At 45.8% G+C, this 71598-nt stretch overlaps 3 protein-coding genes and 1 long non-coding RNA gene across 6 annotated transcripts; 2 read left to right on the plus strand and 2 right to left on the minus strand.

Moving 5' to 3' along the window:
- Positions 1–2222: 2222 nt before the first annotated feature.
- On the minus strand, positions 2223–20126 carry fhl3a (four and a half LIM domains 3a). Its single transcript, XM_037273867.1, has 6 exons — positions 19938–20126; positions 6508–6751; positions 5888–6062; positions 5117–5286; positions 4857–5043; positions 2223–3999 (listed from the first exon to the last, which is right to left on the minus strand). Exons 2-6 carry the CDS (start codon positions 6661–6663, stop codon positions 3848–3850), a joined length of 840 nt encoding a protein of 279 aa, XP_037129762.1. The 5' UTR covers positions 6664–6751; positions 19938–20126; the 3' UTR covers positions 2223–3847.
- A 3728-nt stretch (positions 20127–23854) lies between these two features.
- utp11 (UTP11 small subunit processome component) lies at positions 23855–25653 on the plus strand. Its single transcript, XM_037274109.1, has 8 exons — positions 23855–24048; positions 24250–24311; positions 24393–24495; positions 24571–24696; positions 24867–24960; positions 25029–25159; positions 25251–25361; positions 25492–25653. Exons 1-8 carry the CDS (start codon positions 23989–23991, stop codon positions 25573–25575), a joined length of 771 nt encoding a protein of 256 aa, XP_037130004.1. The 5' UTR covers positions 23855–23988; the 3' UTR covers positions 25576–25653.
- Positions 25654–42639: 16986 nt separating this feature from the next.
- pou3f1 (POU class 3 homeobox 1) lies at positions 42640–43999 on the minus strand. Its single transcript, XM_037274006.1, has one exon. It carries the CDS (start codon positions 43925–43927, stop codon positions 42731–42733), a length of 1197 nt encoding a protein of 398 aa, XP_037129901.1. The 5' UTR covers positions 43928–43999; the 3' UTR covers positions 42640–42730.
- A 1549-nt stretch (positions 44000–45548) lies between these two features.
- On the plus strand, positions 45549–52894 carry LOC119135969. Of its 3 annotated transcripts, XR_005100649.1 has the most exons (6): positions 45549–45811; positions 47952–48019; positions 48817–48931; positions 49140–49223; positions 50492–50624; positions 52136–52894. It is a non-coding gene; the product is annotated as an uncharacterized LOC119135969 (long non-coding RNA). The 3 variants fall into 3 exon arrangements; XR_005100650.1 differs by lacking the exon at positions 45549–45811 and having other exon boundaries at positions 46037–48036; XR_005100648.1 differs by lacking the exon at positions 45549–45811 and having other exon boundaries at positions 46037–48019.
- The last annotated feature ends 18704 nt before the right edge of the window (positions 52895–71598 follow it).

The following is a 71598-nucleotide window of genomic DNA, read 5'->3' on the forward strand; positions in this document are numbered from 1 at the left end:
CGGATTCGTTCCCTCACTGATCCGTTCGCGCGATGAACTGGAAATGCGAATCACTCACTCATTCGTTCGCTCACAGATTCGTTCGTTGGTGAACGGGAAATGCAATTCACGACTCGTTCGTGAACGGGAAGTGACGTCATTTTCTTCTTCGTTTTGTTTTACGGCGAGGTGGCACCAGCTTCAATGCGCATTACCGACACCTACTGGTTGAAGTCATATGAGCTGAAAAAAGAACGAGTCACTTTAGGAAGTGATTCGTTATAAGTTATTAGCCGACACTAATCAGCCAGTGTTTATGCTATATTATGTTTGTACGGCGACCTTGAGTGCCTTGAAAGGCGCCTGAGAAATAAAATGTATTATTATTATTACTTCAAACTGACTTCTGTAATTAACATGAATAAATTGCCATTGTATAAATGGTATCCAACGAAACTAAGATATTCTACCAGTGGGAGACTGCCGCAATACAAAAGTCACCAGGTATGAGGATTGGTACCACAACGTCCAAGTTACGAGGCAACCGCTCTATCACTGTGCCACTCTGCCGTGACCGTAATGCCCCACTTCTATCACTAACCCCAACCCCTAAACGCTTTTGTTTTCTTCAGAAACATCAGAAAATGAATGTACTTTTAGTTTTCTTGTGCGTTGTGGCTCGTCTCTGAGATTGGTGATTGTATATATTGAACGTCTGGCGCCCTCTTGTGGGCAGTCCTTCACTTACATTTACATTCAATCCCCATTGCAACACATCAGAATCAGCTTGATTGAAACAAGGAATTTGACTCTGGTCGATCTCAGCCTCTGTGGAACATTTCAGCGACTGACAACGTTCAGGTAACTAACAACATTGAAGTGGCGAGAGAGAGCAGGATGTTATTGCACAGTGAGTTGTCACCGTCCAATGAGAGTGGTGTTGTCCGCATACTTCAGGAGCTTCACAGAAGAGCAGTGGGGAGAGGACGTATGCACCCACCCCTGTGCTGGTGGTCCGGGTGTCGGATGTGATGGTCTCCAGCCTTACTGTTTGAGCGGAAGCTGGCGATCCACCGACAGGCACCGCGAGCTGAGCTGGATGAGCTTCTGGTGGAGGATGTCGAGAACCATGGTGTTGAACGCCGAGCTGAAGTCCACAAACAGGATCCTGGCGTACGTCCCTGGGGATGTAGTGCAGCCCCATGTCGACCGCATGGTCGGTCGGTCCACCCACCTGTTTGCCCGGTAGGCAAAGTGCAGGGGGTCGAGCAGGCCCGGAATGTCCTTCATTGCACACATAGTTAGTTATGTTTTGTTGTAACTGGACTAAAAAGGTTGATTTGCTAGTACATTTTCGCCTTTGTTATGTGTGACACTACATTCTAGTTTTGGAGCTGCAGTGTTGAATGTGTGCAAAAGGAGGCAGCACAATCCAAAGTGTTGAACTTGCATGGGGATTTGGACAAGGTACTGTCGTTCTGAAGACATTGAATCCAACACAAAATACGCTAAAGGTTTGCTCATTCACAGTTCAGAAACAAAACAGCTAGCTTCACCTATCAACACAAAATTAGGTGGACATCAAAAAGTCCATGGAAGAAACTTAACAGCCGCTTTGGAAACGGCAGTTTCTTGATCATTTCAAGGATTCTCACAAAGTTAACAGGAGACGCTCATTTCTCCCATCAGCACAAAACGGCTAACAGGACGCATCAATGGCCCAAGTTTTTTTTTTTTTTGGTCAGCGTAGTAGACACATTTGAAGCAACTCCCACTACTTAGTTGATTATTTTGTGCTGCTTGGAGCAAAGGTTATATTCGGGGTGCCGCCAACATACTGAGGGCGGCTTTTTCCCACTGACCTTTCTTCCTCCTCTCGTCTCGTCTTGTCTTTCCTGCAAAAAGCTGCCCCCCCCCCCAGAAAGTGTCGAGTCCAGATGTGAACATCCTCCCTCCTCTCTTCCTCCCTCGCTCGCTCGCTCGCTCCCACACTTCTAGCACCCCCTCCTCCACCCACCCGAGCTTTCCATTTCCTTTTTTGGTGAAAAAATCTCAAACGGCGGTGGGGAGAGTGCATCTGTTATTCCATGTGTACACCATCGGGGTGGTGAAACAGTCGACTCAGCATAAATATATATTTAGGTGCACTATGTCAAGCTTCTTGTCACTTACGGCTAGAACGCAAACGTGTTGAAAGTGTTCCGCCAAAGTCACCACCCTTTTTCAAATGACAAAACATGCAATAGAATCCACATGATTTCATTTATTTCCCACACAACATCGTGTTTACAACTAAAACAATGGCTTCTTTTTCCCCATCCAATACAAAAACAAATGCACATTTGCCAACTCTGACTCACCAGCATCAAAGCTGAAATATATACTATATATCATTGTGTGTGTGTGTATTTTTAATACTTTGAAAAAAAGAAATGAATAGGAACAACAAGAATCTCCAAATTTTGTGTGTCAAAGGTTTTGGTTTGTTATTTTGTTTGTCCGTATGAAAGTTTTTCTTTTTCTTTAGTGGATATCAATTGTTTGCAAACACATGGGAAGGCTCAAGTGCTTGCCAAATAGTGATCCCATGTAAGCCTCCAACGCTCACCGCATGTTGCTTAATTATGAGACACCCTATATTATATATTACATGATCTTTTCCCCCTACAAATACTCGACAAAAATGAACAGATGAAAAAGACAAAAGTGAAAAATACAATATATAAAATAAAACCCTAAATATAAAAAACAAATAAGTTTTTAAAATAAGAAAAACTCAAGAAAAAAAATATTAAAACGAAACAAAACAGCCTAAAAACCTAAACTAGAAACCCTGCCAAATACTGAAATGTACTTAAAAAACGTATATTAAAACACTTCAGAATGATTCACAAAGCTTTTGTCACAGGGTTTTGTTAACTATACATCAAAATATGTGCTGTTTTGGGGGAGCAGAAATAATAATTAAAAAAATAAACGCACAAAATTTGGAGATGCAGCGACAAATACAACAAAATCAAAAAAAAAAATAAGACATGCATACTCAGCATCTTTTTGACTATAATTGTCAGATGCTAAAAATGTAAAATAGTTAGAGGAAAAAAAAAAAAAAAAAGGGAAATTGGGGCCAGTAGAGTGAGAAAATACTGAATTTGTATGTTAAAAATATTTTGGACACAATCAGTCAGACTTTTTGGAATGCTGGCGAACCAAAAGTGACACTTGATACTTTCTTATTAAAACAATGCAACCATTTTTTTTTTTCTTAATACTTTGACAACAATTTGTCCGAATTGCACAAGTCATAGAAATGTTTTATCCTTTGAATTCTTCTCTTTTGACTCGCTAGCATCCTACGAGGGACCAATTGATATTACAGGACATGCTTGATTTAAAAAGAATTCCTTGGAAAAATGATGAAGAAAGGTCCACTTATCAAAAACAATTAGCAGAAAATGAAGAATAAAAAAAAATTGGCAAAAAGATTCAGCAATCACATAAAAAAGTGGTTTTGTGCCATGTTTTTGTATTATTATTATTTTTTTATGTGCACTCAACATGGTAGCATGATTGTCCAAAAAAGTGCAAAATTAAACTTTTCATAATGATAACAAACCGCTCAGAATTGTTTTTCTTTAACTGTTAACTTTTGTGTTATTTTTGCGCTCAAATGAGCCCCAGTTGGAAGCATGTTATTCATTTATTTATTCAAGAAGTTATTTTGATACTAATTATCATACATGTTTTAAAGCCCTACACTGTATAAAGTTTGTTGCCTTTGTCGTTTCCCTGTATGACCTTGCTGGGTATAAAAACTTTGGCCATGACACGAGTCGAGTGGAATTCAGAGGGGGGAGTTTGTGGGTCTTTATAAGCCTTTGTGGCAGTCGCGGCATAAGATGCGCTCACCGTCAGGGAAAAAGCCGGCGCCCACCAGCGACACGGAGCACTGCGTGCACGTGAAGCATGGCTGGTGCCACTGGCGCTCCTCGAACGAGATGTACTTGCCTCCGCCGAAGCCTGGAAAAAGGGGGACACAACAGTCAACAGCAAGTACAAGTTAGCGACCTTATGACCTGCCACTAATGTTTGCACTCGGCAGATAAATAGTGAGGACACGGTTACCGGTCAGCGGCTCCGGTTGCTAATAATCGAGAAAACACTCAGCCAATGATAACAAATGACAGACAACCTGCGTAGCAACTAGTTAGCGAGCTAGAAGCTTGTTAACGTTAAAGTTGATTCAATCCTCGACTGAAGGCAAAACGTACTGATATGCAGAGATGTTGGTAGCTAGTTAGCAAGCTAGAGGCTAACATTAGGTAGTGGATAAAACACCTGGTCAATGAGTGATGATGTGCATAGCATTCAGTCAATCGGCTGCTAGCTGGCGAGTTAGCGGCGCAAATTTACAATCAATAAAACACTTGGAAAATACTTTGAAGTGAAAACTTAGAGACGTTTTTCCTTTTCATCCGTTTTCCGAGCATCCCAAAGTGAGCGTGACCCACTTTCGAATAAATTTGAAACATCATGTAATCATTTCCTCAGTGCGGAAACTGAGGTCCAGCTCTCTGTGAAAGTATCCACGGCAAGTCCCAACTTAACACCAGTGGGAAAAGCCATCAGGGAACCTCCGGTCGTTCGGAACGACACGTTTATTTCTGGATGACCGTCCCACCGGGGATATGCGTATAAGTCCCAAAGGACAAGTTGCTGTCATGAAGGCAATACAAAGACAACAAGGCCGGCCGCGACCATCTAACAAATACTAAAAGCGAAGCTTGCGGCATTTGTGAGTATCAGCCGTAAACACCGAGTCCACAAACACGGCCGACCACCAAAGCGGTCGTACTAACAAGAAGAGTCTCTCTCGCCTGTGATGGGTTTGCTGCAGGCCTCGCACTTCTTGGCGTAGAGGCTTCCGAAGCACTTGAGGCAGTAGGGGTTGTCGTCACGCGAGGTGAAGTGCTGGCCGGCCAGCTGCGTTTTACAGCCGCTGCACACAAAACACTCCTTGTGCCAAGGCTCGTCCCGGTACGTCACGCCGCCTTTAGCCAGGGTCTGAGAAGATCCAGGACACAGCAAATGCAAGCGTCACTCAACTTGGGGTACTTTCTGTGAGGCGACTACGAACCTTTTTACAGCGCGTGCAGCGTGGCGCGAACTTTTCCTCGTAACACGGCACGCAGTAGTGCTCGTCCTTCTCCGGGATGAACGACTTGGAGCCGATGGGCTGCTCGCAGGCGTGGCAGACGAAGCAGCCCTCGTGCCACGTGGAACCTGAATACTCCAACTTCCTGGTACCTGAGGAGGGGTGGGGGGGGGACAGGCAAAATGTGTAGAACAAAAACAACTAATCGGGGCATTGGTATCTTTGCGCTGTTTTAAATCATGTGCTAGAAGTGCAGAAATGTTTGAAAAAGCCATTTTGATTGATTGGAAATGAAAAGACCACAGGCCGGCCGCACATACTCTGTTGGAAAGTGGCGGCTGGCCACCGTACGGGATGGATTGATGCAATTTTTTTCCCCCCATAGTTTGTGTCACTGAATAATCCATCTTCTCCCACTTTGGTGCTAGTTTTTTTTATTGATCTTATTTGACTTGCTGCTTAGCCTTACGATGACGCTGCGGTTTTCAGGCCCGGACTGACTTTTTCTTCTCGATCTGTGGAAAACTCGTACGCGTGACATGTTTGGAAAATGACAAATCGAAGCATCACTCTGTTTGGCAACTACAACAGAAGTTACACGTGAACATTCGAATACAGGGGTGACCAAAATAGGGTCGGCGGGCCCCACGGGTTCAGCACTGTTCTTTGATCCGGGCCACCGAGTATTTATATATTTATAATGGAACCAAAGGCCAGCACTAAATGAGCAAATGACCCCACTTTGACCTTCACCTGGCATGACGATCTTGTCGCACGCGACACACTTGGACGAGAACTCGTTGCAGTAGCAGTCGTTGCAGAGCAGTGCGTCCTCCTGGTTGGTGAAGGGCTCGTCCGCCAGCGAGCGTTCGCAGCGGAAACAGCGGAAGCAGTGCTCATGGAAGTGCCGGTCCTCGTAGAAGAGCTCCTAGGAGGGGAACAAGATCAGGTCCGCGTCACCCACGACACCAATACCGATCGATCGAAAAGAAATCGTCATTCACGATTGACGCTTTCCTAGATGAGATCTATGCCCGGCGTAAATTGTCCAATCACTACGAGCTGCTCCCAATTATAGCCACGACTTCATGTTTCCTGCGGCTGTTTATAACTCGCGCAGGTTCAAAGAAAGCACACTCAATAGGGCTCGCCATTCGGCGAGCTGTAAATCACCAGCTTCCTGTAGTTAAAACGGGCGTGAATAGGTTTTCCTATGATGGCTCGCCAATGAAAAGAACGCATCTCCAAATAAGGGCAGAATATGGACTCCATCGTCGGGGCAAAAGTGCAAAATGAAATCACCGCTATGGGAGGGATACGAGGAGCCCAGTTACTTAGCGGCTAGCTAGAAACTAAACGGCGCGCTCGCTCACCCGGGCGTCGTGGGCGATCAGCTCCTTGCACTCGTCGCACGTGTTGGAGAAGAGGCTGTCGTAGCACGGGATGCAGTAAGGGGTCTCGTCCGACTGGATGTACTTGCGGCCGTACAGGGACTCCTTGCAGTTGTCGCAGTCGAAGCGGTCGGCCATCGCGGTGGGCGGGCTGGCGGGCGGGCAGGCGCTCGCTCGGTCGCTGGGTCGCTTGCTCTGTGGGTCGTCGCTCGCTGGGGTTGTCAGCCTGACGTGAGAAAGACAGGAAAGCGGGACTATTGATCAGAGAAAATGACAACATCGAGGACATGACATCATAAAGCGGATTCGCTAAGTCATGGAGGGAGTCCAACGGATCGCCACGCCCTGACTGCTTTACGGGTCACTACTCCCCCGGTTCGAAACAGTCCATCTCGTCAGCATGTAACACGGGAGCAACACGTGTTACGTTCTAAGGACACGCCGAGCCAGCCAGCGAGCGGCACAATGGCGGTGACAACAGTATCGGCTTGCCTAAACATGACAGCACCGCTGGAGAGAAGCCCGGCGATAAGTGATGCCGCCGACCCTCCGCAGGTTGGGTCCGTTCCCACCGCAGGCAGGCAGGCAGGCAGGCTGGCCGGTAGGCCGGCCGGCAGGTGCCGGCAGGCAGGCAGGCCGGCCGGCAGGTGCCGGCAGGCAGGACAGGGAATGATGACCTCACTTCTGGGTAAGACAAGTAGTGTCAGGCTGGATTTACACTGCAGATTGGAAGTGAGTTGCCAGCACTGCCAGGTACACACGCAGCAGCTATGTACAGTATGTGCTTGCCAGATATGAAAACAAAGGAGGCGTGAGCTGGAAAGGGTGCTGACAACTACCTGACTTTTTTTTTTTTTTTTTAAGCAAATAAGGCTACTGATATTGTTCTCATTTGATAGCATGAAAAAGTCTTACAGTGGAACCTCTACATTAAACAGAATCAATCCAGTGATAAAAAAAAATTCAAATTTATTTTGAAAGTGGGATTGAGACCCAAAAAATATTGCAATAACCCGCTGTCATTAAAAGTAAGACAATTTACACTTTTGATATTTTATTAAGAAACACTGCCTTGGCGGGCCAGATCTGGCCCCCGGGCCTTGACTTTGACAGCCTTGCTCTACAACTTTCAAATGGTACAAATGGACAGGAAGTCTATCAAGAAACCTTTTGGTGTTTTCCACTCATGACACCCGATGTACGGGAAGTGGAAAGGCCCAATAAGGCTGTTGTTCCCAAGGCTGGCTTATTTCTTGGCCAGAAAGCTTCGGCTCGTTTTTGTAGGCTTCCCAGAGAGACGCGGCTCTGAGCAAGAATAACAAACAATCACGTCCGATGAAGTATCTGTCAAGTCGCTGGAGCAACCGATGGCAACGTCTCGGGCGGAGATCCCCGAGCCCGATAGGTAAAGGTGCGTTACTTCAGAAGCAACAAAAGGGCTTGTTTTGACCTGTTCCCATTTTGGGTTGGACTGGCCAAGGCTGGGGTTAAATGAACTCCCGATGGCACGAAAACAGAGAGCGAGGAGGCGGGGGGGAGCCTGACGTGGGTTCAGTGACCCTTGAGGCGCTGGATCTGGGTCACGGTGAACTCCAGAATCCAGCCAGGCCTCCCAGAGCTTTTTGGATCTCCCGCTACTACTGTATCTGCGCAAGCTTCCCGGCAACGCTCCATCTTCCTTCGCTGACTCAGAACCTCGGAGCGGGTCAGGAACGTTGCTAAATACCAGAGCCGTGCGTGACCGGTTTCCCAAGTAATCGGAGCTGAGGAGTCCACGCGAGACGACACGCCGAGTTTAATTGCAGCATTGCAGCGAGCTAAACGGGGCTCGGGACCAAGAATTCCTTTCTTTGCAGTGATTCCCGCCAGAGTTCATCCGAGACGGAAAGTCAAATATTGAGCGAGCGCAGTTATATGGGTCAGCGTGACTGGCTGTTGAGATGCTTTTCTTTTCCTTCAAGTGGATCCACATTGATAGGATGAATGTGAAGACATAAGAACTCCAAAAACAAATCATTTATATTCCAAGAATTAAAAAATAATCAGAATATTGTTTAGACTGATAAAACAAAAAATTGAAATTCAAAAATGGACTTGACTTCCCCTTTAAATAATCATGCAACTAAAATGGATTGGATGTCAAAATTAAAATCACTTTTATATCTAAATAAATGTGTACAGTGTTCCTGAAGATTGTATGTAAATGTATTGGACTAGAAAGTTAAATACAACTGAAAGTAGCCTGAATGTGTGACTGGAAAAAGAAAGCTTACACGGGATGAATGAGAAACTAGAAAACTTGTGTGATTGTATTTCTTGGAAAGATTGTACATTTCATTTATATTTAACTGGAGCACAGGTGTGAATTCCAAAATTTGTATCCAGGAAGCAAACGGTAAGACTCCGCCCACCTAGCGCAAATCCCTGTGCTTTGCCTTTTTGCCATTGAGAGACTCGATACAGTGGAGTGCAGTGGCTTTGTTTTCCCAGGCAGGACTCAGTCATGCCTGTTGCGGTCAAGAGGATCTCTGTTGATACAACACAACACGCCGCTCGCTGTCTGTCCCATGCTTTGTCTAGTCTTTATAAAACACTTTTTTATTTTGATTCAACAGGAAGGGGGAGGAGGAATGAGCAGCCAGGCTGCAGGGAGTAAACACATTTGGAATCAAACGGAGCGTAAAAAGAGCTTGGGCTGCCGGGGATTAGCCGGCTCGCCGGTGGGACCGGACCGGATCGGACCGGACCGGACCCGGACAGAGCGTACCGAGTCGCCCGGCGACAGCATACGTGCAGTCAGTCTCCCCATTGGCCCTGAACTTTCCCCCGTTTGCTAAGCGGGAAGGGATTTCACAGACTAGACTAGGCCTTGGCATTTCTCGTCTATCTTACGGACGGACGGGTATTTGAAAACAAATAAAAAGCTGGGAAGTGGCAAGGTTCACGGCGAAATTAAAGAGTCGCGAGGAAGGAATAACACGCTGAGGCTTTTTGGTTTTGCACAAGCCGCAGCGGCGAGGCCAAAGTGCAACATGTGCTTAAGGCAAAAGGAAGGCCACAGACTCAAAACACGGCGCATGGGTGTGCCGGATGAACTTCACCACCTGGCGTAAACATAGCAAGGCCGCTGAAGAGCTCAATGCAAGTACCTGCGCAAATTTCATACCATTACTGGAATGCCATTCTGCCTTGACAAAGGTTTCATGATCGCCGCCACATTGCCAAATAGAAATATACACAACGCCCAGAAATACTCCCGGGAGGGTCACACACGGGCACAATTATGTGTCATATGACTAAAAGAATCACTTGGCCATCAAAGATCATTTGCGGATCCAAAGCCATACACACGCAAAGTCACAAATCGTACCGTAGAATGAGAAATAAGTCATCAATCAAATCTATACAACATGAAATGAAGCAATTAAATTAAATAAAAAACATGACATTAAAAAATGAATTCAATACAAATTCAATGAAATAAAAATGTGTTCAACAGGACATGACAAGATGATTAATGCAACAGGTTCTCTTATCAGTTACATACAATCACCTTCACCTTGCACAACAGAAATAAACAGAACGACGAGAAACAATTGCCCCGGGCAAATCATTCCAAAACAGGCTGAAGCCCGTGAGTGCAAGTTCCACGTTAATTCACCATAATTACAGCAATGCAATCATTTCTTGTCACTTATTCAGAGCAGACATCTCCCAAAAAACAACAACACAACAAATGACTGTGCAGGTGGGAATCAATCCAAGGCACGTCGGAATATTTTGCTGCCTTCAAAGACAAACTCTGCACAAAGAACCAGCGAGGAAATCTCAGTGGGAGGAAAGTGAGCGCCAGGAAACCCAAGCCGGGCACCGTCGGAGGTAAATCAAGTCTGAAGCCAGAGTTTTAACCCCAAGGCGCCTCTTAAATCAAACGTGGATGAAAAGGAACAGAGAAGAAGGATAAACACGTCCCATCACTTGGCGCGCTTGTCCGCTGCCTGGACATCTTCCAGAACACAGTCCAGCTTCTTTGGCTGACTAGAAAGTTCAGATCTGGGCATGGGACTATATCATTTGAGGCTTTTTGAGTTGAGCGCATGAAAAAATAAAGAATGATGTCAACCCCCCCGTCCCCCCCCACACGGTTTACGTGTTGCTTCCTCGCAAAGAATGGAGATATTCATTCCTTGATGAGCGTGGAGACGTTCCAGGCGCTGACGAATGGGAAAAGTCAAGTACGCCAATTGCACCAGAAGATCTTAATGCTTCGCAACGTGTGTTTATGACTCACTGTCCGAAGGATTAGGTGGATATTATTTTTCGGGACAGAGCAGGATGAGGGAGCACGGTCCTCAGCGTGACAAATGGCGTGCAGGAACCAACACTTACAGCCACCTCCGAAAATGAGTCAAATGTAGTCCGTCGTCTCGTTTATTTGACAGAAAGCGTATATCGCCAGATGAGGAAATTTGACACGAGGGAGAAATTATTCATCAATGTGTTTTGATTTCAATGGTCAACCGTGGTTGCGCTTGGACATTGCTAATGCTAACGGAACAAAACCACTTGGATATTTACAAAAAACAGATGACAGCAATGTTTTGAAATCACCAGAAATATTCAATACGCTCGTTCGCGCTGAAGCTCAAACCGCCGACAAAGTGCCGACATCACAAACAGGAAAGAAAATGGCCGCCTGAGGTTGTAAAATGCCACAGCGTCCTTTGTAATTTGTCCTCGGGCTTGTGCCATCCGACATACTTTTAGCTGACTTGACATCTTGACAGAAGTGAATTTCAAAAAGAAATATGGTTCATTCCATAATTAGTGGACATTTTAGACAACTTGAGAGACAGAGAACAGAAAAGTGAGAAATCATGACTCAGCAGAAATGACACATGTAGAGAATATGTCTTTTAAACCACACAATTCTTCCCATGAAAATGCAGATAAACAAGTATCCAGAAGACAAATCGCATAGTGCTCATTTAGTTCTACATGGAATGAGTCCATTTGTCATAATCCCGCTTCACCCCGGGACTCAATTTCAAAGTATAACAATCACGGCGGCCTCCAAATCCTACAGTTCCTGTCAAACCACCATGAAGCAAGTTTGAAGATGCGTGGAATGAACGTGAATTTATTTTTACACCGGCTGCATTTTTGCCCTACATTTGTCTTCCTTTGAGTTCAAAAAAAAAAATGCTGCCATGCATTAGTGCCTGACATCTGGTTTGCATTGGAGAAACTATGCAGCGGACTCCTGTGTGCCTTCCACTTATTCGGAGAGTCACTGCCTGGAGAATGCAAGGTTGTCCCTCCCCGTTTCTTTCCTGGTATATGTTTAGGTGGCAACAGAAGGAGCGATGAGAGGGCGAGAAAAGACGTCGGGAATCTGAAAAGCAGAACACGGGGGATGGATGATTTTAACAGCTCGCTCGCTCGCTAACTGCTCCACTGGACCTACTTTGGGATGGTAAACATACGAGGACGCGTCGCTTCCTAACAAGTAGGACGGCGTAAAGCTGTCACGGCAAATATATGCTAGCACTGAGCTGAAATGGAAAATGGCTGTTACATTTCGACAAATTTGGCTCGCTACTGCTATCGGAATAAACCGAGGATGTTTTTATTTCTTTGAAATCTGAGGATCCACTTGTTTTTTTTTTTAGATGCTTTATGAGCACAACATTTTTCAATTGTTTTGAAGCGGACATATTCAGACACTATGAGATCTGCTGGGTGAAGATCCAAAGCCACTTTCAAGCGTCGTAGGGATTTGTGTATAAGACTAGAAATAGGGGTGTGCCAAATGTTTCCAGAATTCAAAGTACAACTCCCAACCAGCTAATGACTTGGCAGCTCGGAAAGTTCCAGAGCAAAAGATCCAAGAGTTGATTCACCATCACGCTTGATGGTGATAAGAAAGCCGCCAGACATCAAGGCTAACTGCAAGGCCGGCCGGCCACTGGTGGTCTCCTGTTGCAGAGTCAGCACAAAAAGAGGCCCGGACGTAGAGGGGGTCTCAAAGACCCGCCGACTCAGCACTCTGACCCGCGTACGGCGCATACACCCACACAACTGCTTGCAATTACTTGTGGCTCGTGGCTGCGCTGACCTTGAAGGCTAATGCCGACGCAAGAATTTATTTACAAAGCCAACATTACCACTTACGTGTTAGCGGCAAAGCTCTCTAAATGCCGGATTTGTTCATTTGAAAAATCAAATGAGAAATGCAGTGAGTCCCAGTTTGCTCATAAGTGAGCTCAATCTCTCATTTTCCTCTTAACCTCCATGAAGGGTTCACAAAAAGAGACATCAAGTCATTGTTGGCCCAGAAATCCGCCAAGTCACCTGCCAAAATGCGCAGCTAACAGGATGACGATCCTCAAAGTCATTTCCAGTACATTTGGGTCATACAAACCTCGCAGGCACATCACCGCGGCAACGTGCAAACACCGTCCTCACACCGCACCGTCATAAACTCCTTCGCCGGTGACGTTCGCCGCTCGTTACACAGCGAGGCGTTTGGCCCGCCGTTTTATGCGGGATGCCGTGGCCGTGCGCAAACGGACCAGCCGTGCCAGAAAAAACACAGCGGCGCATTTAGCAACACATGCCGAAACATATTCAGGGAATCGGCTCGGACTGGAGACGCGTAAAAGTGTCACTTTAGCAAGACGGACTGTTAAACATAATACATTTTTTTGGCGCAAAGGGTCAAATCTTCTAAGATGAACTTCCCCTGTGGACCGCTTCCAAATCACTGCGATAAAACAAAAGATTTGCTGTAGGAAGTCAAATTGGGTCGGAACTCGTTAGCATCGTCGCTAAATGGAAATACGGTGAACCTCTGGGGTTCGCTATTCGCAAATGCATCTTCTGTGGTCTGTGCTGATATTTGATGGAAAAATCGTTACAATTTGGCGCCAAAGCCCGAGCTAATAGGAGAGTTGTGAGGGAGCCGCTAACGTTAGCTTCATTTGTTAGTAGGATCTTGGGAATCAAATCATCTTTTAGCCATTTTTGTTGAGGTCTAATGTTTACAACAATAGGAGAGTGTTTCAGGATCATACATTGTGGTTTAAACCAAACCGAAATCATTTTATCCGGGGCGTCAATTACTAATTGATGCTAATTGCGGCAGTCCCTGTCCCATGAATGAATAGTGACCGAGGCTTTCCTGTAACACTTCAAAAGCTCTGGCAAGCACGTGAACACACAAAGGCTGTCGCTGCTTTAAGTAGAAAAACAAACATAGCAGAGCTAACGGTGGACTAAGAGGTTCAAATGAGGAAAGTGCAGACAGACAACAGCTGCATCCACAAGCGGCCACCATTTCTTTCAAGCCACTAATATTTACTATCGCTGGCTTTTCCTACCATGTAATTCTCAAACTCTTTACACCGTGTACCATCGGAAAAAAAATACTCCACGTAAAACTAGGATTGAACTAAATACAACGAGACTGTACTTAGATTTCTGAATAAACTGAAAAAAAACATTGAAGCCACAATAGTATTATTAAGAAAAAAAAAAATGATACCAGACCTAGATGATACAGATATCCCATCCCATGTTTTGTCCGTGACATATACACACACGAGAGAATGAAGCATAAATGGCTGGCTTAGTTGACTCGATCACAAGATTAGGTGGTGACACGGCGGAATATGTAAACATCAAAATGACCTCAAAGTGATTACAGCTATCAAAAAAAGCAAAGCTCCCCTTGGTGTACAATAGATCACGGCGGATTTATCGCAAGTTTTCTCGAGGTCTCCGGAGGCACGAGTACCGAGATCCTGACTTTGTCGACTTTGCCAAAGCGGAATTGCAATCCATCAGCGCCTTATCTTTCCCATGTCCGGCGCATTTTCTTTATCATGCAAGCATGCAAAACACTATTCGTCTTCCACACCTAATTCATTACCAGTGATAAAATGCAAAAGTCTGTGCTGCCGCTGTTGCTAAAAAATGGGAAGACGGCGTTTCAAAAAAATAAATAAAAATACACACAAAACAGGTGCTTTGGTGAAGACTGACAACGGCACCAGTTGAACGCTGGTCCTGTCTCTGGTAAGATATATCTTCTGCCACATAATAAATATTGACTATGTATATGTACTTAAAGCAATATCACCGATGTCTTGATAATCCAAACGCCTGGTCGGCTGGATTGAAGTACAGAATGGGCCATGTGTGGCCCACAAGCCATACTTTACTTAGCCCTGAATGATTGCATCGCTAGCTCAACCCTAACACCTCTTCCCTGAAGCATCCATTCCTCCGACCAATCAGCTTGCATTCATTGATTGTCATCATCATGCACGACTTGTCAATCCGTGTCATTTAGCCTCCATTCTTTCTCCGGCGGTAATTAAGGCCCAAAGTCTTTCCACTCGCCATGCGAAAGGGAAGGGATGAGGCGCTGGTGCTGTTGGTTGGGAGGAGGGGGCCCGAATACTTCCAGGGTGAAGTCATGCCGCTTGTGTCATAGACCCTTCTCTCGCTTTGCTTTGCTCACCGTCTGGCCTTTATTTTACTCATTGATCTCACTTCCACGGCCGGCGTTGGAAGTGGTTCTTTTTTTTTTTTTTAAGCTGGGATGTTTTGGCCCATTAAAGCAAGGCGGGGGGGGGGCAGAATTGCTAACGTATGAAGCAAAGACGTCGAGGTGAAAACAATTCAGTGATGTTTGCCAGACCCTTGAGAGGAATGCGGATCACAGTTTTTTTTTTTGTGTGCGGCATTGTTGAAGAAAAACCCACAAAGCAAACATCGAACATGACTCTCGCAATAAGATAACAACAGGAACGTGGCTGAAACACTTTGATTTCTTCTTGCTTAGGTGATTCACTTTCTCTCCTTCATAAAGCAGCTCATCAAGCCTTCCGATGTTTGCGCATCTGCGCCTTTGTGGCTTTGACAAACAGAATTTAGCAACGAGCGGTTTGCGGCCCGCGCAATACAATCTACGAGTGATTACTTTCAGGCAAATGCGGTGACAGCTGCTAAGCGGGCACGCCTCCTCCCGCGCGTCGTTTACTCAGCGAACGCTGCCGTCATTCAAACATTTCCCACTTAGCTTGCAGAAATTCCAGCAACCTTTACCCGTCCCCCAACCCGACACACAAAAAAGAAGCTAGGACATGCTATGTGAAGTATCGTTACGGTGAAATACGGCGGCGTTTGACACAACCTGCAAATCACATCGAGCTCGGGATGTTTGCCCACGGAGCCCGCCCGGGGCCCGCTCTGCAAAAGTACAAAAACAGGCGCAAACTTGTTGGCGAAGCGAATCTACGCAGGACTGCGTATGCCAAACGTGCAAATTTGCTAACAAAATAATATATTTTTGAATGAAATAAAAACAAAAATAATAATAAAATACATAAATAAATAAATAAAATAAATAAAAGTGCCAGAAGCGAAGATCCTGAGCTCAGCTGAACAACTTCCTAGCTTCAAGTGTGGAAAGTTGTGAAAAGCTCTCCAGGGTGAAGAGGTGCTACGCACTGAGTAAACTCTGCGGTGCAGGACTTGTATTTGACGTCTGTTCCATTTTTTTCCACCTGACAGCTTGATGACAGACAGGCCTGCGGGCGATAACGACGTTCCCACCGGGCCGCTCCTCTCCTTAAGTCACCCAGCCTTTCATATTAGCGGCCACCAGAAGCCAAGAAAATCTCCGTTTAGCTCGTCCGTGTCGTAAATCTGCAAAGCATCCATCGGTCCAGGAGCCAAAGTCCTTTTATAGCCACGCCAAGGACACTTTCTGCCATTTATGGAGGCTAAGGCTAGCATCACACCAAGGTGGGGTGGGTGGGGAGGGGACGGGTAGAAATTGGAGAACGGCGGCGCCGACCTGGAAATGATTTCTCTAGGTGCGTACGTCGCTAATTCGCCAGCGACACGGAGCTTGTCGAAGCACGCCCCTGGCCGCGTACCGTAGCTCAGACAAAAAAGTGAGCGCGCTAACGGCAAAAGCTTGCGAATACTTGACTGAAAGAGCGCCGGCGAAGGGATTCGCCAAGAACACTGCGGCCTAACAAGTCACATTCTGGATCTTGTTTCATCTTGCTGAGCCGCAATTGTACTGTTAGCGAGAGGAATGTTAGCGCTCTTGAAGTTATGCGCGAACAATGACATGGATCTCATTCAGGAAAGATTGGGCGCTAAAATCCTTGAGAAAGCGAGCCCGCTAAAAAAATTGCATCGCTTGACCTCATTCATGCGAGAAATTCTCTGCACCTAGCAGTATTTTTCCCCCTCATTAGCCATCGGGTGCGCTATGATTAGCCCATTAGCCGCAGTCCGCGGTACTATTACGCGTCAAATTACAGGTTGCGTCCGAAAACACTGCTGATTATTTGTAGATTTAGTCTCGCCTGCAGCCAAGCTATTTGTATGGCAGCATGTTTTCCTATGATGACATGATTTGTACTGTTAGCTGCGGACGTGCTGTGCAGATCTCGCTACATGCCTTGTCAGGGCATGAACTTTGTTTGGCCCCTGTCACACAAATGAAGAAAGAAGTGTTTGCGCAGACAAATCAGCAAAGTTTGGATATGTACATCTATCTATCTATCTATCTATCTATCTATCTATCTATCTATCTATCTATCTATCTATCTATCTATCTATCTATCTATCTATCTATCTATCTATCTATCTATCTATCTATCTATCTATCTATCTATCTATCTATCTATCTATCTATCTATCTATCTATCTATCTATCTATCTATCTATCTACCTACCTACCTACCTACCTACCTACCTACCTACCTACCTACCTACCTACCTACCTACCTACCTACCTACCTACCTACCTACCTACCTACCTATCTATCTATCTATCTATCTATCTATCTATCTATCTATCTATCTATCACATTCACATGGTGTATCTGGTTTTGATGGGCTGTACGAAAGGGGCTAACCCACACCGCTAAAACCTGGCTCGAAAACAAAGGATGAGCGACAAGTAGACGATTGCCTCATTCCTCAAGGCCAACGTACGGGAAAGCAGTCGCAGCTGACTCATTGACAAGACGGTGAATGGACAGCATTCCCGCATCCAAACAACATCTCTTCCATGTGGGACGGCTGATGGGGAAACACTGATTGGACCCGAGCCATTGGTTAAATGTCTTACATGTGCCGCCGTTGACCGACCGCTAAGCCAACGGAAGCAAAACTAGCACCGAAGCCGGCTGGCCTTTCACAGTGCAGCGAAAGGTCACTTTCTTCACCCATATTTAACAAGTGTCTATAATTATCATCCATCCAACCAAGCTTTCCCATAATGTGTCATTCCTAGCGACGTTTCTTTTCAAATGAGCAGCCTTGTAATTACATCCCACCAGGAACTTAATTACAACGCCAGAGCAGTCAGAATTTGTAAACTATATAACGACCATGCTGCTTGAAAATCCAAAGAGAGCAAGCGAGGTTGAGCGGAGTGGGCGGGGCTTATCTCGCACGGGTGTCCTAAGACCTAGTGAGTCTCGGCGGTAAGAACCCGCAGCACCTGGCCGTGCTCACCCACACAGGAAGTCTGAGGTCACTTCCCTCACTTGCAGAGAATGCAGACGCACTCCTGCCGCTAGCTACGCGCCCCCGCAACAATCCGCATCAAAGTATCAGACAATTCCTGATTAGATGCAAAGAACTGGGTGAGAGCTTAGGCAAGTATTAACGTGGATGAAACAGATGTTTTATGTAACGTCTCCTCTGTGGCAGTCGTTCATGTCATCCATCTCCTTGGTCGAATATTCACTTGTGGGATTGTTGATCGCCGCTCAAGATTTCCGTCTTACGGAGTCAATACGGAACCATTTGCTTTCTAACCACCTGCAAGCACTTGACTGCTTCTTCTCTTTCGGGGCTGCTTTTAAACCGTGCCAAGCCATGACCCGGCCGCCGGCCAGCTAGCTAGCTAGCTATTTGCCATCTGGCTAGCTTCCAGCTAGCACGCAGGGCTGACCCTTGGAAAACTCTGACAGAATTCTTATGAGCAGCAGAGGAAGAGGAGGCAGACAAACAAACACATGACAAAGCTTCCAAGATGCTAAAATGGGAAGGGAATGACAACTTTTTGGCAGCCGGGAGGCCATTTTGGCGTGTCCGGCAGTCCCGAGTGGTTGAAAAACAGACTCCAAGGTCTTCAAATATGTGCGTTTGTTTCTTCAACAATGAGCGAGTTCACAACACACTAACCGTTATACGTTTGTGACAAGAGCAGCTGGTGCTACTAGCTAGCTAGCTAGCTAGCTACCCTAACCTCACATTAAAGGAGCTCCACACACTGTCCACTACGAGTTTTATACATGCGCAACATTGAGACAGAAGAAGGAAGGAAGGAAAAGCAAGACTGCGGGAGGAAAAGAAAACATCACGGCTCAGAAGATGTCCAGCCCACTTTTCTATTTTTTTTTTCCTCATGTGCAAGTGCAAATTTGACTAAGCTCTGACATATTATAAGGCCTCATCAAGCCTTGGCATGCCTGCGTCCGCTTTCATTGTGGCCGACGTCACATTATGATGAGTTGTCTAATGAAAAGCATGTTGGACGCTTTGGGATGTTTTTTTTTCTCCTCACTATTGATCACAATTGCTTGCCTTTTGGATTAGAAGCATTAGATTGTTCTTCTTATATCCATGACATAATCTTTCGCATATGATTGATTGATTGATTGATTGAATATTTATTGGTCCCCAGGGGTGGGGAAATTCAGGCCCCAGCAGTATCCACACCACAGAATGGGTATACAAAAGACACACATGGCATGAGCGCAACTCAATAACTCTCATAAGGCTGCCACACAACGGCGCCACAAAGAAAGTCAGAAAGTGCTCAAGATAAAAGCCATCAAAGCAAAACAAAGCTAAAAGACAAAGGAAAAAAAGGAACAGCGGCCAACCAGCACCCCCAATACAATAGGTTTTAATTTCAAGAAGCAATGAGTATTGTTTGGTTATTAAAATAAGGTGGGGATTTTTATGAAAATATTTTTTTTAAAAAAGGTTAATTATTCAATAAATGTTCTTAAAAAACTTACGACATATTTTCCTTTTAAATCTCATTTGCTCATCAATCTCATTATCTTTAATGATTTAATAACATCTATGCGCATAATAATAATGTACATTGAATTGAGTGTCAAAGGAACTTCCCAACATTTCTCCCTGAAACTTGATCTTCTTTTAAGAAAAATCAATAACTTCTCATTGATCCCAAAGCAACTAAAACAAGGGAAAAGGACAATTAATGAGCGAGCATTATTCTCGCAATTGAAGTCATTCCCACTAGAGTTTGAATGAAGCAGACGAGCATGCATGAACTCAAAGTCAACTTGCCCCAATATGAAAGCAAAACGGGCGAAATATCGCCCTTTCTTTCCTACCAGGTATGAATCGGGAGCTGACAGCGGGCCACCTAGGTGTCACGAAGCCGCCAGTCGCGCACTGCAGGACCGGCTTGAGCGTGGACGTCGCCCGCCTCCGCCTGCTCCTGCTCCTGCTGTTGAAGGAAAGATCAAAATCACTTTGCTCCAACGGAGTGTGTGCTCAACAAAAGTTGCCGGCTACTTCTTTTTTTTTTTTTTTACTTTTTACTACTCAGGAAGTGAGTCAGAAGAGCCCTCCCCTTTCTGCCTGTCATTCACCTTCCAAATATGGAAGCACCCCACTCGCTTTCCTCCCACTGTGTGGAGCAACATACTCGTGCATTGCAGACAACACACACATGATGTGCAACTGGACATTATATGAGAAAAACGGGAGAGCTTTTGCTGGAAAAGTGTTTGCCACTGCAAACTCGGACTTCACGATTGCGTTTATTAACACCTAAGTGCAGTCGCAGAATTTATTCATGCATAATATTTTTTGAATCATTCAATAGCATCATTTTTAAATCATTCAAAAGCAGCTTAAAAAAGATTTTTTTGAACGTCTGTGTAGAGGTTTCCTCCAGCCACTAGAGGGCACTTAATCTGGACAATTACAATTATAATCTGGTGTCTAATTCAAGTCTACTGTCTAAACCAAAGACTGTCTCTTCTTTTCATCCATAAAATAAATGTATTTCTTTCCAAACGGTACGACCTTTCACTTCTCTATTATTCGGAAGCTGCGTTTCACTTCTGTCATGACTCAATTGTGCAGAGTCCACCGGGGCCTGCTCTTGTGTCATCCCATCCGTGCATCGTGTTCATTTGACTCATTATGATAAAACACAAAAACACGCTTGAGGGCTGTTGACACAAGGCCCTGCCCCATCCGATAACATTATTGCACACTTAGTCACGACGTGAAATCCTTTGGCACTGTTCCATACGTATCACCGGCCGCTGTTTGCGGTCTAGTCGCAAGTCACCGTGACTGGTGAAGGATTTGGAATTGTTTGCAGTGCGTGAGTCACCTAACGTAAGCCAACATGAAGACATTTCAATAAGATACAAAGTGAGCTGAGCGCTGGCTGCCAATTACATTGATATAAAATACCTCCAAACAGCCAACTTTTAATTGATTAGTCGATCCTATGAGGACCAAGCTGACATCTCAGCGTTCTAAGAATCATCAGTCTTGTCAGACACGGTACATTTCAAATAAACCGTCTCTGTTCCAAACAGCGACGCGTTGAAGATGGAGGAGTAAAAGGAAAGCGAGCCGTCATCGGGAGTGGAAAAAGCAATAAAACGCTCTCAGTCCATTTGGAAGAAGAACATAGATCTCCGTGCACGGTGGGCCTGACTGAGTCTTTTTCTTCAACTTTGGACGGACTCCATTTAGGATTGGAGGAGAATGGGACCCATTAGATGGTTAAAAGCAGTAAACGCAAACTTGTAGCACTATGCGGCTTGAACGGCCGTCACGTATTTGCTGGCAAACAACAAAACGTCCTTTCTCAAGACGTGTCATCGAAACACCGTCATGTGACTTTTATTGCCAAATCCCGATGCCACCCATGACGTCTTCACCGTCGCTTTCAAAACTCAAGCTGAGAAAAGGAGCAGTAATTGTAGACCCTTTTTGCTTTGCGACAAAGTCTGCTTTATTGTCGATTTCTTCACATGCCAAGACACACAAAGAAATCGAAATGACGTTCCCACTATCCCACGGTGACAAGACATAGTACACAATATACATACAAGTAAACAACACCGAAGAATAAAAACAAGAAGGCACAAACAATGAATAAATAAGAGCGATGAATAAATAATAAAGAAACAAATAACATAATAAATAAGAGGAGCAAAAATGGAGCAAGTGTGCATACAGCAGACAGTCAGAGTAGAGCGCAAAAGTACAGGACGCTACGCAGCCGAGGGGGGTGAGAGTTCATTTTGTGGTGTTGGAGAAAATCCCACCCAGGGGAACCCGCCGAGCCGAGCGTAACCTGGCGGGCATCGGACCGGCAGCCGGCGACGGCCAATGAGTAGCTGTTCAAAGACCACAATGTACTCAAAAGTCAGAGTTGCACTATGATTCTGGATATTAAAATCATATTACATCATCTTTTTTGCAAGCGTGTGAAAATGAGCACATGCGCAAAATTTAACAGGAAGTCAGCCATTTTGTTCAATTCTCGTATGACGGAAGGAGCTCCCAATCCGAAGCAGGTATCCTAGACAGATGGACGCTTTTTTTTTTTAACCTCGAGTTTTGAAATTTCTCGCTAACAGCCTTCATTTACTGTAAATGTTCTTTTCAATGAGTCGGTCACTAGCGATAAGACCCAGCCAGACATACCAAAGTCTTGAGCTCACAACACACACTTGCTCCGATCCAACAAAATGTCAACGCTGATATTTCCTCGACGTTCATTAAAGAAACCCAAACGTCTCTGCGTCTGCATTTTGTTCAATTGAATTTTGGACGTCTTTAGCTGTAAATGGCAGTGAATGACTTCTGTTTGCTAATGACGCTCATACATCTGCTTTGATGTGATTTAAAACATTGCCTACAACTTTCAAGAAAAGTTTATGATGATTCAATTAGCTGGATTTTTTTTTGAATGATAGTGAGGAAGACGATAAATACCTTCGATATAATACTCATTGCGCGAGAACCAAGTGGGGGCTGAAACGTGCGCGCAAGGATTCGGGGGTCATTAACAGGCCGGCCGGTCGGTCGGTCGGCAGTGCTGACGATAAACAAAGCATGTGACATCATATGGAAACACTGATCCCATTCATTGGCCGCAAACATTCTGCACGCTGGGCAAATCTCGCACATGCAACAGACATTCCTCGCGGTTGTTGTGAGATGCCGTTTAAGGAGGCTGATTTTGCTGGGATAGCACAAATGGGAGTCTGGGTGAGATGAGCTCACTGGTGCCGTTGCGGCAAATAGGAATATAGAATTGCCCCGCCTCCTCCTCAGTCTTATCTCAGAGGATGGATGGATGGATGGATGGATGGATGGATGGATGGATGGATGGATGGATGCAGCATCTTCGAAAGATGTACGTCGTACCTATTTATGTTCACTGCCTGCTTGCTGGGTCGTACGCTATTTCATGTTGCTTATGAGAAACACCAGGGCTCATTTGCAACATGAAACATTAGGACTTTAAGAAAGAATAAATAGCAAGTCATGTGAAGTCGTACACAAAAGAGGGAGGGGCTAATTTCTCAAATTTGCTATACTACAACGTTTTTTGGGGTTGTGAATTCTACCTTAGTCATATTAATAGTGTGCAGGATTATTTTGAGAAAACTTGGAAAGAGTCCTGTGGAAATTTTAAATGGGCCTGCCACATGTTTCAAATCTGTACCCGGGCTTTTTTAGATTTGTAGAAGATTCGTTGCAGGCTGCGCTGTGCAACTATTTCAACTTGCCGCCCCAACAAATTTGATTACAATAAAAAGTAAGATGAGTACGACAAAACTGTTCAAATTCACCTTTTGATTGTCAACATTGAAAAAGCTCAAAACAAAAGTAAATATTTCATATTGATGGTTGAACACTGTACTGGTAAAGTATAAATGAATAATTATTTTGTTGATACCACTCTTTACTGTCTTCTTTATCGTTAGTAGCCTGAATTGTATATAAATTATATACTGCTTACGAGTCCACGTAAAGGACTACAAAACTGTGCACTAGTGACCTCTCTCGCATTTACTGCGCTACTACATTAAATGCAAACACTGGCATAAGTGTTTTTTTAACAAACACTATTCTGCAGAAAATTTTAGTTTAAAAAATAGATATGATATTATTTACCGCATTTCACTCATGATTAGGCGGTCTTAGGACCTGTTTTTCTTTTCTTTTCTCTTTGCTCGTGTCGAATCTGCGGAAGAGAAATGAGGGAACCAAAAATCACGTGTTCCTCCTTACAGGGAAACAACATGGAGTAGATCTCACGCTTGCATTTATACAAGTCTAAAATTGTTCATTTAAAAGGGTTTATCTTGTACTAGCAGCTATTTGGAACACTTCTCCAACATGTCGTCGTTCAGGAAAGCGCTGAAATCCCGACAGAGAAACCACCATGAAAGATCTCAGGTGAGCTTTTCGGAGGGGTTTGGGCTTGCTGCTAGCCGATCTACCTCAAATTTGGTAAACAACACACCATTATGATTTTTGGGAATTTCATGATGGAGATTTAACTCGCGAGGGACCTCATATCAATCCCATCCAAGAGCACAGTAAGGGTTCTTTCACACGCATCCAAATCGACACAATTAACGTGATTTCTTTCATCAGCCGGAATCTAGGAAGCACTTGGGCTTCCTGGAGAAGAAGAAAGACTACAAAAAACGTGCAGAGTAAGTTCAGTGGAATCCATACACGTTTGAAACAAAAAAAAAAACTCAATGATCTTCATTTGTCGTGTTGGTTTCTGTTAGTGACTACCACAAGAAACAAAACACACTCCTCGCCCTTCGCAAGAAGGCTCTGGAGAAGAACCCGGATGAGTTCTACTACCACATGATCAACTCGCAGCTGAAGGTAACTTGGCAACATTCATCCTCTTACCATTAGTGTATCCCGTTTGGTTGAGTTCATCATGTGCGCCCTTGACAGGATGGAGTCCACGTGTCCAAAAAGGGGAAAACAGGACCGGAGTCTGAGATGACGGAGGAGCAGAAGAAAGTGATGAGGACACAAGACATAAATTACATCGAGATGAAGAGGGTGGCAGAAGCGAGGGTAAGTTTCAAAACGACATAGTACGATGGCTGATGATAACCATCCAACAGGAACTTCAAGTTACTGGGAAAGCCTCTGAAACAAACCATAGATGACAACAACTTTTTGAACTACAATTCTAGCAATCTGTGTCACGGGCCGGTAACCCTTTCCTAAAATGTATTTTTCAGAAAATTGAAAGGCTGAAAGGAAGTCTCCATCTTTTGGATGCAGCCAGCAAACAGAAAAACAAGCACACCTTTTTTGTGGATTCCAAAAAAGAAGGTAAACACAAACGTGACAAGGAATGTTCGATACGTCCAGGGCTGTTGAGTCTGAATTGAAACTTACAGTGCAGTCGTTCGACCTGGCCGACCACCTGAACACCGTCCCCGAGCTGGTGGATCGAGTGTACAACAGGCCCACGGTGGACACGCTGAGCAACAAACGCATCCAGGGAGCTGTGGCGCCTGGTAGTCAAAAGGTTTCAGATGTTGTTCATTCCTTTAAAAAAATAAAATAAAAAATCCTCCCGCGTTACCGCGCCTTTATGTTCTTCCTCTCGTGCGTTGCAGAGGCTGGCCGAGCAACGCAAGCGTGAGTACAAGCTTCTTTCTCAACGGATCGACCGAGTGAAGAAGTTGTCTGTCATCAGCCAGAAGCTCCAGACGCGCAAGGACCTCCAGGTCATGACTCGCAGCACATAATGTGCACAAATCTGCCATTCATTCAGATGTTTTTTTGACATCCATGTAAATACTGTGCAGTAGTGAAAAGCGATTATGGTGAAGTGAACATTTTTCATGTTTCCTACAGGATAAATACAAGAAGATCAAAGTTAAGAAAGAGACGCCAAACGCTCCGGCCATCTACAAGTTTGAGACCAAGAGGAAACGCTGACTTGCCACTCATTTGACCAATTCCTTTTTTTGACCAACTCATTTTCTTTTTAAATAAATTAAACACGAAACATTGAAATGACTCGCCTGTGATTGGTTAATAAATGTTAGGAATTACAAAAAAAAAGGTTGTAGCTGTAAGTTGTATTTTGTAACAGTAGATGGCGTCATTGAGCTGCGAGACAATGACGCCTCAAGTTGAACGCAGAATGGACACTCATTAGGTACACCTGCATTCTCCATCATATGCGATGGAGAAGCCCCACAGATGCAAGGTAACCTAAATATTAGACTCCACTTTCAATAAGATATAATTGTACACCACTATAATATTATATTAATAAAAACACCCATTATCTTCTGAAGGCAGATTATTGATTGATCTCTTCTTTTAAAGTGCTGGAGTACCTGAGCCACTGTCTTTACATTTTTGATGGCTGTAAAATAATGAATTCATCCTGATGTGCATGTGTTGAGCATCTACCTGCTACACGGCCTTCGACCAGCGTGAGCTGCTGAAGTCCAGCAGCAGATCGCGGCAGGTGATTGATCGCCACGGTGGCAGCGGCTTCATAAACGTGGCCGATCCATCAAAGTCTCCTCTGCAAGGGAAAGGAGAGCGAGAGAGAGAGAGAGAGAAAGTCAGAAATGTCAGAGGAGCAAGAAGGGAAGCAGAGGCCTCCGTCCAAAAAATGATCAGGTGAGCCTGTATGCTTGGAAGGGAAAGAGTTAGTTTGGGTGACTTCGTTTCCATGACTCCAGCAACAAAATTGATAAATCATAAGTTATTAAAAAATTATAGGACATATATTTTTCTTATTAATATATATTTTTTTAAATAAACGTGGCCCCCTCCAAAAATATTTCCAACTCTGTTAGCCAACCTCCAGTGAGGTGATACTGAAGGAATGCATGTACGTCTATGTCTTTAAAATCAGAAAGTCGCCCATTGCTACCACGGCATCCCAGCAAAGAGTCCCATGGCTTGGGGGGGATACTACAATGAAAGGACAGCCTGAGCAGAAACAGTGGCGTGTCTGTGCGGGGAGAGATAGCGAGGGTCCGGAACTACGCACACAGTGTTTTGACCTCCACCCCCTCGGCTTACGGAGGCAGGGCTCGAGGGTCTCCACGCACGCACGCTCTCTCGGGGCAGTGACGTGAGGAAAAGACGTGTTGCATTCTTCTTCTGTGCTTGTGACAACATCAATCATTTGCAATTCATGAGAAAAGTTCACAACTGAAATATAAATCACTTTTTTTTTTTTCTCCATTGGCCACTTGTTGCCGGGCAGATTTGATGGGATTTAAGACAGGCCCATGGCAATCGTTTGATTGTTGTTATGGCCCGCTACAAATGTTAACAATGTTGCTAACTCACATTTTCCGCCGCCGCTTTTGTCTCCTCCTCATTCATTTGTCGGCTCTCAGCCGGCAGGGCAGGTCAATGATGGTTAAGCGCAATTCATTGAGTACCAGGATGAAGAAGAGGGGCCGGGCCGCGTGGGGTTCCAGTGTGGATTTTGGGGAGGGTTAGGGTTAGAATCCTGCAGGCTCCTTTAAAGTTGACGCTGGGTGTCACGGGGCCTTTTGAAGTAATGGATAGAGAGAGCGGAAGAGGAGGGGGACGAGTACCGTGCCAGGGGGAAGACACGAGAAGCAAAAAATCTTGACAGGAGCCAGTGACGTGTGTTATTTTTTTCTCAGGACCGTTTGAATGCATCGTGTGTGTGTGTGTGTGTGTGTGTGTGTGTGTTTAACTCAACTTCTGCCAAGGTTGGGGTTCACCAAACCTTCTTATAAAAGAAAAAAAAACGGGGTGCTAATGAGCCCTGGCTGGCGACAAGTACTCCAATTGATTAAATTTGCATGGGAGCCTAAATCATGACGGGGGCCCTCGCTACCCCGCCCTTCCTTGCCGCTACACCTCCACATCAGGGGGTAACTCTCTGCAGGGGCAAGGGGCAGCAGCAGGGGTGTGGAAAGTGTATGTGTGTGTGCGTGCGTGTGTGTGTGTGTACGTGTGTGTGTGTATAGCGCACCCATCTGCCCCGCTATTACTGTCAGGCCATCATTCAGGAAGATGCCAAGCGCGTGCCTTGGGGAGGTGTTCATTAGGTTTTAACTAGCGGATGCATCCTTGTCTCGCAGCCTCCTTGTGTCATTGTCTCGCTTTGATTGTGTGTGTGTGTGTGTGTGGGGGGGGGGTGCAACACATGGGTCCAAGAGCTGCAGTGTTAAGTGTATCCATGTTTATGATGAATACAGAGAAGCAATTGCATTGTGTTATTATCTATTTTTATTGTTTTGGACAACTTTCATTTGATTTGATTTCACCTTGGCCTTTTCTCAGCTTTGTTGGTCAGCCTCATGTTGCCACGGAAACAGCATTGTGGGCGTGACTAACCCATGTTTTTCTTTTTTTCCCATTTATTTACTGCTTAGCAAGCAAGTGACAGGACCATGAGAATCCAAATGCTAATTTAAACTGTTGAAAGAAACGCTGTCCGTGGTGCTGATGTCATTGCTGAGGTCTTCTGTTTTTTTCACGTGTGTAAGACTAGATGGGGGTGGTGAGGGCTCGGCATTTTCTGTACGGTGCACGCGTGGTTATCCCGGGTGATTGCGGTAATCATACGAGGGTGGGAATGCGGGAGGGGGCGGAGGTTAATCAGGATTTGTTCGTTAGTGGCCTGATGAGGGCCGCTGATTGTAATGTGATGCTGACGACCGCAGAGACAAACTGCCAAGAGAATCATTAGTGTTTTTTTTGGGTTGGTGTTGCCGGGCCTCTTTGGGAACACCACGACGAGAATGTAAACAAACAAGCACTTGTCCGCGCCAAGTTGTCATTGCGGTGGACACAACCAAGCCGAAAAATCGGAATGGCTTGTGGGTGCTTCCAAAAAAAAAAAAAAAGGGAGGAGGGGGAGGTAAATGTGACCCCATGGTTTATCGTCTCATCTTGAGAGGGTTGCACCCCACCTTTTTTCTTTTATTGCAAAGGGAGGAAAAGAAAAAGAGGGGGGGATGCCATGGAGACCATTATGGCTGGCTCATCAGCCAAGTCCCTACAAGGGCTGATACAAATTAATTAACCTAATTAGATGCTGTGATTGCGGGTGTGATTATAGGGGCTGGAAGGGGTGGGAGGGGTGGGGCTGGAAGGGGTGGGAGGGGTGGGGACTTGTTTTTTTTTTTTTTTTGCTGGCAGCCAACGCCGGGGCCATGATGATGATGATGATGATGAGGAGCCGTGAGGTGTGGGAGAGGAGCCAAGATGCTGTGCATGGCTAATGAGGAAGCGCTACCTAGCTGAAAACATTCCCTCCCTTCCTCCCTCCTCTGTTTTATTGTCTTAAACTTTGCGGGACGGTTAAACCATTTTAGTTAGTGGTGCTAATACGTAGCCACCTAGCATCCTGACAAAAACACGGCCAGCGAGAAAAAAAGCAGAGTATAAACACTGCCACTCTAGAAAAGCAATATTCAAATCTCCATCTATTTGTATTGGAAACACAACAAAGGCATCCTTCAGGCCCGAGCCAAACGCATATTTTTTTTTTCTCTTCTTGCCGTCATCAGCAAGTCTGCCGCTCCTAATGAGTTTGAGGAGCGACTCAAAGCGGTGTGTGCGATTGGTCAATACAGCAAAGTCAGAGCGAGAGCAAAGTTGCTCACAAGTGCACTTTGAGGCGGGCGACGTGTTGCCCTTCCCCTCGCCTAAAGGATGCCGTCGCCCCCCCCCCACACACACACCTGACCTTCCTCATATGCCTTTTGCAACGAAATGGATACATACGTTTACATTACATGCTTTTTATCCAGTGGGAAAGGTTAACTACAAGCAAAATGGGCAAACGTTACATCAAATTCAATTACTGCGGGGATGAGACGGAATTATGTAAAAAGGAAATTCTAACACTCATTGTGCAGAGAGGGGAAAAAAACGGCTCCTTCATTGGCAAAGTGATGCGAAAGCAAAATTAAAGCCGAAAGCAGACATGAAAGGACGGTTGCACCCGTCTTTTTATGGCAAATCCTTGAAATGATCTTGAACATTTTAGGCCATGCTCAGGCCACAATTACTCGTCAACAGATAACATTTCCACCAATAAAGGTTGGTCAAAGCAGTAACAATGGAGTTTGACCAAAATGGCAGCTCGAAACCAAAATGGTTGACTTCCTGTTAAGACATTTTCCTGCATCCTTATTGTTTACAACGTGACATCGGCAAAAACAAAAACCATTAGCGGCAAAAAGACAATTCAACCCAAACTATTTTTCTTAGATTAGCCTCAGAAGCTTATGCTAGTAACTGCTAGCTAATCCCGCAGGTCTGTTTACCTTTTAGCTTTCATAGCGCTTTGGCCTCCACGTCCAAATGGTCCTTTGGCTTTAAAAGTGGCGACTCCAGCTGCCAAGACACTGTTGAAGAAAATGAGTGTTGGGATGGTTATTATGCTAATTAGCCCCACTGTTTTGTAACAGCGGGCCCAAGTGCAGATTGGCGTGCTCACACACACACACACACACACACACACACACACACACACACACACACACACACACACACACACACACACACACACACGTTTTCAGAAACAGGCAGATAATTAAAAGATTGACTTGCTTGCTTAATTTCACACTTGGCAGGCACTCCAGTGAGTGACCCAAGTATTTGTATACACACACATCCAAAAGTCAATTCCCCATAATATGTCCCCTTTAATGTTAATGTTAGATCGCATTTGATAGTGTAGCTAATGTTGGGGCCAAAGCGATTAGTCAGGCCTTTTGAGACGTCGCTGTCTCCTGACTCTGGTTATCTCGCCGCACTGATAAGCGCGAGAGGCCTGTCAGAGGAACAAACGGTAAATACTTAAAACCACTTAAGGATTCTCTCCTCTTTTTTTTGCAGTCACACTTTAATTAACACGGCAGATATCCTTGCAATGAGCCAATGCTATCTGGAGGTGAGGGTGGGGGGGGGGGGGTCTCGGACCAGTTTTGAGTGTGAAAATGCATGCACACTCTCGGTGGAAGTGTTGTTTGCGTGCTCTCCAGCTAAACAGCTGTAGCCCGCGCCGCCATCAGATATTTATAAGCGGCTCATGAATATGGATGGACGGCGAGATGGGACTGATGTTTGTCCTCTAAGAGCGGATGAAAGGGGAACCAAGGCGCTCCCTTTTCCCAGGCCGGGGGAACGGGAATGCTGGCAGAACGGGATTGCTAGCGAGACTTGGGAAATATGAACAGGGTACAAGATGGCGTCAGACAGATGGTGGGTGGGCTTTAATGACGTGCCATTTACTCTTGTGGATGTTGAGATTAAAACCTTGTAAGTGTTAGCGTAGTTGGCGTTGTTGTCTCGAGGACCGCAATGGTGATACCTGCCGACGCTTCTTTTATAATAAGCTACAACGATACTCAGATGACATCCTGAACATGATTTTGGACTGGAAAGAGAAGCCTGAAAAGCTGTACAGAAGCAACAAAAGAACAATCTAGAACCGTTCTTCTACGCAGCGACAGCCGCTAATCCAGCGCGCTGCCTCGGCAACAGAAGACAAATCTTCTTCATCGTGGCAGTGAATTGCAAATGTCCTTGAGCATAATGCCGCCAAATGTTTGGTCAAGTAGAACATGGCTGGCCTAAGTGACCACGGTAGAGGTCAGCGCACTGAGCTTGAACTGCGATGAACCTCTCCGTGCTCATCACCGAGTCATCTATCAAGCGCTAATATGCGGGCGCTAAGCAACCTGTCCGTGCATTAAAAGTCGCCCATTACCATAATGGGCTGCTTTTTAATACGGCTAATCGGCCGCTGCGACCTTGCCCCGTTGCTGGCCAGGTAAAAGGACCCAGACGAATGCCGGAATGGACATATTTAGAGGCTAAAGGACCATTAAGGACTTTCAGCGCTTTCCGGGCTCTCGTCGTAGTTACGCATCGTAAAAGGGAGATGGGCAAATGGGTGCGGGACTACAAACAAGAAGAGAAAATTGGAATCAAAGAGGATTCAAATGTTGGAAGACGTCAGCGTGGGTGCTATGTGGTACTGGGCGGGGGCAGAATGTGAATAATTTGCCTCCGCAAAACTGTAGTGGTTAACATTTGGCTTTTTGTCTGAGCCTTTGTAATTGTGGACAAATGATCCCAGGAGTGGGACAATAATGTTTTTATGGGACTCTAAATGTTGAGCTCACCAGGGTCATCGTGGGAGTGTAACGTCCAACACGTGGCCCAGCTTGAACTCCGTCCGGCCCATCCGGAGGGGGCTGGAGGAGGACCGGGTAGAAAGCGAGGACTCGCCACCCTCAGGGTCACGTCGACAAGTGCTCACTTTGTTCTCGTGGGAGACAACGGCCACTCAGAACACAAAGTACCTTAATGGGCAAACAAGAGCCAGGCCGGCTCTTGTCAACTGGAGAGATAATATTGCCCTGATGCGAATCCGTGCCTGGGTTGCCCACGTCTTGGCATCCACTGAAGAAGGCCTTCCGGCTTCGGGCAACAAGCCTTCCTTTGTCTCTCACTGGATGTTGATGTGGATCAGAATGGACAGATTTTAGGATTAAAAGGCTTCAGTCGGTGTCAAGGGACGGGACCAGACAGGATTTGGCCCAAGCCATGAATGAAGATTCAAACACCGACAACGACAAGAATTGTTTGGAGCAATCGTCAAGTTTTTCCAATTGATGATTAGAGATGTCACCGTTCAGATTTTGGCTGGCAAACCAGTTTGGGGTGTGACGATTTCCTCAAGTTATTTGGTGCAAATAAATGAATAAATAGATAAGTAAGTAAATGAATAAATACATATTTTTTCTACTCATTCCATAGGCGCAATGGCAATAATTTGTCCTTTTTTGATAACTACTGACGTTGGGCATCAGGCGGACGGACTTTGGTGAACCTTCTCCACCTGCACCCATGTGGTGAACTTGATAGCCAGCTGCTGCTCATACTGACGGATATCTTTCAGGCACACGTGGAATCCATCTCAGCTTCCGTCTGTGGCTTGTCAGTGAGCATCAGTCATCTCCGTGCATCTGACACAAGCGAGAGATGACAACATCCGCCGCTGCTTCAACTGACGCTTCTCAAGACAAAACGACGAGAGGCAGCCTCGTCTCATCTTGTCTTCTGACTGTCCGGCGCAAAGTTCGACAAGGACTGCTCTCGGATATCCAGTATTGTATTTTTTTTATCGGAGAGTGAGTGCGCCAACTACGCGGTCATTTCAGCATCACACCTGAAAAATAATGACGCATATCATCGTGATTCTACCACAGTTCATTCACTGATAGCGCCTGGCACAATGGCTCCACAAAGGAGGGTCAAAGGTCACCGTGGGCCACCCACGTCACTGCGCTGCAAACAAGCCGGCGTGGAATGCCAACGGGGAGCAAAACCTCGGGGGCTCGTCACCCGACCATTGTGACACACCCGAGCGGGTTTAGCTATGCGCCGCCCCCGCCGGCCAATCCGCAGTATCAAAGGACCCCCCCCCCAATCAATCCCATTCACGCCAAGCCACACATGGGCGTACGCACACAACGGCCATCTCTGATGCCCTTCTGATTCGCCGCTGTGGCATTTAGCAGCAGAACTTTAGCCTGTGTGCGTGTGTGTGTGTGCGTGCGTGCGTACGCTTGCGCAGCAGGGTGGGGGTGTGCGAAGGGTCGGATGGGTGACAAACGGCGCGGTGCAGATGTCCTCTCGGCTTCATGAATGGCGACTGTTGTGATGGTCATGGGGAAATGCGCTGGAGGGCTGGCCTACGCACTTCACTCCATATGAATGGATGGAATTCAACGGCGTCAACAATGTGGCCCCTCTACTATGCTTTCACTCCCAAACGTTCATTTTCAGCTTTTTTATCTTCCTCTATAAATTAGCTGGTTAATTGCCGCGCGCATATTTCCACAAGTTCCTAAAAAACGGTTTACTGGCCCTTTGAATGTCTCGACTGGGCGCACCCCTGCACATGTTAAAAATACTTCAACTACTAATAGTATTGCTGCATAATGCAATGGTGCAAATACTTGTCCAGTTGTCTTTTCCAAACTTTTAAAATCACGCACCCCATTCAAGACCCTGACAGAATCGGCGCACCCCCATTTCCCCTAAACACCCTTAAAAAAGTCAAAGCAAAAAATAATAATCCTACAAATAAATGCGATTGCAATACTGTGTGTACTTGAGCAGTCTTTGCCCAAGTCCTTCCGGAGAAGACTTGGCGCACCCCCTCCACCTCCCTCAAAAAGGAACTCAACTAGTCCTGTGGAGCTCATGGCCATTCATGACCTTGTTTATCTGCCTCTTCTGCTGCTCTTTCACACCACTGGGCGTAAGCGGAGAGGTTTGCTGGCTAAACATCCAAAGGCGAGTAGGAGCTGCAAGCATCACAGTTATTGTTGCCACTTTAATGCCATCAACACATCCATATGAAATCAAGCTGAGAGGGCGACGGGACAATAGCAACCATTGTGGTGCTCGGATCAGAAGGCCAAACAAAGGACCCCCCCCCCCCCTTCCTGGTGCTTCCTGGTAGAGGACGGACGGCCAGTGACGTGATTGGTCCCTGCTGGGGACTACCTGGCATTTGTCACGCTCGTATTGGTTTTTGGAGCCATGTGTTGATGGCGCTGGCATTTTTGTGAATGATGATGCCTGATGGATGCTGATGAGGGTCCAATGGAAGGAAGGATAAGAGGTGACGGGACATTTTGGAGTGACTGCAAAGGTGTTGCACGTTGCGTGTGTGTGTGGAGGGTGCGTGCGTGAGTGAGTGGGCAAACGTCGATGGCCGTGTCAGGGGTGAGTGATAACTGTGGTCCTTTCAGTACTGCGAAGTGGGATGTGATGGATGGATGGATGGATGGATGGATGGATGGATGGATGGATGGATGGATGGATGGATGGATGGATGGATGGATGGATGGATGGATGGATGGATGGATGGATGATTAGCACGCTGGGCACCCGTTCCCCAGCCTTCCCCATGTCTCTCCTTAGGCCAGATGCCTAAAATAAAGAATCTAAATTATACATTGTCTTTTATTTATTTATTTTTTCACTTGATCAAATAATTCCATCAATATTACCTAATGTCTGAGATTTCAAATACATTATTTAGATTTAAATAATATTTAAAAACATTTTTTTTATCATTTTATTTATATGTAATATAAATATATATTTTTGATGGACAAAATTACAATGCTCCCATTATTTATTTATTCATTTATTTATTTAATACAATCAAACTTATTTGAATATGTTAAAAGAAAACATCTCTCCATTTATCTTCTATATTTAAAATGAAAGACTATACTAGGGATTTATTGAGGGGAAAAATATTTCACTGGGGAATAACAGACCAAATAAATAAATAAATAAAATAAGCGCACATTAGTTTTGTGGCGAATGCACTCCAGAGCAATTAGCATCATGTGACCCTGGAAGGCACATTTGCATCAGAGTGCATTCAAATGCCAGGAGCAAAACAATGAACATGCTGCACTCCAAGAAGCGACGGTGCACCTGACACAGCTTTTCTTTTTGATGGGCCCTGACTTTTCATGGCCACTCTTTTCATGGCTTCCCTGGCGTTTGAAGGCTTTGTGGGCTCGCTCGGCGGTCGGCTGCTCCAGGCCCCGGCACGGCTACAGAGAGGCTGCTGAGGAACACCCCAGAGAGCGGCGAGCGCAACCTGCCTGCTGTCTTTTCTCAGTCTTCACACACGGCGAGGGAAACAACAAAGCTAATGCGAGTGGGCGCAGAGACCTTTGCGGCACGCCGCATGGCTAATTGAGCACATATCGCATACCGGCGCTGTCCATCCATCCGTCCGTTCGTCCGTCCGCCAACTCTGCGTATTACACCGTACGTTGATAAAGTGACCTTTGGGGGCATCTCTGGCTTGTGTCTCTTTCTATCCACACTTCATAAATGAGCAGAAGGCTGTTTTGTCACTGGCAAAGTGAAGGCCCCGGGGCCAGCATTTAATTGCTTTGGCCCCGGCGCGCTCCAAAAGAGGTGCCGCACCAATTAATCCCCTTAGTACAGCGCCACGTCCTCGTCCCCCTGGCAGAGGCGTCCCGCAGGGTCGTTGACAACGATGGCTCCCCCCTCCCTTCCTCACAACACCACACTGGCCGGCGCGGCACCTTTCATGTGTATATGCAAGAACCCTCCTTACGTAGCGCCGTCAATTATATATAGACCTCAAGTTGTACTATTCACTTGAAAAAAAACGATAAATATAAAGAATATAAGGAACGCCAGCCATATCGTAATCAAATGTGTTACTCCAAATGTCTGTTTCATCCTTCATTAAAAGCTGTACTCATGGAGATTACTCAGACATCCTTGCTGAGGTGCATTTTCAAAGTCTGAAGGGCATCATTACCTTTTTTGCGTCAGCTACCGGAAAAGTAAAAAGGGGGGAGTGGAGTAATGGATTTTTCTTTTTTTTTTATGGCAAGGATTCACAATTAGAACGTTGTGACTGGATTCACAATTAGACGACCAAAAAAAAAAAAAAAAACGTGAAGATTTGAGAAATGTTATATAACATTTCACAAATTGAAACAACAAACAAAAAAATAATTGTTACTTAATTCACCACTTTAATTTCAAACTTATTACATTTGAACTGATATTTATCCCCTCTCCCTAAAATTGGTCCTCCACGGCAAAACAAATTCAGACCTTTATTTGAAATGTTTCCAAAGTCCAAATCCCATCAAATCTTCTAAAATGATATCTGGGATGGATGGTTGGCCCATTTTAAGGCCAGCAGAAGAAGAAGACACCTTGAGTCAACAAACAAGCTCAGTGACGCTGCGGGCATGCAGTCTACAAAAGCGACAAAGATTTAAGTAATGAGCGGAGCCCAATTAAAAAGAGCCTTTCTCCTCCCCCTTCCTCCCTGGCCCTCCTCTTTTCATCTGAACGTCCTTCAGTCTGCTCTCCTCCAGCGCCTTGTTATTGATCACCTTTAACCCGCGTGTCAAAACTAGCATTTAGGCCCATCCCTGGGGCTGAGCGTGTGTCGATGGCACCCTGCCCCATAAATCATTAGCGGGAGGGGCGGGCCTGACTTTCACACACACACGGAGGCCGACCCCGCACCCCGCGGGGTCGAAGGTCAGCGACGCTCTCACGGATTAACGCCCAGACAACCCCCCGCTTAGCCTCTCGCCCTGCGTCCAACCCGCTTCTATTCCCTCGTGGGCCCCGCCGGTGGGACCTTTTTGATTTTTAAATAAGACAAAAGGTCGATTTCCTCTGTTCAAGTACGTGACTGTCGGTTGCCTCTTTGTCAAATTGAAAAGCGATGAGCGGCGCCGCTTCCATTGGCTGCCAAACAAGTCGGCGGCGGCGTTCTCTCCCACGACGGCGCAAGCATCCCTTTCTTCCTGAACCCGTCTAGGAAAACCCCAAGAGAAAGATTATAAATGATGATCAATTATAAATAGAGCCCAATGTGTTTTGTGCCTTAAGGGCCACCGTAGCTGCTATGGCATCCATTGGTCCAAGGCCACATGACAAGTCACTGTCCCACAACTTTCAGTTGCTATGTTGGTTGCCAACTAGGCCACCCTCAAGAAGAAGAAGAGATTCAACCCTCGTCTGAGACGCTCCGTATTTCCGCACAGCCAGCTGATTAGGCCCAAGACTGTCTCTAATCACAATGCCGCTCATCTGTGTAGCCTCCTAATGACACTCTGTCCTCCATTTTGTGCCGCCTTAACTTCTGTCTTCTCCTCATTCATCTCTTCTGCTTTAGAACAGTTTAACTAAGCCAAAATGTGTATTTCCTTGATTACGCGTCAAGAAAACAACAAAGTGGTCCTGGCAATGAATCTATACAGAGCACAATTACGCAAGCCCATCTTTACAATGTATTTGCTCTTTTTGAATCTCCGTGCGAGGCCCCTCCGAAGGCAACGCGCGACACGCTCAATGCTGCAAGGCCTCTCGTCTTGTATTATTTCTTTTCTCTCTCGCTCCACAACCTTGTTATTGAAGACGAGAAGGAGCTTTTTGCCTTATAGCTGACAAAAGCCTAGCTGGAATGAGAAAGAAGAGAAAAGGGGACGGCGGGGGAGTGCAACCTTTAGCACGGGGGTCCGCCATGTTCTTTTCCACGCACCAATTAACTCTGCAACCTTGCGCTGGCAAGTCCAAAACGCTTTGTCAGCTGCGCCGTGTGCTTGTCTTAAAAGGTTCAAATACTGCTGCCGCTAATCACAAAGCAATTTACAACTAAATGCTAATACGGAATACAAAACGCCATCCATAAGCTACAAAAAATAGCATCAATGTTATGGAAGTTATCATTCTTATTCGAAGGCAAATGGTACAGCAAAACAATATAACGATTCTCACCAGCATATATTCTTTATCCTCTGCAAAAAAAAATCCAATATTACAGTTTACGGAATCAATTAGATGTGAAACTCTTCATCGTTAATGTATGAAGGTTTGCTACCGCCCCCTGGTGGCCAAGGCATGCGCCCCGGATAACGTTTGAAAATGTCAACTAAAACATGAAGGCTCCTACTTTCCTATTTGAGGAAAAAAAAAAAACAGCTCGGCAACCACAGGCGGTCAGCGCTCTTCCCGAACTGCGGCTAATTCCCCGCACTAAAGCGTCCCGTAAAAGTAAAAGTGCGCGTAGCTGCCGGCCGGGGAGGCAAGCCGCCCAGATAGAACTGTTAGTCACTTTGGACAGACACCTGAGGCGGTATAAAATGTCCCTCAAAGACGTGGAAGAGGCAGACGGGAGCGCCTCTCTTCTTCAAACGGCAAAGAGCAACTTTGTGAAGATGCACTTGTGTGTATCTGCACTCTTACAGGAGGCCCGAGCACATGAAGGAGAGAGAAAGGTGGGGTAGGCCCACATGGCTACAAGGCCCGCTATCATAAATAACACAAGAGCGCTCGGGTCTCCATTCTCCCCGTCTCCTCCGGTTCACCGTTTCATATGGTAACGAGGTGTTTCTCCGTGTGGCCGCATTGTTGCCCGGCTTTTCAAGTGGCTCCGAGGAGGAAACCTTGAGGTAGGGGAAGAGAGGGAATTTTTGATGAAAAAATAACAAAAAAAAACCCGCCATGATTCTATTTTTTATTTTTTTTTCGAGAAGTCTCCATTTCACCCCCCTTACCTGCCTCGCAGTGGGATTTGAGTATTTATTACATAAACGGTAAAAAGGAGAACTGAGGGAGCAGAAGACGGAGGGATCTTTCACCCCCTTTCAGGTGAGATCACATCAGTCGTGTTCCGGAAGTGACCCATTTCATCAACGCTTCGAGCAGGGATTGGCAAACGACTAAACTGAGTGGACTCATGGCAAAAAATCTCAGGAAAAATCTAAAACATGAAAAATGATTGAGGGTTGACAAATAAACAGTAGCAATATGCAAATATGCAAGTGCCAAACAGCAAACATGCAGGGGTCGAAATATACTTTTAAATTGTAATGTCACTATTCACCTCTAGATGGCAGACATCTTAGTTGCATCTACACCGTCATAAATTGTTTTCGTCATTTCCTTGAAGGAAAATTGATTTAAAATCAGAAATCAGATTCTTTTAGTGGCCTGTGTAATTATTCTCCCCCAAATCTAACAAAAAAAACAAAACAATTAAATTATGAATTATGAAAGTCATACAGTACAAAATCTGACAATGTAAGGCCTTTGACACAGGCACGATTTGGAATCCCGGGAATCCCAAGCAGGTAGCGGGCTCCCCATTATTCTCCATATTTCCATAATTGCCGGCATTGTGGTGTCATTAATAGGAGGCAATGGCGCGTAACGCGCTTAATGTTATTTATCTGTCGGCGGATAGCTGGATGCTGCTAATCCTGGTTCATTTGCTGTGGATCAATGCAAATCCGCCAGTGTGAGTGAAATAGCGCCCCCCCCCTCCCTCCCCACCTCAACTCCCCCTTCTGCACAGCCAATGATTCCTCATGTATTTTCCCACCATTAACCAGTCATAATCCCTGCTAATCATCACTAATCCACATCTCTGCATCCGTGGCGTCGTGTGAGAGATGACGATGCTTTCCCTTGTCCCAAGGTGGCGCTCATGAGCGACTGTCGAGATGCTCACGAGGTGTGAGGAGGTGTGTGTGTGTGTGTGGGGGGGGGGGGGGGACAGGTGTTGTGTGATGCGTTCTACCTTGAGTGGATAATAGCGGATGTTCCGCCCGTCCATCCAAACACATGAGTCGTTGTGGTGACCTTCCCCCCTGACGGAACAAGTTAAAAGGTTGCCACAGCATACAGCAGATCTAAAAAAAAACAACAATATTTTTAGTCTGATATTGTGGCTTTCCCACACACAACAACTCAAATCAGGCAACTGCCATATTTTTGTCCAATTGTGAACATTTCTCAGGAAACAAAGCAGCGTTAAATATTTGGGCCTAATTTATATATTGAACTTTTGTCCATGTAAATTCCATGTGTACTAACTATAATGAATATGTGCAGCGTTTGTCTTCCAAACTATACTGTTGAGTTGTAAGTGTGCAGTAGCATTGTCTGACCAGCAGGGGTCGTATGTGGTTCACTCTTGTGACGTTGGCCTGCTGCTGCTCCCTGCTGGAGTTTCGACCACTTCAGCGTCCTCAAACACACGCACGCACACACACACACACACACACACACACACACGCACGCACACGCACACACACACATACTTTGACTTCCCCCCTCGCCTTCGTTTTAACCGAATTCGAACAAGATTTGTATAATAAAGATATTTCGCCTGGCAGATATGACGCTGTTTTTGTTTTACGTGTACAAACCGCGACGATACAGACAACAGGATAAAAATGAGCTTTTCAGATGATTAGTAAAATGCTTTCAAACTTATTGGCTGTCGATGTCAGAAGCGATGACCGGTGCAAATATAAAAAGATGTATTTCCATCCCGTAATATTTTGCTTCAATCGCATAGGTGTTTTCCAAGAAACAAATAATCATGAAAATAACACCATTTTGCTCTGCTTTCGTTTAATTTGAAACCAGCTAAAGAGAAAAAAAACCGTGTGTAATTTGCCAGGGAACGTTTTTGTGCAACATTTGATTAAAAAGTGAAATGTTGAGTCACAAAATGTAACGTTTGATCGTTTGAGGCATATTGTAACGAACGTTCCGTTTATTTTGAAGTCGTTGAAGCAAAAACGAATTCAATCCGCCTTTATGGAAGAAGGAGAGCGTTAAAGATGTATTTTGATCAACGACTCAAATGAATCATTTGGACATTTAAGAGCAAATAGCAATGAAAACCGGAAATTTGCTTCGACTTGAAGGCCTTTTTTGAGGGAATTGAGAAAAATAAAATCTCGATTAGAGTCCCCTGTCTTTTAGGGGGATCGCCAGCAAACAGATTAGAAAGCACAATTTTCTACGTTTACGTGAGTTCCCCCCCCCCATAACGCACGTTCACAAAGCGCCTAAAAATACGACTCTAATGATTAATATCAGAGGACAAACATACAAATTCGAAAGTCACTGGATGTCAATAAAAATCACAACAGCACATGACTATGAAAATTTGAAGTCGCTTGTGTGGTTGAAATGCGGCCTCTCGTGCTGCAACACAAACAAAAGAAAGCACAGCGACGACAACGGAGCACTTTTCTTGTATATACGTTTTTATGTAAGTAATAAAATATTACTATAACATAAATAGAAATGTGACTTTGCAGTCTACATTTTCAGAGCAATCAACGTACAACCAATGAAGAAAGAGAGTGAATTCATCCACTTCAACAAATATATAGAAAAAAAGAAAACAGAGCTAACAAACAAAAAGGAACACATTGAAGAAATAATAAATATATATTTATAAATGATCAATAAATCAAAAATCATATTAAAATATCTTCTGGGATATTATTAGTAAGTGTACAAAACTGCCCGGAAAATAAACAAACACAAAACATATTCCAGAACAAATACAAGTTTTACATATTGGACATATTTACACATTTTCTCTAAAATCACATTTTTTTGTAAACTTTTTTTTCCATTTTTTAATAATTGTCATGTTTTTTTCTTTGGGGAGAAAAATCCCTCAACTGCCTCGTGAATAGCACTGTTCGTTTTTTTCCCTTCTTTTTTGGGGACTTCTTTATGACACAAAGACGTCAAATAAATATGATTTGAAAAAGTAGGAGAGGAAAAAAAAAAAACCTTGGCCGCGTTGCCTTCACGGGCCTGCGGCTTTGTAAGTATCGGAGAAAGTCATGTTTTGACATTGAGAGGTGCTGGGTCGGGGGGCACTGAAAGTTACCTGAGTTGCTCCAACTTCGCGCGGGGGGGCCCGAATGTGTGTGAAAGTGTTGCATTGACAACAAAAAAAGTAAGTGCTCCATGCAGAGAAAGAAAAAAAATCGAGGAAAAATCCACAATGAAAGAAAAATCCGCAGTATTTTTTAGCGTCTGCGTGTACAACGTGCGACGTGTGTGGCTCAATATTAATAACAACAATAATAATAATAATAATATTAAGGCGTGCAATCAGAACATGTTCGTCCTGATGCAGGTGGAATATTCAATAATTTCCCGCCGTTTTCCTCCCAGTTATTGACCCTGATGTGCTCCAATCACGACTGCAAATTTCCAAAGCCGCCCAAAAAACACAACAGTTTGGAAATAATAATTACAAAAAAAAAAACGAGAATTCAAATAATAATATTACTAATAATAATGAGCAAAAAAAGTTCATTCAGTGCTTACTTTTCATCTCCAGTGTTTTTGTTTTTGCAGGCGTGTGGTGCGTTCACGGTCCCCAAAAAAGGGGGAGGAGATGCTGATTCTCCTTACATCTCCTCCGTTATAATTTTGGTAAATAAATCTTTGTCTCGCTTTAAATGGAATATTTTTCACTAGATGTGTTTTTTTCCCCCTCAACATTTCTTCCCGATGCTAAGTTCAAAAAACTGCACACAACGTCCTTCCCTCCCTTCCGCCCCCCAAAGTCTCGTCGAAGAAACTTAAATAGTGTAAACTCCACGAAATCCCTTTTATTTGTCTACAAAGGAGCCTGGTGGCGGATGGCGGGTGGGGTGGGGTGGATTGGGACGGGTCACCCCCTGGGCTGTCAAGTCAGTCACTGCACGGGGCTGTGTAGCGAGCGGTGCAGCGGGGGGGTCTCCGCTTGGGAATATACGTCGTCCATGTTGGGGTGCGGGACCCCCACGGGCGTCATGCGCTTCTCCTTCTGTCTCCGGTTGCAAAACCAAACGCGCACCACCTCCTTCTCCAGCTGCAGCGTGCCGGCTAAAGTGCTGATCTCGTGCGCCGACGGCTTGGGGCACTTGAGGAAGTGGTTCTCCAGCGCCCCTTTGACGCCCACCTCGATGGAGGTCCGCTTCTTGCGCTTGCGGCCCTGCGCGGCGATCTTGTCCAGGTTGGTGGGGCTGCCCGTGTTGGAGTCGGTCTCCTCCAGCCACTTGTTCAGCAGCGGCTTGAGCTTGCACATGTTCTTGAAGCTCAGCTGCAGCGCCTCGAACCGGCAGATGGTGGTCTGCGAGAACACGTTGCCGTACAGGGTCCCCAGGGCCAGGCCAACGTCCGCCTGCGTGAAGCCCAGCTTGATCCGCCGCTGCTTGAACTGCTTGGCGAACTGCTCCAGGTCGTCGGAGCTGGGCGCGTCCTCGTCCGAGTGGTCCTGGTGGTGGCCGAACGCCTGCTGCGGGGACTCCATGTGACCGTCGTGCACCGCCGCTGCCGCGTCGTCGTGGAGAGGCTCGCGCATGCCGTGGTGCAGGGCGCCCGGCTGCGGGCTGCCCAGCATCGCGTTCAGGTTCGTGTATCCCGTCTGAGAGTAGACCAGAGCCTGGTGGCCGCCGCCGCCGCCGCCACCGCCGCCGCCACCGACCCCTCCGCCGCCGCCCGACGCGGGCGACAGTGGGGACAGGTGGTGCGCGCTGGCCGGAGCCCAGGCGCCGTGGTGGGCACCCGCCGCCGTCTGCTGGTGCACGAGGTGGGATCTGTGGTGGAAGCCGGCGGCGGCGGCCAAGTCCTCGCGGCTCGCCCCCACCACGCCGCCTTTGTGGTCCTGCTGGCCGAGGTGCGTGCCGCTGGACCAGTCGCTGTTGGACGTGGGCTGCAGCCACTGGTGGTGCGTCAGGCTCATCGGGTGTCCCGTGTTGGTGGCCGCCAGCCCTTGCAGGTACTCGTGGTGCATCATTTTCTGCACCTCCCGGTAGGTGGTCCCCTGGTGCATGCGGTCCGAGTCCGGGTGCATGAGCGGGTTGGACGGCAAGGAGTTATTCCGCGGGATGTACTGAGCTGTTGTCGCCATGGCTCCGACTCGGAGAAGTGACGGCCGCCTCAGAGCTCTGCGGGCTTTAGAGCCCAGGACGGCGTCGGCGGAGGCTCGGGGAGGTCTTGGGCCGGCGCGAGGACACGCCTCCGAGAGGCGAGCATTGGCTCCGCTCCGACGGAGGCCCGCGGGGACGCGCTCGATAGGCGGAGGAAACGAAGGGGGGATGCGCGAGACCCGCGCGCGCGCGAGGGCGGCCGCGTGCGTTACTTCACTTTAAAAGTTTTTTTTTTTTTACTACACTCATTTTAATAATAATAATACCCGTACAGGGAGCAGCCCGGATGCTTTATGTACACTACAATAACATGACATGCACCTTAGCGAGTTGATTAAAATGCCACGTTGCACATTTTTTTTGAGCAAGTGTATTATTCCATTCCTCAATAGTCTAACAAGTCTTGTTTGTGTCGCGTTTAAGAGTCGAGAATAATCCCTTCATTTGATATTTATTCTCATCAAAGCCACGTGGAAGCCTTCTTAAAACTACAATTAAATAAAACAGATAGGAAGCAGAGGGGGGACACATGCGCTCGCTCGCACGCACATTTCTCTCATATCAGTGCGTGTTGCTTCTTCTTTAAAAGTCCCCACTTTGTTATTACATTCATTTTTTCTGATTTGATACCTTTGATACCTTTTTTTATCCATCCGTCCATCCCCCCTTTTTTGCGGGGGGGGGGGGGGGGGCGATGCTGCTGCTGTTCCTAATATTCTGACCGTTATAGATCACTCAAGGCCTTCATTTGTAATATCTGGCTCGTGTTTTTTTTTGGATTAAGTCATCTCAACAGCTGCTGTACTTCAACATGAACGCAAAAATGAAAGCATGCTATTCTCTGATGTTGCTTTCTATACATTTAATATTTTAGGATTGTTGTGTGTTTTTGCATCCTGCGTCGACGCACCTACACACACACAGCCATCTTTCCCACAATGCGCACACACCCAACACACACACGCCTGCCCATGCATGCACATGCACACACACACACCTCTCCTCTCCTTCCCCTGCTTGATCTGATTATTTTTCCCTTCACGTTTTGTCCCAATAGCAAATTACCAATTCTATGAATTGCAAAGCAGCCTCTGAGACGCTGAGGGGGTACACACACACACACACACACACACACACACACACACACACACACACACACACACACACACACACACACACACACACACACACACACATAGAGAGTGAGCGACACACACACATACACAGAGAGAGCGAGTGAGTGAGAGAGCGAGTGAGGGGCTGGAGGTGGTGGTGGTGGGGGGGTGCAAAGATTGAAAGGGATCTTTTGCAAACACAATCACGTTCTTAAATGGAAATGCGAGGCTTTAAACAAATCTTACATCTCTGGCGTTGCATTCGCCTTAAAAGTGGGCAATGGGCCGCACGCACGTTCCCCTCCTTGCGCCGCTCCACCTTCCGGATGCCTCAGTGCTGCCATTTTCACCCTTTTTTTCTTCTTCATCAACCTTCTCTTGTTGTCGATTTGTTTACAGCAGTGTTGCGGTGTATGCTTTTTCTTTTGGGGACGTTGACAGGTAAGGCTGAGTGTGGTGTGTTGGGAAAGAAGGGGGAGTGGGGGGGGATACGGTCACAGGTGTTGGTTGTCATGGTCTTGCGAAAGGCGTGGTTTATGGCCACCCCGTATTTCCTGACCGCACGCTTGAGGGTCAATTGATGACATTTGCATGCACGGGACACTTCAATATGCAAACTTCAAAACAACAAGGATGAGTTTGAATTTTGTTTTGTGGGGGAGCGCTTATCTCGTCATCATTTGGCGAAAAGCGTGATTTATGGCCACGTCTTTCTGGTGAAAAGAGTGATTTATGACAATCTATTATTGGGTGAGAGCTATTTTTTTTCGCATTTGCAAAATGAATTGAAAAGTTACGTTTGCACTAATGTCAGATATTCTTATGGCTTTGACTCATTTTTTAATTGAAGTCTTTTCGTGACTGTGTTTTGGTTTCTTGTGTTAGGTAAAACGAATGAAAAATGAGGTACCAGGATCAAACTATTTCTACAAATTCTTGTTTTTACAGACTTCTATGCTGGAGTACAACGTGACACTCTTGCATGCCATTTGCATGATGAGTTTATGATCTGGTAAAAGGTGTGGGATTTATGACCATCTTCTCATTTTGCCATTTGCATGGACTTAAAGTGCAGTGCATGTTTTTCTACTGTTAAACTAAATGGATTGTATACACATAAGAGAAAACAAATATCCATCTATCCAGTCTTTAAAAACTTCTTCCACAGTCCATTGTCATTTTTACTGTTTGCATTTTTACAATAAACGCTATACTTTACTTTTTAAACTCCGCTTTGACTCATTCGGCAGGTTTAACAGGTTAGAAATGTTTTTTTTTCAAAACCACAACGACTCACATCAGGTCTCGCCACAGTCTCTAATATTAGACATTTTATTTTGGTTTTAACTCTTGTTTTACTTTGTAAGTTTCACAGCTTTTTAGAACTATTTAAATTTTTTTGGTGCATATGTGTTTTTTCCGGGGGGCTCATTTGTCACCCCCCCGTCTATAAAAAGCACACCGCACAGTCACTCGTGTGTGGAAGGAAAAGCCACATCCAGATGCTCAGCAGAGGGGGGGGGGGGGGTGGGGGGGGGGAGGAGATGGGGGTGTTTTTGTGGAGGAATGGTGGCCCCTAAACCGCCCCCCCCCCCTCCCTCCCGGTGCATTTTTGCCGTGGCCAAGCACGTCTCCATGGTGCGCGCCGTGAAAGGGAGCTCACACAAGTGAATGACGGCGCAGATGAGGATGAATCTGGGAGATGATGAGCAGGAGAAGTAGAAGGGGGGTGGGATAGGGGGGGGGGGGTGACTAGTCGACCCCCCCCCTCCCCACGACAACATGAAGCTCTTCTTTGTTGGGCCAAATTCTCCATAGTGTCAATTTATAGTTTCTTGCATGACATGACTTGACATCAGGTCACCATGCAGGATGTGAGCAAAGAGGGGAAGGCAAGCAGGCAGTGTCCTCCACCCTCAAAGATGATTTCTTTTCCAGTCGCATGGCTGAAATTTCCATCTTGAGTTGTGAGCAAAAACTCCTTATGGTGGCAGCAAGCAGAAAATAGAATTATTTAACCTAGAACTTACAAAAGTCAGTTGGATTAATGCTCATGCAAACTTCCATCAGTGTGATCACCAATGATGAAGCATCGCATGTAGACAGGCAATGTGAGTCACAGTTTCCTCCGTGAAAATGACTCACTGTTGAGTGAAATAATAACCGAATTTGGGTCAAAAAGGGACCTGCTCCCTACCTGGGTCAATTTGACCCACCTTTCTGGGTCATTTTGTACAAAGCAACTGATTTGGGTTTTTTTTTCAACAAAACTTTGGTTATTTATGTCCCACCTGTCTTTAGAATGATTACAGCCACTTTCTGAGTCGCTTAGTAGCGAAACTCTTCTTCATTTATTATGAGTGTTCTATATGCTGCCCTCTGGAGGACAAGGCACACACACCAGAAGAAGAGCAAGCTCAATGGGTTTCATTTTTTAGATTCTATTTAGTTCATACTATTTTTGTTTTTAATCACTACACTGGTGTGTTTTTGTTTTTAATCAATTCAATAATTAATTTTGTTTTATTTTTCAATGAATTAAACTTAAGTCAAGGCTGTAATAACTCCTAGCAGCAACTAGAACATTAAAAATAGCTTTCCACAGGTAAGTTTAAAGTATCACTTTTGTTGAAAGAATCTCATAAGATATTTAAAGTGAATTGCTCACCCCCTCCCAAATCACTTTCCTTTCTGTGTTTACATTTTTGAAATCCTCCAATAGATAATTGTGTGTGTGTGCTTGTTCTTTGATAGACATCCATAATAGGCCCCCAAATATGCAAAAAAAAGTCCATTTTTCTGAAGACCAAATATGCGCTTTTCAGGTAACTTTTCTCGCTTGTTTCTTTTTTTTTTTTTTTTGACTAATGAACTCCGGCTACTCTGCCAGCATTCCCTGGAGGGCTGAAGAAGGGGGAGTGTTGTGGGTGCTGCCGGGCTGTGTGTACTTCCGTCGCGGTGGGTATGTATGCAAGGTGTGAGTTTCTTCCTCTAACTCTCCACTAATTAGACGGGGTCTGAACATACCACCATGAATATTCATGCCAGGCACCGGCGCGCAATTAGTCGTCAGAGTTCCCAACTTGAAGCTCCAAACAAGGAGGCTGCCGGCTTGCAATTGAACGGGCACCCGCGATGATTAACATGCCCCCCTCCCCTCCATCAACCAACTCTTAGAGCCCCCCCATTCCTCGACTTCCACTCTGAATGCTAATGTCTGCGACTCCCCTACTCAAAATTGCCACCTACCCAAATCCACCAGAAACCAGTATGTTGGAAATAGCCACCTTTGTCACCTCCCCCTATATTACAAATACTGTTGCTGACCAAAATAGCAGCACATACAAGAAGCTCAAAAGCGCATGAAGCCTGTCCGCATGGTGTAAATAACTCCCTCCTGTCCAACATCCACACGTGAAGAAACGCGTTAAATGCCCAGCCCATGAAAGTGCCATTGCTAATCAAAACAGCAGCACCCAACAACCTACAGTGGAGGTGAAAAGTCTACACACCCCGGTTCAAACGCTAGGTTAAAATCAATTGTTTCTAAACCTTTATATAAGTCAAATGAAATTAAAAAAAATTCGATAAACAACAAAACAAACTACGATAATGTGGTTGCACAAGTGTGCACACCCTCCTAACTTTTCAAAATGTTTATCTTTTTATTATTCATCCAAAATCCTACGAAAGTCACCAAATTCCTCCAAAGCATCTTTCCACACTCTCTAAATCCAGCAACTTTGTCCCATCAGAGTACACCACACCGGCGCCTCCCCGAAGCCTTCCTGGTCCACCTGTGACGCCACGAAGCCTGCATGTCCATCCTCTCTGTGCCGAGGAGGCTCAATCTTCTACTTTCAATTCAAGGTGATTCTTATCCCCGACCCCCTCCTGGCCCAACGTACTCGTCTCTTGCTTCCATAAAGACATGTTTATGTATGTGTGCGTGCGTGTCTGTATGTGTGTGTGTGTGTGTGTGTGTGTGTGTGTGTGTGTGTGTGTGTGTGTGTGTGTGTGTGTGTGTGTGTGTGTGTGTGTGTGGAGAGGAACATGCAGAGGTTTTTTTTTTTTTAAGGGTCGGGTGAAGATAAGCAGAGGAATTTCAGGCCGGTGAATATGGATTGGGTCTCTACTTATAGAGAAGAGCACTGATAGAGAGGTAAATAGCTCTTGGCCAAAGAACTGGAAAGACATGTCTGCGTGCGTGCGTGCGTGGATGTCAAACACTGAGACCAAACTTAACATCCATCTTTTTTTCTTATTTCTTCGCCGGCTTTATTTACTTACTAAATCAAGTTAGTTTGCGAATAGAGTTAAAATCAAGTGCCTAGATAGGCAGTCAATAGGACAACAAAAAATTGGATGTTCAATTTTGTTTTAAATAAAAAAATAAATAAAAATAAATAAATGAATAAATAATTAAAAAAAACAACTAAATATTGGGACTGTCACTACTATCAGAACTCAGGTTTGGTGCTGGTTGTTGAGTGTAGTCTCTCATGTAGACATTGGCCTTTAGCCAGGACAATATTTTTCTTGTCATCTTCATTCAACATTCGACATGTCTGTCGTTGTCGCTGACGAGCTGATCCAGCGCCAAGTGGAGAACCCCAACAGCGAGTGGACACCCATCACGTATGGTGCGTGCCGCCACTGCGCCCGTGGCTCCATGGCAAATACACAGCTTGCCATTTTCTATGTTTTGGGTTGAAAACTTTTCCCAAGTTAGCCGAGCCATGTGTGCCCAGGTGAGCGGCCCCTTTGCGGCGGTCTGCTGCTGGCTTTTATCCCACTTGATTGCTCTCTTGGCCCGCCACACAACATAACACACACACACACACACACACACACACACACACACACACACACACACACACACACACACACACACACACACACACACACACACACACACACACACACACGCACGCTGGAGAGGACTTCCACACTAAGGCCCCTGCCGCAAAGTTATTAATGAGCTGTTTAATTTTAATTAGATAGTAATTCATGTTAATGCCTGCTTAATGTAGCCAAATAATTCTCTCGGTCACTCGGGGTCTTTATGCTTCGTTTAGCGGCCCCCGCAGTTAGCTTTTGTTTTTTAGATTTTTTTTTTCTTCGTTTTGTTAATATCATCCCCCTCTAAACCTGTGTGATGAAACTGTTACGGCGGGAAACATACGTGTTTTGTGTGCTATGTTATGAGCGCTTTTTCTTATTGCTGACCGTTCGGGCTATAAATTCTCAAAATAAAAGGTCAAACTCGGGACTGAATGCTAATGAGGAGGTGAAAGCAGTCAGGTTTGAAGTACGGGCAACAAGGCTGAGGTTACGACCTTTTGTCCAAGTGCCCCCCCCACACACACCTGACCTCACCATGCAGCTCACCTTGGGGTCGGACCTCCGCGTTGGTGTGTGTGTGCGCAGGTCATCCGTGCGGTGGCTCCAGACGGGCTTCTCGTGGAGGACTGACCAGTCTGAGTGCTTCCTGAGCCCAAGCAGGCGGCGAGATCCTGTCCAGGTCAAAAAGTGGAGAGGAACACATTAGCGCCAGTGACAGGTATGATAAATTCATTTATGCTCTTTTGTTTTGTAGTTGTTGAATAAGAATCTGTAAAGTCTCAAATTTGCACTACTTGGCAGCAACACGCAGAGGACCTCAAACAAATTCAGACCCAAATTGTTGGCTGCCTTGACGGGCTGCTGGGGATACAAAACGGCACATGGGAAAAAAGATTGACGACTTTACTGAAACAAATAGACAAAAAGTGACTGTCCGTTAAAATTTTGCGCTGCCTAAATGGGCTGCGGTTAAATCCAAAGCGGTTTTTTTTATTTTGTGTTTTTTTTTGTTACCCCAATCAAGTCGATTTCCGATGTCGCTAGTAAAGATGCCGAAAACATTCAAACGATATTTTTGAGCACGCTAGTCAGATTAGCCACTTGGCTACGAACTGCAGCAATCTCACCAGACGAGATTTATTGTGCGCCAGCTCCGCCTTCTTTGTCCCCGCCCGCCCGCCCGGCACCCCACTATTGCTTTACCCTGCTGTTTTAGCGGGCCGGCTCCTCTTGCCCCCCCCTCTCCCCTTTGCTCCCCCCTCCCTCTCTCCCTCCCTCTGCCCTTCCTTCAGCTCACAGCAGGTGCCCGTCCTCGGCTAACATTTGTTATCTCTAATCCTGCAGGTTGGCCGCACAAAAAGAGCGTAGTAAACTGTCTCTCAGACCTAATCCCACCACTTTTTTTTTTTTTTTTTATGGTGCCCCCCCGACCGGCCCTCCCGCCACTATCTGTCTTTTTGGGGGGGCTGCTTGGGGTGGAGAGGCACTTCACTTGTGATTGCCACTTTTTTTTTTTTAATCTTTTTTTTTTTTTGAGTGGGGGCGTCCGTCTTTTCCTTGTTCTTTCCACCTCACATTTTGCCCCTCCTCGGCCTTCTCTCTGTATCATTTACAGTCATTTTCTGGCAATTAAAACGGGAGCGCCCGCCGCTGGAGGATTTTTGCCCGCAGTGCCAACGCGCGCCTGGCGCTGATGAATAATTCGCCCGCTAAAAAAAAAAAAAAACGGAGAGCTCGCCTTTCTTTCATGTGATCCCTTTGTTGATTTACCATTAAAAGGCGCAATGTGTGAGGGAGGGGAGAGGAGGGGGTGAGTATTTGGGGGGGGCAAAAAGCACAAAATGAGGATGGGGCAGATAAAGTGCACGCACACACACACACACACTCGCTTCAGGGTCAAAAATATTTCAGTCTGTTGTCACTTTATACATTTTTTCCTCTACTTTGGATTCTTGCCGTGCATTTAATTTCTTTTATCAATCGTCATCATTTTACGATGGCCTTGATGTGTAGTTGCAATTCGTCTGTTGTTCTGGTGATATTTGCTAAACGATAGAAGACTCTAGACACAGGAGCTGCTTGATTTTTGGCAATTTTTGTCTTATCGAGAAAAAATTGAAAAGACATTTCTATTATTATTATCTTTTATTCTATTATTATTATTATCTTTCGTCAAGCCTTGATTGTCCAAAAAGAGTTATTTGTCTGTTTGTGCTTTGTGATTGACAGGCGACCGTCACTCCAGTGTGCATCCGGCCCGAATTCCTCACCGAGCCGTCCGGAAAGTTGTGCGTGGCGGGCTCTGACTCACAGGCCTCTTCCAGGCATTGCACTGACGCGACTTTTGCCCCCGCCAACTTTCGTGAGCGTGATGACAATTATACTGACACACACACACACGAGCAAACAAACACACATTTGTGAGTAAACAGTAGTTTGTCACACTGGCACAAACACACACAGTCAGGCACCGAGGAGATAATGGTGGCCGGAGGGCTCGCTCTTCAACGTAGCCTCGCCCTCCCCCCCACCCTCGGCCAATGTCTCTGAGGCAGAAAGTGCGCTGGAGTCCTCGCTGTCTGTTACATTTGATCACCGTCACCCAGCTGAGACGGACAGTGAACGGCTCAGCTGACGGCTAACAGACGCACACCCACCAACACACACATGCACGCACACCCACACTCAGCTACTGTGCCAGAGGATATTACACACGGCGTCTGACACCTCTAAATAAGTGTTTACTCTGTGTAGGTCAGAGTGTGTTTGCCTTCACATCTTAGGCATAACGGCATGTGTGTGAGTGTGTGTGTGTGCGCACAGCCGTATGAAATCCATCCAAAATCCTCCTCTTCCATCCCTCTCCCGTCTCCCTCATTAATTTGTGAGTAAAGATGGCCCTCACTTTAAATCCATGTCGTCACTGTTTGTTGATGTATGCAGATTTCCCCCCCCTCCCAATGTTATGAAGAGTAATAAAAAATATTTTGAATGAGCTTCAGTCTGATTGGACTTATTTCTCTGTTGTGTGAGTCATGTAAATTTAAAAAAAAAAGAAAATTAATTTTATAATTTTTTTAATACATTGCAGGATATTGTCAAACCAAATGGAATTGTCGATAATTAAATGCGTAAGCAGTGTAAATTGAAAAATAGAGGGGAAAAAAAACATCATTCAGAAGAGTGTACATGCGTGTTTTTCGTGGCCAACACGCATGTTAAACGTCGGGGCGTGTGCTTGTCTCTCAGTGGCATCTGCGAGGAGCTTTTTAATAAGCCCGGGCGGGAAAAAAAAAAAAAGAGGGGGTACAGTAAATCCTCAAATCTGAGCACGTCCATCTCGGGGACCCGAGGGTGCCGCGCTATGATTGACAGGCCCCCTTTCACCGACGCAGTAGGACGGACGGGGGTGACGGGGGGACGGATTAGGACCGTCTCGCCCTAAAGGGCCATTGTGGCTGCACGGCTCTCAGCTGCTTTGCTGTGTTAGGGAGGGGCCTCCAGTCCGTCTGTCTGTCTGTCTGTCTGTCTGTCTTTTCCTAGTTCCGATCAAATTGGACTCATTTCGATCCATTTTATTGATGGATCACTTTAAAAAGCAAGTGGAGATACTTGAGGAGGGGTGCTGGCTGGCTGACTCCAAAGTCAAGTGCCACTATGTGATGAAAGCTCACAACTAGAAATGCATACGTTATGGGACACGGCTAACGTTGGTCAAGTGAAAATGATCAAAATAGAATCACTACCAAACCTAGCACATGAATTTAAGAGCAATTTGTTCCGTGAACACGCAAGTCGCATCTCAAATCATCTTTCTCCATTGAAATGAATAGAAATGCCATTCATTGGTTCCAGCTTCCCCCGTAAAACATTGTCAAGGCAACATTGTGTGTCTGAATGTAAACATTCATTTTTTAATATATGTATGCATTGAAATGTAAATTTTACCGAGTGATCCATGTTTCTTGGAAGCAATTTACCGCAGCTGAAATGATCGAGAACAAGACTCAGATCGTCATTCCATGTGAAGTTTGTTTACTGTAGTGGTGCAATCAGCGTTTTTGTGTCGTCAGGGTGAAAAGGCAAATTGGTGTTAATTTCAGTGTCTGGTTGCTAGGCGACTCTTACGAGGGCGTCTCCTCCTCCCTGAGGTACACGCCGCTCGTATGACCTTTCCACTCTTTTCCGCTTGCCCCGCCCCGGAACTCGGCATCCGCTTCCAAAAGGGGCCTCTGGGGGGGGGGCGCCCACCTTGGAGGCCTTTGGGCTTGGGAGACCCCTGGCTGGCACCCAGCGTTGCCAGAGGAGAAGCCTTGCCAGAGGGCTCGGCGGCCTCCCGCCGAGAACGCTAGCGGGCAATTACACGTCATTTAATGAGGACTGTAAAATCAAGCAAAGTGGAGCTCCGAGCGGCTCGTGTTTGAAAAGTCCCAAAAGCGTCGAGCCATCAGCGACACGACTTTATCCACGAGGTTAACCCCGCCCGACGAGTCCTTGGAGGAAGGCGCCTTGGCCTTGGCGTGTCACTCTTGCCTCGTCTGCATCTCGGCGTGATGAAAGCAACGCTCTGATGGCTTCGACAACAAAGAGTACGGCCGCCGCCGCCGCTGTTTGGACCATCCTCTCCTCTCCTTTCTTCTCTGCTCCTCCAGCAGCCCCCTCCCTCTGATCTCACATCCTCTCTCTCTCTCTCTCTCTTTCCTTTTTTTCCCAACCGCTCTATCTCTGTCCGCCGGATGCCAGTCGCCGCTTTCGGGGGTCTCCTCGGCGCTTCGTTAAGGGCCCCGGCGATACAATCAGAGGACGGAATTAAAAATCAGAAAGTGTCCTTGTCGGAGGGAGAGACGCCCTGCCCCGCCCCGTACGGCGCGCTTTGATGTCGCCCGAGAAATTTGAAATTCATATGTTGTCACACTTGATTTTATATTTTTTATATTTTCTCTCTCTCTCTCTCTCTCTGTCTCTCTCTCTCGCGCTCTCTCCATCATGCACTATTCAGTTGTAAAGGGTAAAACGCATTGTACAAGTGTTTCTCAAAGCCCTTTCTTCTCTTTCATTTTTCATGTTTTGACTTTGCGGCACGGGCGGGAAAGCTATAATAAATCATTGAATTTCCTTTTGATTGCACTGTAGGTACTGTACGGGGCAGGGCGGGGCGGGGGCACTGCGTGGGATCGAGGCGGCGGTGCTAACGCGGAGGCCACTTTGATGCCGTCTCACGACAAGATATTTGAGGGCGTGATATTCGCGTGCAAAAGACTTGCAGTGATAAATAACAGCCCAATAAAAGGAAAAATCAAAAACAAATATATAGAATGTATGTTAACATTACGGCATCTGAGAGCCACAAATTTGATTGATAGGACCATTTTTGCACGTTCTCAACACTAATATTGCGTCTTTTAAGTGATGAAAGTACAGTGATAGGCAGCCAAAACATTCTCAGGAAAAATGCTGACAAAGCACAATTAAGCTTTCTCCACAGAAAAATATGGTTGGCTCCCAAAAAACTAAATATATATATAAATAAGTATGCAAATCTGCAGGTGCAGAAGCATTTTGAAACCAAAATACACTGGTAGAATGAAATACAGTTGATATAAAAAGTCTACACACCCCAGTTCAAATGTGTTTTTTTGGGGGGGGGTAAAAAAATGAGAGCAAGAACAATCATTTCAAAACTTTTTTTCCCACCATGAATATGAACTATAACTTATACAAGGCAATTAAAAAGAAATCTTTTCAAGTCAAATAAAACAAGTGAAAGAACGAGTCAGTCGTAACATTTCTTCGAAACGGGAACGATCTTTCCTTCCAGGAAGTCCAACACTTAATTTCACAACGATTATCTGATCTCTCACCGCGTGAGCTGGAAGACATCCTCCATTCATTTCCATGATGATCACCATCAATAAAAGAAATCTTTGGATATGACACCTTTTCCATCTCGCGCTTCCCTTCAACAAAATGAGGCTGACGGCCCCTCCCAGGACACTTACAAATGGGCACCAAGGTGGCTCCGGGTGGGGGTGGGGGTTCCTCATTTATCACTCCCACTGAGCCCCCCCCCCCGCTCTCATCTTCAACCTAAAAGACTCCCCAAGGTGACGTGGAAGCGCGAGCGCCACCTGCCCCCTCGGAAAATATGACAACGCCGTTATCTGTCCCAAGAAAGTCATCTTTTTTTGTCTGGCCAACGACGTATCTCTCATTTGTGTCTTCTCCGTTCCTCTCACTATTTTCCTTCTCAATTTCTCCGCCCCCCCCCCCCCTCTCTAAGCTTGTGACGAATGGGTTTTAATAAACGCTGACAGAGCAATGAAATTAAAGGAGTGCATAGCTCGACGCCCGACACTGACATATTTAAAAGAGGGCCTTAATTCGGTCGGGCCTTACATCTCTCGGGCTGTTATTGGACTCATTATTACTGCCTGACATTGTTGTTTGCTCTGGTATAAAAATCATGAAAATCATAAAAGACGCAAGCAGTAACGAATGAGGAGCCTCGCAACCCCGTGACCGGCGGCTACGCACAATTTGGGACCTTTGCGCAATGCGGGCTTTGCATCACTCTTTCATCATAATACATTTTTGCCATTTATGATGAACAAATATATCAAATGAAAAAAAAAGTTTTTAGTATACTATATTTAGTAAATATAATATACTATATCGAAATATAATTTCAAAAACACACCTAAAAAAATAGAAAGTTTTCATAATTGAAAAAAATGTTTTTTCAATATACTATATTTAAATATAAATTCAAAAACACCTAAAAAATATAAAGTTTCAGATAAAAAAAATAAAAAAAAAGTACCCCACCACAGAATAATGACAAAAATGGCGCAACTTCTAGTGGGCGTTCCAACTTGTATTTTCCGTCCCTAAAAACCAGACTTGGACCAGACAAGACGAACGTTTATCCGCCAACTTTATGCCAACACTGACCACCCCCTTTGCCCCCCTTCCGAGTAAACAGTTTATTCCATTGACCCTATTAGCAGATCGGCCCCGCCCCCCCGTACCATCTCATTACGGGGGCAGCTCATAAAGAAAGGGAGGGGGGGGGGGGGGTTGGGGTTGGGATACGGCGAGGAAAGAAGGTGGCGGACGCGTCTTTTTTTCCGAGAGAACTCTTCCATAAGGAATAACTGACACGGGGGACTTAGCCACGCCTCGGGAGCTGCCACTCGGTGTCGGGGTGCATTGTTTGCTCGGATTACAGGCCGAGCAGGGGAACCTAATCCCCTAATTTTTAATCTCTGCTGATTCCACGGCGATGCAGAGGAGACTTGGGGGTGACGTCTGCGGGGGTGGGGAGGCCTGAGCCTGGTAACAAAGGGCATATGATTTTTGAGGGTGTGGTATCTGCTAGTTTAATTGCTAACACGGAATCAAAACATCTAGTCGCCGACCAACCAACTGTGTGGCTCCGGCTTGAGCTTGTTTGAACGACAGAAGCTGGAAAGGAGAATTGGAAAGGCGGATGTGAAGAAAAAAAAAAAAAAGTTCAACCCGCAACCAAAGCACCCTCAGCTGTGACGAGATGGAAAAAGGCAAGCTGGGAATAAGTGCGAGCATTGACAAAGTCACCATGGGCGACTTCCAGAGTGACTGCCAGCCAGCCAGCCAGCCAGCCAGCAAGCCAGCCAGCGCCGGACCCCTTGGAACCTGGCCAAGACCGGGGGGCCCTTTTGTGCACATTCCAATCAGCCGCGGATATTTATACTCGGAGGCCTAATTGAAAGGTTGACTTGTGAAGCATCTGTGCACACACGCCCGCCGCCGCCGCCGCCCCCTCTGCTCCGTCTAGTGTTGACCCGGCGGAGGAAGGAGCCAGACGTGGCGCGTGCATGTCCCCGAGGGGAACCCGGATGCAAAGTGCCTGGCCTCTGCCAAAAGGTGGAATTGGGGATTTGTTTCCATTTCCTCGAATTTGACGCCCCGAGACGCAGAGACGTCATCGTCGTAATAATAAAATGCGACCTTGATTTTTAATTCACTGTCACACCACGTTCTCAAGTCAGATCTCCCAAATCAACATTTCCCATTCATTTCAATGGAAAGGCCACTAATCCGTTCCCACCATGACATTTTTAAGAAAACTGTATAGGATTGTACCATATTAAATAAAAACACATCAGCTATTAATAAGCCCATATTAACGGCTTTAAAATCTCTTCCGATAAAATGCTCGCCACGTTTTGTAAACATACTAATACACAAGAGATAACATCCATCACCACCAGGGGGCAATATAATACATTCAGCCTTAACGGTGAATCCAACTATTTTAATGGAGAAGAATGACGTGAATAGAAGAAATCTTTTCTCTGCAGCATAACACGTGATTGCTCTTTAGCGTTTTAAACACTAGGAGAAGCACGCCACGAGTCAAAATGGAAGCCAAAATGTAGGTGGACTCCCGGGAGATGCACACAAATGAGCGCAATGCGAGAATGTGCTCCCGGGATGAGCAAAGTGAAGGCGCTGATTAATGCACAATTAGTCTTGTGTTGTGTCACTTGTAACAGGACGGGCCCACAGAGTTTGTTCAAGCGCTCGGCGCCGTTCCAGCTGGCCCTTCGCTCATCTCGGGGACGTGCGAGCGAGCTTCCCTTGCGTGCCAGCTGGCAGCCCAATACACTCCCGCCGACGCTCACTTCATGACAGGCATCGCCCAAAAAAAAAAAAACTTGAGAAAAACCTGGTGGTCCTTCAATGCTCCTTTTCACCAGCGCCAAAAAGAAAAACACCTTTTCATATGTTCCCCGCCAAGGACGCTCGGGGCAAGTTGGAGAAGTTGATTTCAAATGCTGCCTGAAAACATTTTGACTTCCTCCCGCATTAACGACAACACAGCCCGTGTCCTTCCTATCGACTCCTTCTTTCCGGATTTTCCACCCAAAATGTTTTCGAAATATCGGGCAAGCTAATATTCCAGAAGAGTGTTGCCACTGCCAAAACCTTAAAGGGGAAGTCAAGTCAACAACGTCCCGGTCCCGCTACAACTAGCACTTCCACATTTGATTGAACTAAACGACAAAAAAAAATAAAAATTGAAACCTTAAAGGGGAAGTCATGTCAACAATGTACCGGTACGGCTATAGCTAGTACTTCCACATTTGATTGAACTAAATGACAAAAATAAATTGAACAATAATGTCAGACTTCTGCACTATAGCCCCAACTATTGTCAAGGAGGCCTTACTGATTGTGTGATATTCCTCCTTTTTATAAAATGTCTCCTCGTGGTGTAGCATCAAAATATCTTCTCCAATGATTGTTTTATTTGAAGCGCCCACTCTGTCAAATGAAGCCTGATTGCAAGACAGCCCTTCCTTCCCAAATTGGATCAAAGGGCATATTTGAATATGGGCTGTCTCTGCTCTGCCCCTTTTCCCGTTCTCAGGTGGGCGAGCGGCTGGCTGCTTACTCAGCACAAGAAAGAAAATAAAAGCTACTCCCGTCAGTTGGTTACAAACGCCGGATATTGTCTCCGCATTCAGGTTGACAGCAACACAAGTTGTCAGTCCCTGGACAAAAAGCAAATGAATATTTCAAGATCATTAGCGATGCCCCCCAGTCAAACATGCAGGAGGTAATTAATTGATCCAGCCTGGCGCTCCGCTCCGCAGAGAGATTAGACCGGATGGATGACTTTTTTGTTTATCTCCCGTTTGATTGCTCTGAGCAAATGATTTGCTATTGAATGGAAAGAAGCTAGCTGTATATATTTGACCTGCATACAGTGGTAGGGGGATTACAGGGGTCCCCCGAGCTTAGCGCCTCGATCGTATTGTATTTATTTCACAAGCTGCCCGTGTTTTGGCAAAGAGGACGCCGGGCCTTGGCCGGCGTCCTCCGTCCGTCATCGAGTGTCGGATGTGAATGAATGGAGTGTCACCGCGGTGCTAATTGTCGGCGGGCGCTGTTTCATTTATTGCCGGCGAGCATGCCAAGAGGGAATGCTGGGTCATTTTTTCATTTTATTTACGTTTTGCCAGATGATAAAAAAAAAAAAAATCTAATAAAAAAACATCTAAAATAATCCAAATAAATCTTTGACGTCATTCCACTTTCCAAACAACCACAGTGGATGTCGGACCTCAACACAAGTCCCTGAGAAGCGGCATCTATCTTCATTTGGGCTGTCTTCAATAATGAAGCCGATACATTTATTTATCTATCAGGTTGAGGCCCAGGTGAGTTGCGCTCCTCTCGGGACCGACGCTCAGAGGACCGAGCGGAAGATACAGCTTCCTTTTCATACTGCACGCATCAGTGTTTGGAGCCTCGGGCACAACACGGCCAAAAAAACAAAGGAGGAAATAAAAACATAGATTTGGCCTTTATCCACTTTACCTGCAATATATCCCGCATCAGCATTTTTCTGATGTGATAATGTGCTCTAATTTCGAATTGCCGGTAATGGTGCGTCGGATATTTAGCGCCAAAGAGGAGAGCGGCTCCTGAAACTGACAGCAGCTTCCAACGTGTGCAATGCGGATCACGCTGTGATGAAAGACTGCTTTCATCTTCATCACATATCAAAAACTATTTAATGCACAAACACATCTTGCTAGGTTTTGGAGAAGAGATTTGGGTCAAAAGATGTTACTCATCGCCTACGTGTTTGTTTGTTTGTATACCCCCTTGTGTTTGAGGTGATCATATGCGTGTCTGAGATGGTTTCGTCAAAATTCAACAATTGTAGCACACTTAACACACCGTTTTCGGTCTTGCTGAAATTAGACAATTGTGACGCAAGGTTATGATGCAGGGCTCGAGAATAACTTTTTTCCTTTTTCTTGGTCACCGAATTGTTGACAAAATATGACCACTTTGGTTTTTTGACTTTTCATAATAATTCATTCATTCATTATAATTTAATGAATTATAAATGTATTAAATTATAATTTAATTAATTATCGGTGAAATATTATTATTAATATTGAAAAATAACATACATTTGGCCTTGTTTTACTTGCAAGAATATAACAAATAAAATGATCTTAATTTAATTATTTCCCAGGCTTAGTTTAGCACGTAGATTACGCCTAGCATCGTCTATCTTTTGATAATTACAGATATTCAATACCACTTTTTTTCACTCTGAGTACTCAGCGATATCGAGTAGTGATACCTCTACTACTTTTCATGGGGGGGGGGGGGGTGAAAGCCGAGCGAAGGTGGGTGAAGGAGGCGCACGCCGAGGGAGGAAGCGTCGGGTGAAGAATGAAAGCGATAAAGCGGCGGGCGAAGAAGAGGGAAAGAGTACGGGGCTTGATATGATTTCAATGGAATGTTTGTTGACAGGACTCCGTGGCCCCGGGGCCTCGGGATAAATGATTGAACACCGCGCCTGTCAAAGCCCCAACGTGGGTTTCTGTGGGCCCGTCTTTCTCTCCCGCTCCCTTTCGCTAGAGGGAAGGTAACGGGCCCGCTAATTGACACAGAATTAAGCATGAAATGCAATGCGAGCCAGCCAGCGCTGCCGCCTTCTCCCTTGGATGGCCTCCCTCCCTCCCTCCCTCCCCGCCAAAATGGGGGAGAGAGCCAATTGAACACATATTGAGTTGACATCAGACACGTGCAAACAGACAAGCGTGAACGCAGCTTCACACACAAACAAGAGGATCAACATGCTGGCGGATGGATGCATGGGCCACTCTTCACTTACACCACATCAGGCGTTTAGCCATTTTTTCAACACCTACGCACATGCAAAAAAAAAAAACCCTATGGGGGAACAATCTTCACACAAAGTCATCCTCTTACAAATTCCAGTGAAGATGGGATATTGTGTCAAATGTAACCACAGTATAATCATTTGGAAATCATTTTCAAGTTATATCAGTTGATTTCAAGGACAATCTTTAAAACTGATCAACTTGGAAATGGATGTGCTTTTATCCGTCTTTGACCACTTGGATGCAATCTTAAAGGGGAAGTCAACTCCAAAATGTTCTTGACAGTAGTTTGTTGGATGTGCCCCCACTAGCCTAAACTTAGCATTCGGAGTCATGTTGCTTTTGCTAAGCAGCAAACTGGAGCCGTTTGTATCCATCTCAAGGGGAGCCATTTTGGCGCTTGCCGTCCAAATGACATCACAGGTCTTGGCTCACAACCAATCATGGCTCAGCTTTAAAAAAAAATAAAAATTTGCAAATTGACCCAAGTTGCAGATCACTTCATTTCAAACAATATGATGTTCGGGCATGAAGAAGTGTCGCAGCTTGAGGAAGTGGAGCGACTTTCAGTGTGAACTAGAAACGAGAGTCTGCCGGGTCAAAGGTCGGACTCCAACCTGCTGACTTGCAACCAATCAGCGGCAGCGGGCTGGGGGGGAAGGGAGGGGGCGAGCAAGGGAAGGAAGGCGGATCCCCAGGGTCAATTATCTGCGGAAAAGGAGGTTCTGCATCTCATTTGCAAGGAGCGGCCAAAAGGTGCACCTGAGCTCGGCGACCGCTGCACGCACGCACGCACGCACGCACACACACATGTTGAGGCAATTAACGCTGCCTGCGCACACCTTGACGCAAGTGACAGTAGCCGGGCGGGCGGGAGAGGGCGGGGCCAGGCGGCTGAATGAGGAAAAAGCCTCCTGCCTTCCCACTGAGACTAATTTCACGTAAGGGGGCTTTGCCGTACACTTGAAGGGCTTTGGGTTCAAGCCCGTGCGGCGATGTGGCGCGCAGTCACTCGCCTGGAGATGCTTTTCATTCATTTTGTGCATTAAATAAGACTCTCAAATGTTTTGAAAATATTCAATTCAAAAATCTGATCTCGTATTACATTTGTAAGTTTCCAATTTCAATACTTAAAGATGCTACTTTCCAAGCTCAATGTTGGCCCCTAGTGGTTGTTTCTGCTTCCCGAAACAATCCCCCCACGTCGCTACAATTTGCGCTTCTTGAACAATTTTTCTTATCAGCGTAGCGCCAGAAATTGTGAACTCGGGCCCTGGGGTGACGCTTGCAGGTAAAACGGCAATTGTCCACCATGGAAATTGTACACAAGATGTCAATTCAGGTGATATTAGATGCAATTTTCTTATCTGGTAAATGGAGCCCGATGGCTGCCCATGTGATGATTCCCGAGCAAATGAATCAAAGCAAGATTCAGAGACAACCAGACTTACTAAAAATTCAAACAAACTCTTAAACATCAAGCAATTCCGTCAATAAAAGCAGATTTTAAAATTCAGTAAAGGCCGATCATGTGATTTGGGGAATAAAATATCTCAGGTGCTAAATCAATGTCGATGACGGAGAACACAAGAAACCCTCAGGCTTTTCTTTTCCGCCTTCATGTGGACATCTTTCAAGACAAAAGGCTGACTGAATTGTTGGAAGCAGTCACTTTGAATATTTAGCAATATTGCTCCGGGGCTCCCCCTAGAGGTAAGAAGTGTAATTTATATAAAAAAAAAAAAATTAAAAAAAAGGAAGACATGATTATGGAACAAAGCGAGTTTGCTTAGTGGTGTGAGTAGAGGACACCCCCAAAATTAAGAAGGGCAAGTGTTAAGTCGAAGGCGCTTGAGGATGCGAGATTTGGAATTTGATGCAACGATACGGGAAAATTCTGTCAATAAAAAAAGTCATGCTTTCTCCCACAAAAATTTCATGTGAAGCGCAAAGGTTGTACAATTCAGTCATTTTGATAGTTATCTAAAAAAATTCAAGTTCAAAGGTTGTACAATTTGGTTTTGTATGAAAAATCATGGATTTTTTTTGTCGGAAATACAAAAATTCATTACGAACTGCACTTCAAACATTGTAACTAACTAATTGGTTAAAAAGAAATCCGATATTTTTTATCTTGGAATTTTTTTTTCAGTCATCTTCTTATCATGTAGCAATAATAAAAAAAAGTCTGTGTGCGTGCGTGTGTGGGTACACACATCAGCACATCAGTGCATTAGCATGTAATCAAGTCGCGACCTTGCCGATGACCTCATTGCCACGGGGCATTTTGCAGCTAGCAAGGCTAACACGGGGCTAATGAGTGCCATTCATTGCGTCTGGCTGCACGGGAGACACAAAAATGACACGCAAAAATGGCACGCACGCATGCACGCACACACACACATTTAATGGATCTGTCCTTCCGATCAGCGCGCTTTGGCGCCCCGAAGCCCCAGAACGCAAGCCATCGTGTCCCTCAGTGGGCAGCCTCTTTCCTTTTTCCCCGAACCGTCCTAAGTCATCCGAGGAGATGGAAATAGACGCCTTTCCACGCTCATTCGCGGCCGGCCGGCCAAGTCAACTTGTGGTTGCGTGCACACGCAAACACACAACGTACCACAACTTTCTCCCGCTGAGGCACTGCTCGCGGTTGTCGCCACCGAGGGGGAAAAGAACTAGTGAGAGAAGCGGAATGTGTATGTGTGTGTGCGTGTGTAGTTCCAGAACATACACACACACTGTACACACTTAGAGCAAAGCTGGCTGGCTTTTGACAGAGGCAGAATTATTACGGCGAGGTGAATATTACACCCTTGGGACTTCATTTACCTCCAGCATATTCACTGAGTTTCTCCGTGTTTTACTGCGCCTCATAATCCCAACCACACACACACGCGTACACTCACACACTTGCACACTATTTCTTATGTCGGCGTGTGTTGTCGGGGGTCATTATTGGGATCATTATGGGATGTGGATAGTGTTCAGATCACCCCCCCCGACCGACTCTGCCCCCAAAGGCAACTCCAAGCCTCCCTCTGTTTTGGTGGCTGCCCACCCACCCAGAGTCCTTTTTTTCTAAATTCGACCCCCGAAGCCAGTTTAACTTATCAACGTGAAATTTGGGAGGCGTGTCTAACACGAGTCGACCCACAAAAAAAGTTTCAAGGGGTTATGCCTGAAAAGATACGGAAAGTCTGACCGATGAGGGGTTTGTTTGTGACTCTTTCGGCTCTTTTCGGGTTTGCAAGCATCTGAGAGATGTTGTCAGAATTTTGACCAATTTGATCAAATTAAAAAAAAAATTAACATTTTTGCATGCGGGCAAAGCTGGGTGACTTGCCACAAAACAAAAATGTCTCGTAATTCAGCACCAAAACCTCAATCAGGTTCACTTCATGCAAAATTTGGGAGGCATGTCCATTATGAGTAGACCCGCAAAAAAAAACGACATTTTGACCTTCAACATCAAACTTGGTCAAGAGTTTGTCTGACTGCAACCAAATTTGGAGTCATTACACGAGAGTATGCGCGATGATTGCAGAGATTTTGAATTTTCTTCATTGCGCCTGGGTGGAAAGGTTTGTGGAAAACATTTAGTGACTCACCATTGACTTGGGTCAAATCTTGACCAAACGTCACATGTGCGCTGCAGGTTATTATTCACGATTATTAAATTGATATGAAGCAAGCCCAGGTCACTAGTGGATCTCTTTGTTGTGCTGTTTTTTGGTTTTTTTCCTCGAGCTCTTTGTATTAACGCATCATTAAAAATTGAGTCAAGTAGGCAGGTCAGGAGACGTTGCATATGTTTGGAAGCCTTATTATTATTAAATAATCATGTTTGTCTCCTGGATAGGGAGTGACTCATGCCACTATATCAGTAATTAGATCAATTATTGATGGGTCGGCGTGGGCGCGGGTGAGAGGATGTTGCGCCGGTGGAAATGGAATTGCCAAAGCCAATTATCGTCTTTTTCTCCAAGAGTGGCCCCACTTGGGTTGTCACTTCAAGACGGCCAAATGGTGCCACTAATAAAACCGCGACGAGCACTTAAGCGTCTTAATTAATGGTCCGCTGATTAATATTTTAATTGTCGAGGATTAAATACCACAGGCGCTCGCTGGGAAGGAAGCGTGCCAGGTTTCACACTTGAGCCGCTCTTAATGATCAATCCTCAAGTACGTCATTTGAGGAGCTTGCTATCTAAAATAAACAATCACAATAAATGCAATGTTTTGCTTTTTTTCTGGACCAAATTTCTGAGTAGGGCTTCAGCTAGCAGATATTTTTTTGGGGATATCCTGTCCTAAGTAATCTGACGGCTCTCGCCGATCTTCATTGGGCACTAGCTTAGCGGCTAGCTGCCCGCCGCTAACGCTGTTTAGCCGCTAATGCTGCAACCGCCGCTAAACGCTGGCAACGGAGACCGTCAGCGGAATTATATATTAATTTTAGCCTTCTCAATTAGCGATATTGATTTCAGGATGACGACCTATTGATCTCGATGGCAACAAAATTGTGACGGCAATAAAAACGGCCAGTCGAGAAGTCAAGACGGCTGTTATGTTGTGAATAACCTCAAAATAAAAGTACCAGGGGCATTGATGTGCAGATATTTTTTTTTTACCTTCTAGAAATGTGCTTTATAGACGCAACCAGTTGAGATCAAGAATATTGGTCATTGGTTGATCATTATTTCTCCCACTCTAGTAAGGTGCCTCTTTCAAATCGCCTATGGACTATTCATCCACTAGGACAACAACACGGGTTGCAAAAGTCGCCACCAGACTCGACGCTGGAGGCTTTCGCACGCGCCACTATGCGAGCACGTACGCTCGAGTTTTGTGATAAAAAGCAACTGCGCTTGCTTCATCCCCCAATCCCCATCAACCCCCTCTCTCGCTCTCTCGCTCACTCTCAGGAGGCCGCAGCGCGTTCCAACGTCGACATGAATAAAACAAGTTATTCTTTTCTAGATAAACACCCTCTGCGTGCCAGCAAACAAGAGGGGAGCTTTGGTTTTCCTCCAGCAATTGCGTTGAAGACAGAGGGGGGGGGCGAGCGAGCGAGCAAAGTCCCTCGACGCTCGCCGGGGCCTCCCCGTGCGCCGGTCCTGCGCGGAACAAAGTGTCTTCTTTGCCCGAGGTGGCGGATGGAAGTTCTAAGCACAAACAAAAGCTGCTAAATACCTGAGCAGGCCTCGCAAAAGTGTATTATTCATTCGCTTTGTCAATTCCTTATGTACATGATAATAATCATCCAATTCCCTGCTGAGGCTGGGGTTTGTTCATTAGAATGGCCACTCTGGATACTAAGTGAATCATTAGGGAGGCATCACCGCGTTTGACAAAGGTGCACATTAGCCGACGCTAAAGGTTAAGCGTGCTAAAAACCAGAGAGTAAATGTGGCGAACAAATTGAGAAATTAGCAATAGGCGAGTGGAGGAGGTCTCCGAGGAGCCGGCGCTGAGGCGAGAGCCATTATGGGATGTGGCACCAGGCAGCTGGGTGGCTAATTAGCATGTCTTTAGCTTACGCGGGCCCATGTGTACGACTCCGAGCGTCCACTTGGCTGCATTATAAGAGAGTTTGATACCATCGAGGCATCCTTGGGGACGGACGGGGTGACCCGATGGAGAAGAATCAGGGAGCCCAGATGTGTGTGTTGACATAGTGGATGTGTGTGAGTAAAACAGCTGGCGGCCACCATCTGCTGCTGCTCCACATCTGCAGCTTGACGCTGCATGCGCGCGCATCTGTCTGCTTACATGTGTTACGCGTCGGCCGGCGTTTAGTTACGACAATTGGAGCTAGAAAACTTGTGAATGAGACCTTGCAGCCCATTTCTTCATGGAAAATGCTTTGACGCCATGCAACAGGATTTTTTTTGAACTAAATATACAATATTTGGAACATGAAGTATGTGGAGTATGTGTTAAGTTTCAAGAAATAAACAAACATATAAATAAACATATATAGTAAATAACAATAAATACAAAATAAATAAATAAATAGATAAATAAATAAACAAACATAAATAAATAAACATATAATAAATCGTAAATAACTAGGTAAATACAAAATAAATACAAAATAAAAAGATAAATAGATAATGGTTGGTACTGTGTAACTGCTCACCCCTCTCCTCTCTGCTAAGCTGAGAACGAGGGGAAAAAAATGTCTGGCCTCTCATCATTAACCTCCTTGGCAATTCTAAACTGTCCAGAGGTGAGAACGTGAGAGTGAATACCTGTCTATGTGCGATTATCGGGCTACCAGTCCGGGCTGTACCCCGAGTCGGCCCCGGTTCACCGGCGAGCCTAATGAGGACAAGCGCCATAGAAAATGGATGGATGGATGGATGGATGGACGGACAGAAATCTAATCCGGTGGCTGTTCGCTTCAGAAAAAGCAACATGATGGACTGTCAGGGGTACGTCAGTTTCGGACTCCAGAAAATGAGTGCTAGGCACAGTGGGAGGTCTGGAAAAGAGCTTGCTAAAAATCAACCCAAAACAAGCCACACGAGACGCACGCTGTTAATTAGCCAGCCCATATTACAAGATGAATCAAAGATGGAGGAGGAAAGATCCAGGAGGGAGGGTGTTGATTTGACGAGGGCCCGGGGGTAGCCTACGGGGCAAAAGGGGGCGGCTGGGGATGACGGACGGGCCAACCGGCGCTGCTTCTTCTCATCAATAGTTAAGAAGAGAACCAAAACAGGCTTTGGGCTGCTTCATCACGTATGCGTTTTGATTCGGCGACTACAAACCGAGGCTCGCGTCGTGGCGGGAGAGCATGATGAAAAATGACGCCTCTTTACCTCCCCAAATCTCCAAATCCAGGAGTGAGTAATTGCGAGCGGCGGCGAGAAGCGCTCTCCGAGGAGAAGCCGAGGGCCGTTTGCCAGCCAAAGTCCAACTACGGCTCTCTATGTATTATCATGATTATTGTTGTTATTTTTGTATTTATTTTTTTACCCCTTTTCTCCCCGTTTTGACGACGGCAGGATTTTTTCCTTCCTTCCTTCTCCTCCTCCCTGACATAAAAGTAAACAATGTTGCCTGCAGGCACAATTTTCCTCAGCAACACAATAAAATGTGCAGTGAATTTATGATGGTCATCCATTAGCTCTTACCAAGGAAACATCACCCGTATCTGTCGTCCATCATTATAATAGAGGGTTAATGCACCAAATTTACATAAAAAAGTCATATTGTCTGCATGAATTATTTACACCCTCAGCTGTTTTTTCCAATTCTGTTTTTTTCCCCGCCTCTCATTTGTGGCGAGGGAAGAAGAAGAGGAAGATGAGGAGCTTTGGTCCAGATTCCGGCGAGAGAAAATCTCATCCATTTTTTTTCATGAAAGCGACTTGGCAACATCTTTCTCAATGTGGGACATTCAGGTGTTGACATTCGGCAGGCTACCTCCAGGAGGAAGCAACTATTTTGCACCCCCCCAACTCTCTGCCGCGGCTATAAATAGTATCCTTTGGCTATAAAAATCCTACCTCGGTATAATGTTGCTTCCTCAACATCAAGGAAAACAACTAAAGAAAGATAAATCTGCTGAATAACTTTATTAACACTCTTTATGTACTGCACCCAATCTGTGACGCTGCCACTACTGCCACCTACTGGAGATGATGAGCAATTACAAAAAGGGCCATTTTTGTTCCTTAGTGTATCTTTCAGACTACAAGGCGTACTTAAAATTGGTTTGATTGAAAGTTTGATTTCAGTTTTGCCATCCATGTATTTAAAAATCATTCTCAACTTTGTAAAGTTAAAATGCCGTGATGGATTAGTCGGCGGCCATGCGCAGAGTCATGGCTGTCAGTGCCAGTCATGCAATGGTGTAAGTGAATTATCTCGATATCACGCCGCTTGTAATGAAGCCTTGCGCAGCACTAACAGTTGCCTCTCACACCCCCGAGGGAACGGATTGGCAATTGAGCAATTATGACGAGCTCAATTACTGTCATCATATTATGATAGCTAATCCAAGTGCATGGCGCGGCGGGTGAGTGCGCCGCGTCGCCGCCGTCAACCTCCCTCCTTCCTCCCTACCCGCTGTCACGGAGGTGAGAAAGTGCCGTCAGTGACGCCAACGCCCAGAAATGTGACAAATGTGTCAGTCTGCTGGCTGGGTGTCTTGTCAACGATGTCTCCGGGACGGATGCCTTAATTGTTCCGGCGGCGGCGGCGGCAGCGCTCCTTCCCCATTGCGGCTAACATACTTTTCCAACAAACAATTGTGAACGTTGGCATAGTTGCAACTCAACCACCGATATGAAAAAGGCAAGATTTGGAGCTTAGCAGCTTTACAACCAAGGTTGTTTTTTTTTTAAGGGCGTTCTCGCTTATTTCAGTCTGTGGTTACAAATGGGCGGATTCCCCGTGGAATCCAGAAGTGCTGAGAGCGACGCGAGCGGGTCACTTTACTGTACAAATAGGGCGGCAAAGAAATTTGCATGTCAAAATTAAAAATCAATGTCTTCCAACTCGCTCTCTAATGACCAATCTCCCAACAACTAAAGCTCTCGGGTGCTGATTAACATTCTGGGGGGGGGGGGGTGAAAAATGTTGGTGCTAGGCATTCATCTCTCCCCCTGAAAAAAGAAAAACTTGTATTCTCAGATAGGTGAGTCAAAGGTCAGCCGTCATTTCTGAAAAGTGCTGCCAGAAAGTAATTTCAAATAGAGCCAGACGCCCAAAGACCCATGAGCTCGCTCGTGCTAGCACCAAGCGGTCTAAAAGTAGCTCCGTTGTTTTCATGAACAAGTATTTGTTCAACGGCCGCCACTTGACTGGATTGGCCAGTGACCACGAGGCGCCGGGCGAGGTGTCCCTCACGCTGGCCCGTTGAGAAATGGATCGCTTACCTCTTAAGCCAAGCGAGTGGAAATAATACGGCTCATGCTCACACATCAGGGTCAATTGTCCTGAAAAAGACAACGCTGGGGACGGACGGGGGACACGTATTGATTTTTCATTTGGTCGGGGTAAGCGAGCATCCCGCCCGCCTGAGCGAGCGCGGGTGCGATGAGGCAACGTGCCAGACAGATCCCTTCGCTTGTCACCAGTCGGCTGGGAAACATCAATTTGGATCAGAATCCAAAAAGATTCCGACGGTGTACTTTTGCCCATCGCTACTTTGCCTCCGTGACTAAAGTGTGAAATATTCCCAGTCAAACTTGCAGCACAGTTCTTTAAAAAAAAAAAAAAAAAAGTGACATCTTGTGAGAGCGCTTCAGAATGTTCATTTTCCGTTTGATGCCCCGGATCAGATGGGCATCCCGACCGACTCTGACTACAAACAATGAAGGAATGCTAAATCTCACAACCCCTGTGAACCTTGCTCCGCCGGAGCCGTCTAAAGTAGTTCATCACTACGCAACCGATGCGGTTTGATAAAAAGTGCCGAGAGATTCATATCAGCTCCTCGGCGCCTCTTTCGTCTCTGCGGGAGAACACCTCGTTTTGGGTCGCAACCTCCTACGCATCCTTCGGAAGAGTTCAGCTCGTCTTTTGGACACGGTGTAGAAGCGGAACCTCTTGAATATACATGACCCGCTTTCTGCTACTCCGGACACGGCGCGGCATGAATTTTGCCCATCGCCTCCTGATTTACGGAGACTAGCCAGCGGGCGTGAGGTGTGACAGATGCGCCAACGGCAGCGGTGGTGCGCTGCCCTCTCACACACCGCCGTGTTATTCCGCTCCTCCGCGCGGGTCAAAGTTGAAGGCTGACAATATAAGCTCATCGGGACGAGCGACACTTCCCCGTCGAGGCGCTGGGCCAGCTTCTAAATATTAATGCGCTCCACCCCAGCTTTGTAATGACGTACAAAATAACAGTTGTGTGACAGGAGTGGAGTGAGCGTCCTTTGCGGGGGTCAATGACAAATAACGGCGGCTGAGGAGCTGCCATGCGTGGCTGATAGCACTTTGGCTCCAGTCGCCGTCTGCATAAAAGCGCGGATGGCT

This window comes from Syngnathus acus, chromosome 16 (assembly GCF_901709675.1).
Source record: "Syngnathus acus chromosome 16, fSynAcu1.2, whole genome shotgun sequence".
In the NCBI taxonomy this organism is placed as follows: Eukaryota; Metazoa; Chordata; class Actinopteri; order Syngnathiformes; family Syngnathidae; genus Syngnathus; species Syngnathus acus.

Coding starts and splice junctions, on each gene's coding strand:
- fhl3a (XM_037273867.1), bottom strand. CDS start 6,663: ATGGCCGACCGCTTCGACTGCGACAACTGCAAGGAGTCCCTGTACGGC. Junction 6,063..6,507: donor TGATCGCCCACGACGCCCGG/GTGAGCGAGCGC, acceptor TTCCCCTCCTAG/GAGCTCTTCTACGAGGACCG. Junction 5,044..5,116: donor GCTGCACGCGCTGTAAAAAG/GTTCGTAGTCGC, acceptor GGATCTTCTCAG/ACCCTGGCTAAAGGCGGCGT.
- utp11 (XM_037274109.1), top strand. CDS start 23,989: ATGTCGTCGTTCAGGAAAGCGCTGAAATCCCGACAGAGAAACCACCAT. Junction 24,961..25,028: donor TGTGGATTCCAAAAAAGAAG/GTAAACACAAAC, acceptor TGAAACTTACAG/TGCAGTCGTTCGACCTGGCC. Junction 25,362..25,491: donor AGACGCGCAAGGACCTCCAG/GTCATGACTCGC, acceptor TGTTTCCTACAG/GATAAATACAAGAAGATCAA.
- pou3f1 (XM_037274006.1), bottom strand. CDS start 43,927: ATGGCGACAACAGCTCAGTACATCCCGCGGAATAACTCCTTGCCGTCC.